This window comes from Seriola aureovittata, chromosome 12 (assembly GCF_021018895.1).
Source record: "Seriola aureovittata isolate HTS-2021-v1 ecotype China chromosome 12, ASM2101889v1, whole genome shotgun sequence".
Taxonomy (NCBI): Eukaryota; Metazoa; Chordata; class Actinopteri; order Carangiformes; family Carangidae; genus Seriola; species Seriola aureovittata.
This window is the reverse complement of record NC_079375.1, coordinates 25436485-25508573: the sequence shown is the minus strand read 5'-3', so window position 1 is coordinate 25508573 and position 72089 is coordinate 25436485. Positions and strand designations below refer to the sequence as shown.

Here is a 72089-nt window from a genome sequence, read left to right as displayed (position 1 = left end):
CAAAATAAGTCATGGTATAGTAAGGCAAAAAACGTCATAGTATAATAAGGCAAAAAAATGTCATAGTATAGTAAGGCAAAAAATGTCATAGTATAGTAAGGCAAAAAAAGTCATAGTATAGTAAGGCAAAAAAAGTCATAGTATTGCAAGGCAAAAAATGTCCAAAAACGTCATAGTATAGTAAGGCAAAAAAAAGTCAAAAAACGTCATAGTATAACAAGGCAAAAAATGTCAAAAAAAATCATAGTATAGTAAGGCAAAAAAAAGGGTCATAGTATAGCAAGGCAAAAAATGTAAAAAAAAACGTCATAATATAATAAGGCAAAAAAAATGTTAAAAAAACATCATTGTAAAGTAAGGCAAAAAATGTCAAAAAAAGTCATAGTATTGTAAGGCAAGAAAAAGTCACAGTACAGCAAGGCAAAAAATGTCATAATATAGTAAGTTTTAACAAAAAGTAAAAAAAAGTCATAGTATATTAAGGCAAAAAAAGTAAAAAAAACGACATAGTATAGCAAGGCAAAAAAATGTCATAGTATAGTCAAGCATAAAAAAGTCATAGTATAGCGAGGCAAAAAATGTCAAGAAAAGTAATAGTATAGTAAGGCAAAAAATGTCAAAAAAAGTCATAGTATAGTAAGGCAAAAAATGTCAAAAAAACGTCATAGTATAGCAAGGCAAAAAATGTCAAAAAAACGTCATAGTATTGTAAGGCCAGAAAAAGTCACAGTACAGCAAGGGAAAAGATGTCATAATATAGTAAGTTTTAAAAAAAAGTAAAAAAAAAAGTCATAGTATAGTAAGGCAAAAAAAGTTTAAAAAAAACGACATAGTATAGCAAGGCAAAAAATGTCAAAAAACGTCATAGTATAGTAAGGCAAAAAAAAGGCAAAAAAAGTCATAGTATAGTAAGGCAAAAAAAGTCATAGTACAGTAAGGCAAAAAAAGTCATAGTATAGTAAGGCAAAAAAAATGTTAAAAAAACATCATTGTATATTAAGGCAAAAAATGTCAAAAAAAGTCATAGTATTGTAAGGCAAGAAAAAGTCACAGTACAGCAAGGCAAAAAATGTCATAATATAGTAAGTTTTAAAAAAAAGTAAAAAAAAGTCATAGTATAGTAAGGCAAAAAAAGTAAAAAAAACGACATAGTATAGCAAGGCAAAAAAATGTCATAGTATAGTAAGTTAGAAAAAAAGTAAAAAAAAGTCATAGTATAGCAAGGCAAAAAATGTCAAAAAAAGTCATAGTATTGTAAGGCAAGAAAAAGTCACAGTACAGCAAGGCAAAAAATGTCATAATATAGTAAGTTTTAAAAAAAAGTAAAAAAAAGTCATAGTATAGTAAGGCAAAAAATGTCCAAAAACGTCATAGTATAGTAAGGCAAAAAAAGTCAAAAAACGTCATAGTATAACAAGGCAAAAAATGTCAAAAAAAGTCATAGTATAGTAAGGCAAAAAAAGGGTCATAGTATAGTAAGGCAAAAAATGTCAAAAAACGTCATAGTATAGCAAGGCAAAAAATGTGAAAAAAAGTCATAGTATTGTAAGGCAAGAAAAAGTCACAGTATAGCAAGTCAAAAAATGTCATAATATAGTAAGTTAAAAAAAAAGTCAAAATAAGTCATGGTATAGTAAGGCAAAAAACGTCATAGTATAGTAAGGCAAAAAAATGTCATAGTATAGTAAGGCAAAAAAAGTCATAATATAGTAAGGCAAAAAATGTCCAAAAACGTCATAGTATAGCAAGGCAAAAAATGTGAAAAAAAGTCATAGTATTGTAAGGCAAGAAAAAGTCACAGTATAGCAAGTCAAAAAATGTCATAATATAGTAAGTTAAAAAAAAAGTCAAAATAAGTCATGGTATAGTAAGGCAAAAAAAGGGTCATAGTATAGCAAGGCAAAAAATGTAAAAAAACGTCATTGTACAGTAAGGCAAAAATCATCATAGTATAGTCAGGCATAAAAATGTCATAGTATAGTAAGGCAAAAAAAAGGCAAAAAAACGTCATAGCATAGTAAGGCAAAAAAAACGTCAAAAAACGTCACAGTCCAACACACAGGTATTATATTTATCTCACTCTCTCTCTCGCTTTCTCTCCATCACACTCATCTAACTCATTCATCATAGTATAGTAAGGCATAAAAATGTCCAAAAAGGTCATAGTATAGCAAAGCAAAAAACGTCATAATATAGTAAGGCAAAATATTTCATAGTATAGTAAGCCCAGGATTTGAACCCACAACCTTTTGAGTGAAAGGCAAGAGATTTGACCACTGAACCACCATCCCACCCCTTCCCAAAATTAATGTAGTAATACCTAAAAAGCATTAGTATAGTAAGTCAAAAAACGTCATAGTATACTAAGGCAAAAAACGTCATCGTATAGTAAGGCGAAAAATGTAATTGTAGAGTAAGCCAAAAAAGTTTCATAATATAGTAAGGTATGAATTAGTCCTGACATGGGATTCGAACCCACAATCTTCTGAGTGAAAGGCAAGAGCTTGGACCACTGAACCACCAAAAGACCCTTCAAAAGTTAATGTAGTGTGGGATAAAAAGTAATAGTATAGTAAGGCAAAAAACGTCATAGTATAGTAAGGCAAAAAATGTCAAAAAAACGTCATAGTATAGTAAGGCAAAAATCATCATAGTATAGTCAGGCATAAAAATGTCATAGTATAGTGAGGCCAAAAAAGTCATAGTATAGCAAGGCAAAAAATGTCCAAAAACGTCATAGTATAGTAAGGCAAAAAAAGGGTCATAGTATAGCAAGGCAAAAAATGTCAAAAAACGTCATAGTATAGCAAGGCAAAAAATGTCAAAAAAAGTCATAGTATTGTAAGGCAAGAAAAAGTCACAGTATAGCAAGGCAAAAAATGTCATAATATAGTAAGTTTAAAAAAAAGTCAAAATAAGTCATGGTATAGTAAGGCAAAAAACGTCATAGTATAGCAAGGCAAAAAATGTCAAAAAACGTCATAGTATAGTAAGGCAAAAAATGTCAAAAAACGTCATAGTATAGTAAGGCAAAAATCATCATAGTATAGTCAGGCATAAAAATGTCATAGTATAGTGAGGCCAAAAAAGTCATAGTATAGCAAGGCAAAAAACATCTTAATATAGTAAGGAAAAAAAATGTCAAAAAAAGTCATAGTATAGTAAGGCAAAAAATGTCCAAAAACGTCATAGTATAGTAAGGCAAAAAAAGGGTCATAGTATAGCAAGGCAAAAAATGTCAAAAAACGTCATAGTATAGCAAGGCAAAAAATGTCAAAAAAAGTCATAGTATTGTAAGGCAAGAAAAAGTCACAGTATAGCAAGGCAAAAAATGTCATAATATAGTAAGTTTAAAAAAAGGTTAAAAAAAAGTCATTGCATAGCAAGGCAAAAAATGTCAAAAAAAGTCATAGTATAGCAAGGCAAAAAATGTCAAAAAACGTCATAGTATTATGAGGCAAGAAAAAGTCACAGTATAGCAAGGCAAAAAATGTCATAATATAGTAAGTTTAGAAAAAGGTTAAAAAAAAGTCATAGTATAGCAAGGCAAAAAATGTAAAAAAAAACGTCATAGTATATTACGGCAAAAAAAGGTCAAAAAAGTCATAGTATAGTAAGGCAAAAAAAGGGTTATAGCATAGCAAGGCAAAAAATGTCAAAAAACGTCATGGTATAGCAGGCAAAAAATGTCAAAAAAAGTCATAGTATAGTAAGGCAAAAAAAGTAAAAAAAAGTCATGTATAGCAAGGCAAAAAATGTCAAAAAACGTAATAGTATAGTAAGGCAAAAAACGTCATAGTATAGTAAGGCAAAAAATGTCCAAAAACGTCATAGTATTGCAAGGCAAAAAATGTCAAAAAAAGTCATAGTATAGTAAGGCAAAAAAAGTAAAAAAAAGTCATAGCATAGCAAGGAAAAAATTTCATAATATAGTAAGTTAAAAAAAAAGTTACAAAAAGTCATAGTATAGCAAGGCAAAAAATGTCAAAAAACGTCATAGTATATTACGGCAAAAAAAGGTAAAAAAAAGTCATAGCATAGCAAGGCAAAAAATGTCAAAAAAAGTCATAGTATTGTAAGGCAAGAAAAAGTCACAGTACAGCAAGGCAAAAAATGTCATAATATAGTAAGGCAAAAAAAAGTCAAAAAAAGTCATAGTATAGTAAGGCAAAAAAAGTAAAAAAAAAGTCATAGTATAGTAAGGCAAAAAATGTCAAAAAACGTAATAGTATAGTAAGGCAAAAAACGTCATAGTATTGCAAGGCAAAAAATGTCAAAAAAAAGTCATAGTATTGTAAGGCAAGAAAAAGTCACAGTACAGTAAGGCAAAAAATGTCATAATATAATAAGTTTAAAAAAATGTCAAAAAAGTCATAGTATAGTAAGGCAAAAAAAAGGCAAAAAACGCCCTAGTATAGTAAGGCAAAAAATGTCAAAAATAACATAGTATAGTAAGGCAAAAAAATGTAAAAAAAACGTCATTGTACAGTAATGCAAAAATCATCATAGTATAGCAAGGCAAAAAATGTCAAAAAAAGTCATAGTATAGTAAGGCAAAAAAAGGCAAAAAACGTCATAGTATAGTAAGGCAAAAAAATATCATAGTATAGTAAGTTAGAAAAAAAAAAAAAAAAAGTCATAGTATAGCAAGGCAAAAAATGTCCAAAATCGTCATAGTATAGTAAGGCAAAAAAAAGTCAAAAAACGTCATAGTATAACAAGGTAAAAAATGTCAAAAAAAGTCATAGTATAGTAAGGCAAAAAAAGGGTCATAGTATAGCAACGCAAAAAATGTCCAAAAACGTCATAGTATAGTAAGGCAAAAAAACGTCATAGTATAACAAGACAAAAAATGTCAAAAAAAAGTCATAGTATTGTAAGGCAAGAAAAAGTCACAGTACAGTAAGGCAAAAAATGTCATAATATAATAAGTTAAAAAGTTAAAAAAAAAAGTCATAGTATAGCAAGGCAAAAAATGTCCAAAATCGTCATAGTATAGTAAGGCAAAAAAAGTCATAGTATAGTAAGGCAAAAAATGTCCAAAAACGTCATAGTATAGTAAGGCAAAAAAAAGTCAAAAAACGTCGTAGTATAACAAGGTAAAAAATGTCAAAAAAAGTCATAGTATAGTAAGGCAAAAAAAGGGTCATAGTATAGCAAGGCAAAAAAAAGTCAAAAAACGTCATAGTATAACAAGGCAAAAAATGTCAAAAAAAAGTCATAGTATAGCAAGGCAAAAAATTTCAAAAAAAGTCATAGTATAGCAAAGCAAAAAACGTCATAATATAGTAAGGCAAAATATTTCATAGTATAGTAAGCCCAGGATTTGAACCCACAACCTTTTGAGTGAAAGGCAAGAGATTTGACCACTGAACCACCAACACACCCTTCAGAAGCTAATGTCGTGTGGGATAAAAAGTAATAGTATAGTAAGGCAAAAAACATCATAGTATAATAAGGCGTAAAAATGTCATTGTATAGTAAGGCAAAAAATTTGTAAAAACATAGTATAGTAAGGCAAAAAATGTCATTGTATACTAGGCAAAAAATTTCATAATATAGTACGCTCGGGATTTGAACCCACAACCTATTGACTGAAAGGCAAGAGCTTTGACCACTGAACCACCATCCCACCCCTTCCCAAGGTTAAAGTAGTAATAACTAAAAAGCATTAGTATAGTGAGTCAAAAAACGTCATAGTATACTAAGGCAAAAAACGTCATTGTATAGTAAGGCAAAAAATGTAATTGTAGAGTAAGCCAAAAAAGTTTCATAATATAGTAAGGTATGAATTAGGCCTGCCATTGGATTTAAACCCACAATCTTCTGAGTGAAAGGCAAGAGCTTTGACCACTGAACCACCAACTCATCTCTACCCAAAGTCAATGTAATAATACCTAAAAAGCATTAGTATAGTAAGTCAAAAAGCGTCATAGTATACTAAGGCAAAAAAAAGGTCATAGTATAGTAAGGCAAGAAATGTCATAAAAACGTCATAGTATAGTAAGCCAAAAAAAAAAGTCATAGTATAGCAAGGCAAAAAACGTCTTAATATAGTAAGGCAGAAAATTTTTAAAAAAAGACATAGTATAGTAAGGCAAAAAAAAGTCAAAAGACGTCATAGTATAGCAAGGCAAAAAAATGTCAAAAAAAGTCATAGTATTGTAAGGCAAGAAAAAGTCACAGTATAGCAAGGCAAAAAATGTCAAAAAACGTCATAGTATAGTAAGGCAAAAAAATGTCAAAAGACATTATATTATTGTAAGTCATAAAGAGATCATAGTATAGCAAGGCAAAAAAAAAAAAAAAAAGTCATAGTATAGTAAGGCAAGAAAAAGTCATAGTGTAGCAAGGCAAAAAATGTGAAAAAACATCATTGTACAGTAAGGCAAAAATCATCATAGTATAGTCAGGCATAAAAATGTCATAGTATAGTAAGGCAAAAAAAAGGCAAAAAAACATCACACTATAGTAAGGCAAAAAAAACGTCAAAAAACGTCACAGTCCAACACACAGGTATTATATTTATCTCACTCTCTCTCTCGCTTTCTCTCCATCACACTCATCTAACTCATTCATCATAGTATAGTAAGGCATAAAAATGTCCAAAAAGGTCATAGTATAGCAAAGCAAAAAACGTCATAATATAGTAAGGCAAAATATTTCATAGTATAGTAAGCCCAGGATTTGAACCCACAACCTTTTGAGTGAAAGGCAAGAGATTTGACCACTGAACCACCAACACACCCTTCAAAAGCTAATGTCGTGTGGGATAAAAAGTAATAGTATAGTAAGGCAAAAAACGTCATAGTATAATAAGGCATAAAAATATAATTGTATAGTAAGGCAAAAAAATTTGTAAAAACATAGTATAGTAAGGCAAAAAATGTCATTGTATACTAGGCAAAAAATTTCATAATATAGTAAGCTCGGGATTTGAACCCACAACCAATTGACTGAAAGGCAAGAGCTTTGACCACTGAACCACCATCCCACCCCTTCCCAAAATTAATGTAGTAATACCTAAAAAGCATTAGTATAGTAAGTCAAAAAACGTCATCGTATAGTAAGGCGAAAAATGTAATTGTAGAGTAAGCCAAAAAAGTTTCATAATATAGTAAGGTATGAATTAGTCCTGACATGGGATTCGAACCCACAATCTTCTGAGTGAAAGGCAAGAGCTTTGACCACTGAACCACCAACTCATCTCTACCCAAAGTCAATGTAATAATACCTAAAAAGCATTAGTATAGTAAGTCAAAAAGCGTCATAGTATACTAAGGCAAAAAAAAGGTCATAGTATAGTAAGGCAAGAAATGTCATAAAAACGTCATAGTATAGTAAGGCAAAAAAAAAGTCATAGTATAGCAAGGCAAAAAACGTCTTAATATAGTAAGGCAGAAAATTTTTAAAAAAAGGCATAGTATAGTAAGGCAAAAAAAAGTCAAAAGACGTCATAGTATAGCAAGGCAAAAAAATGTCAAAAAAAGTCATAGTATTGTAAGGCTGGAAAAGTCACAGTATAGCAAGGCAAAAAAATATCAAAAGACATTATATTATTGTAAGTCATAAAGAGATCATAGTATACCAAGGCAAAAAATTAAAAAAAAAAGTCATAGTATAGTAAGGCAAGAAAAAGTCATAGTGTAGCAAGGCAAAAAAAAGTCATAAAAAGGTCATAGTATAGTAAGGCATAAAAAGTCATAAAAAGTCATAGTATAGCAAGGCAAAATATGTAAAAAAAAAGTCATGGTATAGTAAGGCAAGAAAAAGTCACAGTATAGCAAGGCAAAAAATGTCATAATATAGTAAGTTTAAAAAAAAGTTTTAAAAAAAGTCATAGTATAGCAAGGCAAAAAATGTCAAAAAAAGTCATAGTATAGTAAGGCAAAAAATGTCAAAAAACGTCATAGTATAGTAAGGCAAAAAAAAGTCAAAAGACGTCATAGTATAGCAAGGCAAAAAAATGTCAAAAAAAGTCATAGTATTGTAAGGCTGGAAAAGTCACAGTATAGCAAGGCAAAAAATGTCAAAAAACGTCATAGTATAGTAAGGCAAAAAAATGTCAAAAGACATTATATTATTGTAAGTCATAAAGAGATCATAGTATAGCAAGGCAAAAAATTAAAAAAAAAAGTCATAGTGTAGCAAGGCAAAAAATGTCATAATATGGTAAGTTAGATAAAAATGTCAAAAAAAGTCATAGTATAGTAAGGCAAGAAAAAGTCACAGTATAGCAAGGCAAAAAATTTCATAATATAGTAAGTTTAAAAAAAAGTTTAAAAAAAAGTCATAGTATAGCAAGGCAAAAAATGTCAAAAAAGTCATAGTATAGTAAGGCAAAAAAATGTCAAAAAACGTCATAGTATAGTAAGGCAAAAAAAAGTCAAAAAACGTCATAGTATAGTAAGGCATAAAAAACGTCATAGTATAGTAAGGCATCAAAAGTCATAAAAATGTAATAGTATGGTTAGGCATAAAAAGTCATAAAAACATTGTAGTATAATAAGGCACAAAAACGTCATAGTATAGTAAGGCAAAAAAACATCATAGTATAGTAAGGCATCAAAAGTCATTTTATAGTAAGGCATAAAAAGTCATAAAAACATCATAATATAGTAAGGTATCAAAAGTCACAGTATAGTAGGGCATAAAAAGTCATAAAAATGTAATAATATGGTAAGGCATAAAAAGTCATAAAAAGGTCATAGTACAGTAAGGCATGTAAAGTCATAAAAGCGTCATAATATATTAAGGCAAAAAAAGGTCATAGTATAGTAAGGCATCAAAAGTCATAAAAATGTCAAAGTATAGTAAGGCATAAAAAGTCATTGTATAGTAAGTCTTAAAAGGTCAAAAAATGGTCAGTTATATATATATATATATATATGTGTGTGTGTGTGTGTGTATAAATACAACCATCATAGTATAGTTAGACATAAAATGTAACTGTATATTAAGGCATAAAAAGTTATAAAAATGACAAAGGGAAGTATTTACTCTCTCAGCCGCTCTAATTAGTTTGTGACCACAGAGTTATATTGTGATTCAGTGATCTTCTCTCTGTTTTGTCTGTACTAACTCTTTGTGCTCCTGTCCTCCAGAAGACTTACTGATTTGTGGGCTGCTGATCCTGCCACACTCCGCTGTTTCCACGCCACACCATCCACCTGCTTTTGGTCCTTTTTGGACCTGTGAGGTCATGTTTCCAGAGTGTGTTTACTCCTCAGACAGCTGGATTCCCCAGACTCACTTCCGCTCCACATTCACCACCACCATTGCTTTCTCCCCAATAAAATCCCTTGTATTGTTATATCTGGTTTTCCTGGCACATAAACATAACATATAGTATAGTAAGGCATTAAAAAGTCACTTAGAGTAGCCACTTAACCTAATGTTCATGTTTTTGGACTATGGGAGGAAGAGTACCTTGGGAGAACCCACACAGGCACAGGGACAATGTGCAAACTGAAAAGACCCCAGAACCCAGAAGAACCAAGAACCATCTTAGTGTGAGGCCACAGTTCTAACCACTGCATCACCATTCAACCCATAAAATGTCAGAGTATATCATACAACAGTTAGTTCCGACCAAGTACTTGGATTGGACGAGAGTCATTCCATGAGGCTGATATAGAGTATAACAGCATAGGGACTTTTAACTCCATATATCACTCCACTTAACTGTTAATTAGCGTCACATTTACGGTCGTTGTCTATCTTAGATTATAACAACCTTTGCAAAGATGAAAATATTTACAGAAATAACATTTGAATTAAATGATGTCTGGTCGTCAGGGGAGGATGAAGGGAAGATGCATGGATACTTCAGAAACGCCTGAGGTAACGTGTAGACAAAGTAGAAAGCTAGTGTGCACTGTACAGGTCAGGAAAATGTTTATGTGTTGCTTAGCAACAGTCCAGTACCAATCAATTTGCAGAACTATTTGTGTTGTCGTAGCCAAATAAATGATGAAATAAACAAATTAATCATAATCTGTTGTTGTATTTTTAACTAATATGGTGCTTGTAAAACTGTTGTATAACAGAAATATCACACTCGAGGCTGACCAAATCACAGCCGTGCTGACATTCAGTTCATCACTCCCTCTTGTGTGATATTGCTTAAGTAAGGCATAAAACAGTCATAGTATTCATGGTGACATCTTCATGGGATTTTTCAACACAAATTAAACTCATACTTTGATATATCCACCATTTTATGTTTACTCCTGTTAGCAACCTGACTGTTAGCCCACAGTAGACAGAACCCAGGGTTAGCTTGCTAGTTAACACTAGCTAACATGGTTCAATAACATCAGTTGACATTTTTCTGGTGACGTCAGGTACCACTGTGATATTCCCACATGACGTGGGCTTTCAGATAGCCCACGCCCTTTCAAGCCAATCAAATGCTAGCAAGCCTTTATCGGTTGTCTTGGAGACGTAATGTGAACCAGGTCACTCACATATTGGTAAGGACAATTCTGTCCTTCCAAAATAATGGTAAGGATATGGGCAAGCTAAGGCAGCTACACTGGATCAGACCACTTTAGGGGGGGTGAGCGATCGTCCTTGAGGTCTCTGGAGCAGTGTAGTGGACTAGGCTGATCGAGATGATCAGCTGTAGACTTGCTTTGTCTATTCTGGTTTTATTTGTTGTTGTTTATTTATTTATAACAGGGTCACACGTAAACCAGCTTCCACCTGTGATTCAGGACTGGTTCACACACTGGACTCTGACAGATCCCTCTCCAGGCCAGTTCCACTGATATATTTCATATTTATATTCCAGTGGTTCAGTCTTGGAGTTATTGTGTTTTCACTGTGTGTGTGCTGCCCTCTGCTGACACAGCTCAGCACTGCACCGTAGAATAAAGCAGCTGATGTTGTCAACACTGTGGAAGCCCTTTATTAGTCAATGAGAGCCAACGGTCCACACAACCAGAACACACACTTATTTACAGCAGTGTAAACTCCACTCTTCAGTCTGACACACAAACTGTTGAAACATGCACAGGTTCATGAAACAACAACAACAACAACAGTAAGGGTTCGACTGTGTCGTCAGGTGGTGATGGGCGCAGAGAGCGATACAGCTCAGAGAGAAAAGACCAGTCCGATCTGTGTTCATCTGCTTCGTCCCGACTCTGATCTACATCTTTATTCCTGTGGCTGACAGTTTCTTATCTTTAATTTTCATTTCCCTGTTTGTAATAAATCAGTACCTGTTTTTTTCCTCTGGTTTCACTTTCACTCATCAGTTTCATTTATTACATTTAAATGGAATGGATAAATGGACCTCATCTATTCAGAGCTTTTCTAGTCTTGACTGACTGAGCAGCACGTTTCACACATGGTGGATTGCGCCTTTACTCTGGATGCTGCCGCCTCAGACGCCTCACCACAGACAGACACAGTAGAAACACAACGACAGCTCTGTTAAAAGAAGCTACACATGTCTAATATATCATTTCTATACATAACAACTGTACCAGATTTACAGAACACACAGGTCTCTGTATAAACTCTGCATATTGATAATCACCACCTGTTGTAGAGAAATATATTCTTTGTTCAGCAGTATTCAACCACACACACACACACACACACACACACACACACCACACACACACACACACACACACACACACACACACACACACACACACACACACACACACACACACACACACACACACCACACACACACACACACACACACACACACACACACACACACACACACACACACACACACACACACACACACACACACACACACACACACTCCTCTGCTGCACCGTGCAGGACTGATGAGAGAAAAATAAACTCTGTTTCTACTGTGTTCATATTTTATTTTAATCCATAATATTCTGTATCTATATGACCTGTGACATCATACACCCTGATTGTCTGACACAGCTGCACCTGGCTCCAGCAGGTGACACTCAACAAGCTGGAAGAAGAAAACTACAGGTTCAAACGTCAGGAAAAAGTAGAAGCAAGCAGGTTCATCAAAAACACAATAATTAAAAAAAAATCATAATAATAATAGTAATAATAACATGTTTTATTAGACCAGATTCTTGCTCTGGTTAAAGGTGGGACTGTGACATCCGAGGTCAAGGTGTGGAAGCCTGGACACCTGCTGCTGGTGTGTGCCGTGTGACTATAGTCTGATTAATACTGGATATCTGAAGCCGATCAATCAGCTGATTTTTCAACATAAACACGCGACATGAAGGTTTTCTGTTAGGAGTAGGGCTGCCAACCACACCTGTGTCCCGTCACACAGGTGAGCTCCTCTCAGGTGACTGTGCATGATTGACACTCTCCTCTATCACCTGATGAGCTCCCATGATTCCTTGCGGAGCTCTGCCCACCTTTAACCTGAGACCGGTGTCAAAAAAATAATAATAAAAAACTGACACCTGATGTTATCGTGAACTGAATTCACATCAACTGAATCCACGAGGCCTGATCCTGGACCAGATCCTGGACCAGATCCTGTACCTGTGGAGGTCGAGTCCAGGATCCTTCATCGTTACCTGGTCAGGTGTCAGACTCAGCATCATCACAGTGTCACAGCCCCCCTGCTGGAGCACACGGCCTGCTGCACTTATTTTATCCTCAATATTAGGACAGATTGAATTTTTCATAAAGATAAAACCTGAATATAAATTTTAAAGAGTAACAGTCGTAATAAAAAGACGTTACAGATTTGTCCTGAGCGGATCGTTCACAGTTCAAAGATTAACTAGTTTTAAATGACCTCAAACGTGTCTTTGGTGTTTCAGTAATATCAACCATGCTGGTGTATGGGTCGGCATGGCGACAGTCTGGACACACAGTGTATGGTACCAGTGTGGCTTGGACTTGTCTTTTATTTTTCAGGTTTTTAGAAGTTTAATTTTTGACCACATTATCCAAACGAAGGTAAACATCACACAGTATTGCTTTAGGAAGAGTTCAGTGTTCAGCTGGGTACACGCCGTCATCTCTCTCTGCACTTACATGTTTTTAAAACTCAGATCAAACCATCACGCCAAGTCCCTCGAGGCTGCCGCCGCCCTCACGAGTCGGCCGCCTTGGCTTCCTGTGCACTTCCTGCCGGGGCATGGAGAACCGGGGTCGGACTCTGACACTCGAACACTCCTCGTCCCGTGACTCACCATGGTGGGGAGGAGGGAGGAGGACGGGGAGGGAGGAGAGGAGGAGGACGAGGTGGGGGACAGGGAGGAGGAGGTGGAGGAGGACGAGGGTGAGGATGAAGAGTAGGAGGATGAAGAGTAGTAGCTGTGTTGGGAGGTGGAGGTGGTGCTGGAGGTGGAGGTGGATGCGAGGACGAGGTGTTGCTGGCGGTTGCTGCTGCTGCGAAGCCCGTGGTGGGCGGAGCTGGTGTTAGCGTGGGATGGCGACAACACGTGGCTAGACGAAGGGAGGAGACGACTCAGATTCAGAGACGGGATTAAAGACTTGTGAAGAGGAGGGGAGGAAGAAAATGAAGGAGGGGGCGGAGAGGGGGAGCGAGGAGGGGAGTCTGACAGAGAAAGGGAGGAGGAGCTCTTCGCCAAAGAGGAGGAGGAGAGAGGACACAAGGAAGCCTGTCGCCTGGAGCGCTGGGCGGAGGAAGGAGAAGACCAGCCGGAAGGAGACTTGGAGACATTTGAAGGAGAAGACAGAACTGAGTGTTTCCCTGAGGAGGAGGAGGAGGAGGAGAAGGAGGTGGAGGAGGAGGAGGAGGTGTCTGAGCAGTGAGCAGTGGACAGAGAGGCAGACGGATGTTTCCCAGAGCTATGGTACAAGGCTGGGATCTTAGAGGGACGCAAAGCAACGACACAACGGTTACTATCCCCGGCTGCTCTACTGCTTCTGCTGACAGCCTGCAAACAGACACCATACGACAAGTCAACACCAACAACACACAGCACACATGACAGGACAACAACACACATGACAGGACAACAACACACAGCACACATGACAGGACAACAACACACATGACAGGACAACAACACACAGCACACATGACAGGACAACAACACACATGACAGGACAACAACACACAGTACACATGACAAGACAACAACACTCACACCTGGTACCTCTATGGCTGTGGCCAGTCTGTCCCTTTTTCAAGGTAAGAGAAGAAACAGTCACTCAACCTGAAACTGAGGGAACCTGAAACTGAGGGAACCTGAAACTGAGGGAACCTGACACTGAGGGAACTTGACACTGAGGAAACCTGACACTAAGGGAACTTGACACTGAGGGGAACCTGACACTGAGGGAACCTGACACTGAGGGAACCTGACACTGAGGGAACCTGACATTGAGGAAACCTGACACTAAGGAAACCTGACACTAAGGGAACTTGACACTGAGGGAACCTGACACTGAGGGAGCCTGATACTGAGGGAACTTGACGCTGAGGGAACCTGACACTGAGGGAACCTATGAGGGAACCTGACATTTAGAAAACCTGACATTGAAGAAACCTGACAATAAAGGAACTTGATACTGAGGGAACCTGACACTGAGGGAATCTGACATTGAGGGAACCTGACACTGAGGGAACCTGACACTGAGGGAACCTGACACTGTGGGAACCTGACACTGAGGGAACTTGACGCTGAGGGAACCTGTGAGGGAACCTGACATTTAGAAAACCTGACATTGAAGAAACCTTACACTAAGGGAACTTGATATTGAGGGAACCTGACACTGAGGGAACCTATGAGGAAACCTGACACTGAGGGAACCTGAAATTTCGGAAACCTGAAACTCAGGGAACCTATGAAGAAACCTGACACTGAGGGAACCTGAAACTGAGGGAACCTGAAACTGAGGGAACCTGTGAGGAAACCTGACACTGAGGGAACCTAAAACTGAGGGAACCTGACACTGAGGGAACCTGTGAGGGAACCTGATATTTAGGAAACCTGACACTGAGGGAACCTGTGAGGGAACCTGACATTTAGAAAACCTGACATTGAAGGAACCTGACACTAAGGGAACTTGATACTGAGGGAACCTATGAGGAAACCTCACACTGAGGGAACCTGAAATTGAGGAAACCTGAAACTGAAGGAACCTATGCGGAAACCTGACACCGAGGGAACCTGTGAGGGAACCTGATATTTAGGAAACCTGACACTGAGGGAACCTGTGAGGGAACCTGATATTTAGGAAACCTGACACTGAGGGAACCTGACACTGAGGGAACCTGACACTGAGGGAACCTGACACTGAGGGAACCTGACACTGAGGGAACCTGAGACTGAGATAAATTGACACTGAGGGAACCTGACACTGAGATAAATTGACACTGAGGGAACCTGAAACTGAGGGAACCTGAAACAGGGCGGGCCCCGGTAGTGGAAAACATGTTCTATTGTCATCAATGATTTTAGACTGTATTGAAACAAGCTCCAGCCACAACATGCATGCAGCACTGAGACAAAGACATACTCCTTCATCTCATAGATATTAGCATAAACAGCTGGATTACCAACATCTGTAAATGGCTTTGAGAGCTTTTGACAACCAAATAATATTTCCACATCTCACTGCCAGATAAAGAACAGCTGGACACAGTGAACATGCAGGTTACAGCAGGTCAAGATCCACTCCCTGATCCACAGCCTCATGTCAACTGTGCGGAGGTTCTGAACATCAGCAGCGTTAAAGAGAATTAAAACAACATCAGGGAGTGTATCTTGAAGAGGTGTGCCAAGGTGAAGAGGAAGGTGAACACAGCTACAAACAAACAGAGGAAGACTCACATCTTCACAGATTAAAGACAGATACACGGACACATTTAAAACTCACTGTAAACACAGTAAAATCACCAAAACAATATTATTATTAACGATGATATATGTCGTTTTCAAGCTACTGATGTACAGACAGCTGGAGATCTATCTACTTCCCTCTTATCTATCTATTTATAGGTGTTATAGCTCATGTAGTTAAAATAAATTAATTCAAACGTTTAGAAGTAATTTCAGCAGAATGATTTTCTACTTTAATTAAATAAGATGTGAATTTACTGTGAATGAACGAAGCCCGACTGAAACTCTTTTGTTTCGGGGTAAAAGAAAATGGACCAAAGTGAACATGATTATCTTATAATGTTCAGTGAGTCGATCCATATTTCCATTTGTTTCCACCTTCATCATGAGCAGCGTCACCCTGAAGCTTCAGAGGATGGTAGTTAATGTTTCTCTTAGAGCAGGTGTTTGTTAGTTTTACATTAGCATTACACTGAAGCATTACACTGATTCCTTCTCAGGCTGATCTCTGGTCTCCTCAGAGTTCATTTACCTGGCTGGGCTGCTTCTGCTGTTTCTGAGCCTTAGGTGACTTCTCAGGTGAGGAGGACGAGTGGCGGGACCTGGTGTGGGATCTCAGAGCAGATGAGCTGGAGATGTTGCTGGATGTCTGCAGAAACAAGAGTTTAGTTAGTCCAGACTGGATGGGACGGTGAAGAAGACACAAACTAAATCAAAGATGACATCGAACATTGTACTCCAGTTGAAAATGTTTCCTCCATCCCGAGGCTCCAGCATCAGAATAAGAAATTATTTTACTGTCATTTCAAAAGCATCGCAAAACAGAACAGATGAGACAAACTTATATAAGCGAGGCAGGGTGATTACAGTCTGACGGTGGCCAACCAATGTCAAGCGGCACCAGCCGTTGGGAACACAAGTGGCATATCACTAGAGATCAGCATAAGCTGCTCCACCACTGGCGGCGTACTATCAGCCACTTTTAATTCTCGGGGTGCATAATGCAACGGCGATATCACCACAAGACGCCCTGTTTATTCTGTGTTCTTCACTAAAACCCAAATATTCCTGCAAAGACGTTTTGTTTACGTCCGTCTCCAAATCTGAATTGAGAAAGATGTTTCCCACACAGGTATTTCAAATTCCCGATTTCCATTTGCCGTTTCCCGATTTCTAAATGGTAATCAGGAAATGCCTCGAGCAAAAATTCATTAACCGCTAACTACACGGACCCTAAAGCTAAACGTTCCTACAGTTGGTCCATGGTGGTAAATGAGCACGGACTGCAGAGACAGTCCATATAACCATATATACCACAACTAGCCTCAGGTTTCCACAAATGACTATAAAAAGTAAGTCGATCTTTGCGGCAGTTCATCAGAACTTCAGGCAGTTTTTGTCCTTCCTCAGAAGAATCATGAGGACATGAAGTGAGGCTGTGAAGGACAGACTCGTACAGCAGAAGACGTGAGAGCAAAGTCAGACAGGCAGAGTAGAGAGCCCATCACCAGACCAGCCCCAGACCACCACCAGACCAGCACCAGACCAGCCCCAGACCACCACCAGACCAGCACCAGACCACCACCACACCAGAACCAGATCAGCCCCAGACCACCACCAGACCAGCACCAGATCAGCCCCAGACCACCACCAGATCAGCACCACACCGGCACCAGACCGGCACCAGACCGGCACCAGATCGGCACCAGACCGGCACCAAACCGGCACCAGACCGGCACCAGATCGGCCCCAGACCGGCACCAGACCGGCCCCAGACCGGCCCCAGACCGGCACCACTGAAGCAAGCGAGCTCTGCAGGGAGAGGAACTCCGGACCTTTTTCTTGGAGGAGGTTTTCCCCGTGTCGTGTGCTGGCTGTGGTTTGGCCCTCTTGCTCTGAGGTGGATTTGGGCCCTTGAGGATCTGAGGGGCCGGCCTCTTGGACGGGCTTCTGTCCCTTTCTCGTTTGACTTTGCCTTTAATCTGGGCCCTGTCATCAGAGGCAGCACCAGGGGACTGAGGAGGAGCAGACTGAACGGAGGGGGGGGAAGAGGGGTTACTTATTCTGCCCACACTGATCTCCAGCTGTTTGATGGACTCTTCTAGATTGCCGACAGAGTGTAATGTAGTCTTGCAGAGCTCCTCCACCCGGCTGTGTGACAGGGAGAGTCTGGGAGAGGACACCTTGAGGTCTCTGTCACAGCTGTTGCCTTCACACGAGTTCAAATGTTTGGTCCTGTTGATCTCACAGCTCCTGGATTCCTTGGTCTGGTTCTTGGTCTCCTTCACCAGCCTGCTGTCTGATGCCATCTCCTCCTCCTCCTCCTCCTCATAGACAACAACATTCAGAGTCTTCTTTCCTGTCTTCGTCCCTGTTCGAATGGCTTGGGTAATTGCAGCTAGTTTGTTTTTGGGGAACTTGAATTTGAATTTCTTCTTGGTCTCTGTCTTTCTGGGCGAGTCTGCTTTACCCAGGTCCTGGTTTTCAAAAGCGGAGTCAGTATCTGGTCTTTGGTGCTTTATCTCGGCGATGCAGAGTTTTCTCAGGCCCTGCTCCTCTTCCTCGTGCCTCGTCTGCTCTTCATCCACTACGCTCTCTGGAGTGAGGATCCCATTGAGATCTTCCTCAGATTCAAAGATGGTGGACAGACGTTTGTAGGCTGACTGAATGTCCATGGGCTCATCCAAGATGACGATGATAGGTCTCTTGTCGTTACTTTGGTCCTCATGTGCCAGGCGAGTGGATTCTCCAGTCTGTGTGTCAAAACCGTTCATCTGGACTAAGTCTTCCTCTTTGGACTGTGCCCCTACTCTGGTCTTGGACATCCTGAGGCTGATGTCACAGTTTGGAGGTGGCGGAGGAGGAGGTCCTTCGTCGTCCCATCGATCGGGGCTCAGACTACCTCCTTCTTCTGTGTACTGTGACCGGTCCCTGCGTCCCTGCACTGCTGTTTCCTGGTTCTGCTGCTTGTTACTGTGGCTGAGAGTCGGGATTGGGGGGAGGGGGGGAGGTTTTGGGAACGGAGGGAGACGCTCCTGATCCGAGCTCAGGGACGAACAATCCCCTGGAGAGTTTTCTTTTTGTAAAGTTACAATAACCATCATGTTTGACTTCTTGTCAGCTAGAGTCTGCTCAGGACCTGGGGGCTCAGACCCTCCACTCTGTACTTTCTGTAGAGTAACAATTGTTGTGACCTTGACTTTATTTTCTGCTGTGGTTGGGGAGGACACCTTCCCACCTAGCTCCCTGTTAAGTGTTAACTGAGCATCTTGTAAAGCAACAGGTGGAGGCAGCTCCACCTTCTCTACTGTTGCACGGTTTAAGGAAGACCCTTGTTGGACCAGCTTCTGCCCTGCTCCCCTCCTCTGATAGAGACTGACCCCGTCTTTCCCGCCTCCACCTTGATCTTCCGGTCCAGCTGCTGGTCTGAATGACTGGTGGTCACATGTTGCTAATTCAGGAGGCTTTTGATTGGCCACTTGTGATGCTGAAGATTTCCTCAGCTTTCCTTTCCATTGCTTATTTCCACCTGGCAATTTATTCTTTTGTGACAGTTCTGTAGTCACCTATAATTAGAGAAGGGAAGATTAAACATGTGATCATCTGGAAATTATATTATTTAGTCTTTTATATTCCATTATCACTCAAAATTAATTATATATATATATACAATATATATATATACATACATATTATATATGTATGTATAACCACAGCTACCATCATCCATGAGCTGACTGTAGAATCTATTGGCTATAGCTTAGAAATTTAGTTTACTTGATCTGTCTCCCTGTGTTTACATTAACTACTCAGTTGTGTTACAGCAACGCCTCATGTCATGTTCTCTTCATGTCTGAGTCATTGTATAGATGTCAGTTTTTTTTCTTTGACCACCAAATCGAATCAGTCCTTCCTTGCATCCTGGTGAATGTTTGTGCCAAATTTGAAGAAGTTTCGTCAAGGCTCTACTGACGTCCACAATAATGGGACAGACAGAGGGACAACCCGAAAACAATATGCCTCCGGCTCTGACGGTCGTCGGTGCAGAGGCACATAAAAGGCAGCTTCACCTGAGTTAACATACAGATTAATGTATGTTGATTAAGGAACCTGGGCAAGAACCTACTGGGTGTCAACACAACACGGTGAAACTGGTTATTAGACCTCCTCACAGACAGACACTCAATACGAGCTGGAAAAACCACATCTGACACCGTCATCCTGAATTCAGGGGTCCCCCAGGATTGTGTCCTGGAGACTGGGAACAACAACCTGTCACAGGACGTTCTCATGGAGAACATCCTGACCAGCTGCAGGTCCGTCTCATGGAGAACATCCTGACCAGCTGCAGGTCTGTCTCATGGAGAACATCCTGACCAGCTGCAGGTCTGTCTCATGGAGAACATCCTGACCAGCTGCAGGTCTGTCTCATGGAGAACATCCTGACCAGCTGCAGGTCTGTCTCATGGGGAACATCCTGACCAGCTGCAGGTCTGTCTGGTAGAAAACATCCTGACCAGCTGCAGGTTATTCGTCCACAGAGAAGAGGACAGAGGTAGAGAAACAAGAAAGGCGACACAAGAGACAGATCCTGGAGGAAAACCGAGAGTTTGTCTGGTAATCAATGGCTGCTGTGTTTGAAAGAAGAGAAGCTTGAGGTCACAGAAAGGTAAGGTCAGTCTCACTGCACCACACACACCACAATGTTAACTGTTTTCCTCTGTAACAGTTTAGTGTTGTAGTTTGGAAAACACACGTCAATGAAAGCAGTAAATGATTATCAGAGAGAGACAGAGCAGGGAGGTAGTTAGTCAACATCAAACGTCTCACTGGATTCATGAACGTTAACTGTGATATATCATTTAATTTGATATTTATTATTAAGTCAAACACATATTGTGTAAAATTTAAACATGAATGTGAACCGTTAATAGAACCAGTGATTCACATCAGCAGACGTTTAAAGATCGACCTGCTGTGGATACGGCGTCGTTAATCATTAGTGCTGTTAGTCTTTTGGTTTTACCTCAGACTGCGTCTCTTTGCTCTGCAGCTGAGAGGCTGAGGGATCTACCCCCCCTCTGCTCCCTTCACCCCTCACTGAACATTTCTGAAAGACCTGGGTGAGAAGCGGGAGGGTCCATGGTCAGGGTCAAGGTCACAAAGAGGGGGGAGGGGTCAGAGGTACAAGGAAGCAGTGGATGTTAACAGCGTTAACTAACACTTCAATGTGTTCGTGGGAGAAAATTAATTTAGGAGTCCTGTAACATCTGGAGTCCAATCTATCACATCTGGAGTCCTGTCACATTTGGAGTCCTGTCAAATCTAGTGTCCAGTCACATCTGGTGTCCTGTCACTTCTTGTGTCCAGTCACATCTGGTGTCTGTCACATCTGGAGTCCTATCACATCTGGTGTTCTATCTATCACATCTGGAGTCCTATCACACCTGGAGTCCTATCACATCTGGTGTCCTGTCACATTTGGTGTCCTGTCACATCTGGTGTTCTATCTATCACATCTGGAGTCCTATCACATCTGGAGTCCTATCACATCTGGAGTCCTGTCACATCCTGGTGGTTTCTCTGCTTCAGTTTAAAGAAAGAGCTGATTATTAAACGTACCTGCAGCTCCTTGATGAATCTGTTGTCCTCCTCCTCCTCTTCCCCCTCCTCTCCCCCCTCCTCTCCCCCCTCCTCTTCCTCCTCCTCCTCCTCCTCCTCCTCCTCCCTGTGTGCTGAGGTTGGAGCAGGGGTGGAAGTGGAGCCAGCCAGAGGTGCAGGAGCACACATCTGGGGTTTGGGTTTGACCTCTGGTGGCTGTCTTGGGGGTTTGGCCTGAGGAACCGGAGGAGGCTCTTTGTCCTGTTTCTCCTCCTGAAACACATGAAACATGTTGTTTCTTAAGAAGAGCCACAGAATATCTATCAATGTTATTGATCATAATGTTTCAGCTCTGGATATTAAATGTGGTGCAAGTGAAAACCATAAAGATACGCAACAACCCGTCAGTCTTCAGTCCGGATGCTAATGCTAAGCTAACGCTGCTGTCTCAAACACGAGCTTTATAACTCGTTAGACGTGAAGTTTAACTGGGAGATTCCACCTGCTGCTCATTACTCACTGACTTATGCCCTTGTCTGTTATCTGTGAAGCTAACTGCTAATCCTGAGGCCATGTACGACATGTTTCCGCTGTTTATGACTCAGCACATAATAAAGACGAGTGATTCAGCTGTGACCTGTTTATTTTCTTGAACAATCAGAATAGTTACATTAGATCTTACACTTGTTTTGGGATTGTTGCAGCTAAAATATCTGATTTCGCAGCAGCTTTTTAGATGTTTTCTTGTTTTTTGCAATGAAACTGCAGGAGCAAATAAAACTTGTCGCTGTCTTCATTCATATCCCAGATTTCTGTTTAGTCAGTTTCATTACAAGTGAACGATGGATGAAAGGATGTTTCCTGTCTTTTCACTTGTCTTTTCAGTTCAGACTCTATAAAAGATTTCACATTATAGTTCTATTACAGACCAGATGCAGGTGTGGATTTATACCTAGACATGTACCTGTGCTCCAGCCGGCTCTCTCCTGGTGGTGAAGATGACCTCTCCTGACCTCCCTGTGGTGACACCTGAGCTGACGGCGTGGAACCTGGAGAGATCACAAACTGAATCCTGAATCCTCATCATGAGTTAACGGTGATTTACTGAGTCTGATCCTCAGAGGTCAACTGACCTTCGTGGAGGAGGAGGAGGAGGAGGAGAAGACCTGTGGCTCCTGTCTGGACTCTGCCTCATCTCTTTGTCCACGCTGGAGCGCCGAGGTTTCTCCACCTGTGGCCGACCGCTGGAAACAGCTGATGGAGGAGCTGATTCAGCAGCTACTGAAGCAGCTGATTGAGGAGCTGGCGGAGGAGGCTCCACATCTGGTGGAGCTAAACACATCCAAACACCAGAGTGTTTCATCAGTATCTTATTTTTTAAATGTTTTTCGTGCCAAATCTGAAGAAATTCCCTCAAAGTGTTTTTGAGAAATCACGATCACGAGGACGAGACATAAAAGTCTGACTGTTGCTACGGAAACATTAACATCACCTGTGTCTGTGGAGTCCACCTGATCACTCAGCTGCTCCACTGAGGCTGCAACACACACACACACACACACACACACACACACACACACACACACACACACACACACACACACACACACACACACACACACACACACAGATATTAATCACTTGAAATCTCACATTGTTAATGTCCAGTAAAAATCTTGTATCTCCAAGTGATTGTGAGGAGTGTGAAGGAGAAAATTATGTCAACAGGCTGAGAAACATCATCATCATCATCATCCTCTTCCTCCTCCTCTTCCTCAGGATGAAGAAACCCTTTTAAAAAGCTTAAATGAACTGTTTCCACTTTGGAGATACATGGTTTTCACAGGATGATGTTATGTCTTTGTGTTCACTGTGTGTGTTTCCAGATTCATGTGATGCTGTGGGAACATCGGGCCTCGTGTAAGAACCTTCCGTCCAGATGTGTCGGACGAGTCGTGTACAGCTGCTGAAAACAGCTGGTTACGACGCGTCACTGCAGTTTGACTAGAGACACTTTCACAGACAAACCCTGACAGAAAGGGTCAGAGGTCACGTCTGAGGGTTAGAAATGTTGTTGCACGTGGCCCGATGTGTTTTCAGTGGGGGGGGGGGGGCTACAGGTCCACCTTGCTGTGCCGGGTCCAGAGGTAGGTTCTGTCCTGGGGGAGGATCACTGACACCCTCTCTGGTATCTGACACATCCAGATCAGGGATGGACTTCATCAGGCTGGCCTGGGCCTCCTGGAGGACCTGGTCTAAATCTGCGTTGGTGTCGGGAGGCTGACTGGAGTCAGAGCTGGGGGGCCGCACGTCTGCATCTGTTCTGCTGGTCTGTGGAGAAACAAGGACGGGTCTCACCTGTGATCATCCTTCAGCACACAGGTGAGAAACATCTTCACTGTGTCTAGTTCAGAGCTGAACTGAACCAGCCATATGTACCTTTCAAATTAAAAGCCCTCAAGGAGTCACCTGACACCGTACCACTTCACAATAAGACCCCCCTTATAAAGGATTTATAAATGGTTTATTACTGTAAGTTCATTAATTAGCTTGTCAACAATTTAGAAATCAATTATTAACTGTTATAACACATTAGATAAGAAGGGCAACAGTGACCTGCTGCTTGCCAAATAGTGAGCCCACATTTCTCTGTACTGTTCAGCCTTTAGGAGCTAAAACTCGTAGCAGAGCGAAACCTGAAGTCAACACGTGTTTTTGCGGCTCTAAAAGATCCACAGATTCACCCAGCACTCGATCCACGACACGATGAGGCTCTAACTGCCACCACTGTGACACGGAGGCTGTAGTGTTTTGCAACATATCCTTTCAAAATAAAGTGACGCTTAATAAACCTTCTAAATTAATATTCACGTGTTCGAGATTCACAGATTTTATATTTTACCAATTTCAAGATCAATGTGTTGACAGTGCTGAGTGTGTGTTCAGCACTGACCTGGGTGTGTGTCTGTGTGTGTGTGGCGGGGGTCTGCTCAGTCTGGGTCTCCTGTGTTGGCGCTCCGCCTGCTGGACTACAGAGTCCATCGGACTGCGGGGGGGGGGGCCTCCTGTGCAGGGCGGGGCTTCCCTCTCTGCTGCGAGGACTCACCTTCACAACACAACACCTGTTACACACTCTGTCCAGCGCACGCACGCACGCACGCACGCACACACGCACACACACACACACACACATCACCACCTTCGTCGGTACCTTGGCGACGGTGGGGGAGTCTCGTCCATGGGTTGGCGTCAGTGGGGGGCTGGGGTGGTGGGGGGGTTGGATCACTGTGGCCGCTGTACTCGTCATCTTGCGGGTCATGACGGGGGAGGCTGACCCCCCCACACTGACCTCAGTCCCAGAGAGGGGGGGGGTCTGAAGAGGGGGTCTGACAGAGGACCGAGGCTGTGGTTTGGGGGAGCTCTGAGGGCTCTGAGTCCGGGGGGGTCCCTCTGTTTCCAGGTGCTTTAGAGGCTCCACCTGGGCAGGTCGACCTGGGGGGGTTGACTCTGATACACACCTGTTGATCACAGGACAGGGATGAGCACGCGCACACACACACACACACACACACACACACACACACACACACACACACACACACACACACACACACACACACACGTGTTGTGGTGAAGTCCTTCAGTACCTGCGCAGAGAACTGAGCGTCTCCGTCAAGGCTTTGACCCTCTTCAACATGGAGTCCATCTTGTGAGGCTCCTCCTTCAGGAAGCGCACCGCCTCCACCTCCACCCTCAGCACGGAGCGCATCCTCACCTGCAGCTCTGGAAACTCACCTGGAGGGAAGAAAGGAAAGACGGCCTGAGCATCACCTGGTGATCACAGTTAAATGTCTTTGAGTAAATGTGTTTAAACATAAAGTACGGTGGCCCTGAGAGGTCAACACACACTGACAGTAGAAACACAAACACATTCAGGAAACATCTTTGTCAGTTTTACGGTGACGACGTTTGACGGACATCGGAATAAGGCGAAAAGAAAGCGATGAACCCGGCTGGGACGCACCTGCACGGATCTACTTTAATGCTCTTGACTCCAAAAGTCACAAGAATTGAACAAGTTCGTCCCAGTCGGGTTCGTCACTCTTCAGTGTCCCCTGGAAACACTTCCTGTTGTGTTGTGAGTATTTGCAGCTCATGTGTCAAACTGATGAACTGATGTTCTCTGAAGCTGCAGTGCATTGAGCTCTCTGGGCCACCGTAGGGAGGGGAGGGGTACAACATGCTGATAATGACGATGTATGATAAAAGTATTAAAGAACATGTTAAACTGCAGCGTGTCTCTGTTGCTCTGCTTTAAATCCTCGACTACAGGTGTAGAAGTTAATTACTGTTAATATTTAGCATCAGTCACAGTTAGTATCTGCCTCTTTATCTGTAGAATAATCAATAAGCCCTAAAGAAGCCGAGGTCTTTATATCTGAATGTATTGATCCGGTCATCTGATCACATGTTTTAATCTGCGCTCTGATTCTCCACCCACCTTTCAGGACGGCCAGAGCTTCCCCGACCCGCCTCAGGCTCACCGCCCCCTCCTCCACGTCTCTCAAAGTGATTGACAGCTGGCCGGGATCGGAGGCGGAGCTCCTCTGCAGACGGTCCACGTAGTCCTCCAGTTCACTGAGAGGCGAGGAACACAACAGGAAGTACAACATGTGATAAATGACTGTAGACAGCAGGGGGCAGCAGAGGTCAGCTGTACGTCTGTGATGCGCTGACATCTTTAATGACAATCGACTCTGAAATCATTCATTATCTTTATCTCAATAAACATCCATATAGATAATCTGCCTCCAGGGGTCAGAGTTCACACGCTCAGTCCTCCTGAGGTCGTCACGTCTGTCTGCAGCTTCACAGAAACTCTTTAAAAACATTAAAGTGTGTCGGTGCGTTCACTCAGGTTCTTTAAAGGAGCTGTTTCTATAAAATGAGTTTCACCTCGATTCGCTGCAACAAGAAAAAGCTGTTTACACGTAATAATCTGTAATAATGGTTCAATAATATCATCATCACGTGATCTAAGACTGTAACTTGTAACGCAGTATTTACATTAATAAACTGATCTGAGAACTGGAAACACCAGATGTTAAGGCTGAGTTTTAACATTGGACTTTAGTTTAGTTTGAATCAACACTGTGATAAATAAATAAACAAACACACAATTAAAGTGTGAGAGATCATTAAAATAATCACTTTACACCACACGCCACCTTCACCCAGCTGCTCCACCTCCTGAGCCGCAGACGCCTCCCAGCAACAGATGATTGTTAGAGAATCATAATCAGATAATAAGAGGGAGGATGTTCATATGACTGTAAGTTGTTGTTGTGCTTTAATCGTTATAATGATTCATGTTGGTTCGGAGCCAGAAGGAGACCTGTCATCCATCAGCCGGCGGACACAGGTCCCGCCCCCGAGGCGGCGTGGGAGAGCGGAGAGGGCGGGAACAGGAACCAGGTCTGTGGTTCAGGTTTCATTCAGTATATTTACACAGTCAGAAATGATTTTTGGTGATTTTTATTCCTCCGCGCCGCATGAGTCAGAGCTGGAGGCCATATTGTTTTCAGGTCGTCCGTCCCACTCTCATGGACACGATATCTCAAAAACGCCTTGACGGAACTTCTTCAAATTAGGCACAAATGTCCACTTGGACTCAAAGATGAACTGATGAGACTTTGGTGGTCAGAGGTCAAAGGTCAAGGTCACAGTGACCTCACAAAACAAGTTTTAGCCATAAATTATGGAGCAAATGTTTAATATTTTCTCTGACTCTGGATGAACAGGGATGTAACCTGAAACTAGTCCGAGTGGCGGAGGGATACGACCACGAGACGATGATTCTACTTCAAACACGGTGTTGTATGTGGGTCAGTTATTAACATTCATGCACATACAGAATAATTAGACGTGCAGCTCTCTGCAGGATTATGGGAGACACGTAGTGAGCCACTGTAAATCATCCACCGAGCTGAGAGTCAACTTCACTCTCATGGTCCAGAGTTCAGAGGTGACACGATAAACCAGATCAGGATTAACATCCTGTAGGAGAAGAGCTGAGCTTGACGATCATCATATCCGTTAACTGTCATACCAGCAGCTGGTTCTTCAGATACCTGTTTATCTTAGAATATGATGAGAGAAGCTCAGAATAATATTTTCTTCCGACAGACTGGAGACAGAGACGTGACAGTCTGTTGGACGGTTGTATCTCAAACTCCTCCTCGTGATAAACGCTCGGCCTCTGAACGGAGTCGGCGTGCGGCGTGTTCACATGAGAGCCGCGTCACGGCACATCACATCACTTCCCGTCCGCCGGCTTTATTTTTAACAATATGTTTCCTCGCCATGTCTCTCTCTTGCCCGAAGACGCTGCCGTGCTGTGTCGTACATGGCACCAATGATTTGACCTCAGCCGCGGTGACATCACTCGAAGCCTGATGTCAGAGCGAGTGTGTGAATGTTGAAAAGGCCAAATCATCGCTTCATAAATCATAGCCACTAATGAAAGTCCAGTCTGTGCTTCAACCTCAAGGAGGAGACACAGCTGACGTCTAAATGTCACCAGGCTGATGTTCTGCTGTTCACACTGTTTTCATCGTTAATCAAACCAACTTGTAAGAGAGTGGCCGCTCCTCTTCCTCTTCTTCTTCTCTCTTCATATAGATACAGACTGTGCCACACCTGAGCACATTCAGGCTCTTACCTGAGCTGGGAGAGTATTCTGTCCTCAGTGGCCAGGTAGTGGATCCTCTCCTCATCCAGCTCAGCTCTCCGTCCGTGCGCCGCCTCCTCGGACCGAGCCAGCCGATCACACATCAACCCCACCAGCTCCTGCCCCGCCATCCTCAGCATCGAACTCACGCTCTCCTGGTTCAACAGCTGGAACACATGGAGTCAAAATCGGGAGTCAACGACACTGTCTGTACCTGATTTCTACAACACCAGCTCATCTCTGTCACGACCTCTGAAGAACAAGTCCTGAAGCTTTTGGTAACGTTTCATCCACTCAAACGTTTATTTACTCAGTAAAAAGTAATAATAACAAATACTGAAACCACATGTGAAACAACAGGAGGCTTAATAAACTGTGTGAAATAAAAAATAATAATAAATCAGGTCTGTATGTACATTTATGATTGTGTCAGAGAGCTGCTGTGACTGACTGAAAATATTACTGATGATAATTTAATTGAATCATTGATATTTTCAACAGAGTGAAAAGAAAAATACATTTTATGGTGTTTGGTCGCCTGTTGATGACATCATATCCTCTATGATCATGTGTCAGTGTGTTTGTCTGACAGAAACTCAACACTGACTTCTATCTAGTTTTAAGCCACAGACACTTTTTACACCTTTCAGCTCGTTATTTGAACCAGATGATTTTAGTCGTCGGACGTCTGGATCTGAAGTTATCAGAGAAACAAGCTGAAGCTTTATTCAGTGTTTCTACTGGTTTTAATCTCCTGGTGTGTTTGTTGTGGTGAGGAGGAAACCTCTGAGGATGATTCAGCTGCGTGAGTTCTCAGAGAAACAGTCAGAACAAAGGTTAGCATCAGTCTCAGCTCCGACTCTTCCCTGAGTCTCTGTCCTCCGAACAGCGTCGCTCAAACTCTGACTTTAAATGTGAAACTGCTTCATTTAGTGTTTTTAACGATTATAATCACTGGGTCTGTTTGATTTCCTGAACCACTGACACTGAAGGAATCCAAACCGGGTGGAGACAAATCTATTTGATGTGAATAATTATTTCTGTTGTGCTGATGCAACTAAACACCTTAAATCATCATCATCATTATCATCATCATCATCATCATCATTATTGTTACACAGCTCTGTACCTGTAGTTGTCTGAGTTGGCTGAGTTGCAGTCGCAGCTCACACACACTTCTCTTTGCTAACACCAAGCTCTGCTGCAGCCCGCCGCCAGAGGGAGGGGCCTGAAGAGCCAGAGGGGCGGGGCTGAAGCTGTCAATCAAAGCGGTGGAGTTCTGAGGCTCAGACGACACTGAAGATGAAAGAAAGGTGATTTTTTTTTTAAATATAAGATTATCCTCATGTTCGAGACGTACGTGTTTGTGTGATGGTGTGAAACATGAACGTCACCTGGTCTGTTGTTGAGGAGTTTACGTCCAGCACTCTCACTGAGAAGACAAACAGTCGTCCAGTCAGGGTTAATACAGCACACACAGCTAATGCCATGTTATTAACAGAATCATTTGTCCTCCGTCAGAGTGATACATGACTGAGCAGGACATAGAGTGGATAAATCTAATGAGCATATTGGTTGTTGACTTGTTGGGGGGTTAAATACAGATGTTCAGACCTGATAGCGTCCTTGACTCCTGGAACATCTGGTCCCATAGACAGAGCGTGGTGCACCAGCCCTGCTAGACTGGCTATCTGCTCCTCCATGGCTTTCATTCGCTCACTGAAACACACACACACACACACACACACATCACATGACATTTACTAACCATTAAAGTGATGTTGTCAAATATGTACTGAGCTCTTCAGCTGCTCTGTATGCGATTCATCAGACATGATAACATGTGAGATATTTCTAATGTGAAATATGGAGGAGTACCACAGGGCTCTGTTCTTGGTCCTCTACTTTTTCAAAGGTTCACGATGCTGCAGCTTCAATTTTCACTACCGTGGTATTTTTAACTCAGTTAGTTAGTTAGTTACTGTGGTAACCATAACCAAAAAAACGACTGTTGTTGACACCTGGCCTCAGGTGACTCAACTGACATTAACAGTCATTATAACAACCAGAACCACTAACGCACCAACTGACATCAGTGACATCAGCTTTGTTGTGATTCAGGTGTTTAGCAGTTTGGACTGAGGACAGGTCTGACCTCCTCCTCCTGGAACAATCAGCTGACCTTTTCTCCTCATAGATTAAACCCATTGTTACAGTTAGAGCGGCTCTCAGCTCACCTCTGGGTGTTGCTGGCGGTCACGTGACCCTGAAACAACCGCTCTGGCTGTCCCAGAGGGCTGTCCACGAACACAGACGAGGTGGAGGACGACGAGCCGCTTCCTCTGCTTCTGTTTATAATCTCCACAGTGGCTCCGTTACTGTCCCGCCGCAGGGACCGGCGAATCGGTGACATCCTCTCCGCCGACACCAGGCCCACCCCTCCGGCGACCTGTCCGTCAATCATCCTGACCTCACTGACTCTGTGAGGGGAAGACGGCGGGGTTTTGGTTCCCAGGGAAGGCAGCTGGCTTTCTCCGTACTTCCTACTCTTCTGCCTGGAGGACGGAAAAGAAGATGGAACAATGGATTCATCCACGCCTGGGTAAACAAACACTGTCTTCAAATAACTGCAATAATCAATATTCACTATTTACTGCTGTCATCGATTGGTTTTATATCACCATATTGATTTCGGGTTTTCCAGCCGTCCGTCTCGTTCTCATGGACACAATATCTCAGTAAAGCCTCGATGGAACTTATTCAAATTTGGCACAAACATTCACTTGGACTCAAGGACGAACTGATTAGATTTTCGTGGCTTAAGGTCAAAGGTCACGGTCACAGGGACCTCACAAAATATGATTTTGGCACGCGATGTGAACGCGATATCCCGAGAACTCCTCAAGGGATTTTCTTCAAATTTGGCACAAATGTCAACTGGGAGTCAAGGACGAATTGATCACATTTTGGTGGTCAAGGGTCAAAGGTCAAGGTCAGTGTGATCTCTCAAAACTCTTTCAAGCCCTAACTCAAGACTTCAAACTGAAATTTTGACAAAATTTCACACCAGTGGTTCATATTTCCTATGACTCTGGATAAACAGGGATGTAACCTGGAACTAGTCTCAGTGGTGGAGGGATACGACCATTAGGAGGTGATTCTAGTTACTGTTATTTTCTCTCACCACTTCCTTTCCTCTCCAAGAAATCAGTGCCATGTTTTCCCAGATGTGTGTACCTGTGGAGGGAGTGGGTCGGGTGCTCCGTGCTCTCTCCATACCCCATCAGCGGTTTAACGGAGGCCCGGTACTGGTGCAGCACCCCTGGGATCCCTGGGACCCCTGGTACCCCAGCATCAACCATGTCTGCAGTGACAGAGGGAGGAGCACTGCACTGGGAGGAGGCGAAGCTGAGGCGACCTCCTCCTCCGTCCTGCAGGGAGGAGCAGTAGGAGTCTGGGTAATGGGGTCCTCCTTCACCTCGCACCACCAGGGCCATGCTCTTACTGCTGCCGACATCCTCATCTAACACACACACACACACACACACACACACACACACACACACACACACACACACACACACACACACACACACACACACACACACACACACACACACACACACACACACACACACACACAGGTTAGGAACCATTTAAATCCAGAGAAAAGTAGGTTTAACTCACTCAGTCAGAGTCAGTTACCGTGGTAACTGACTCTGAGTCAGTTTCTACGGTATGTTTGCTCATGTTTTACATCAGGACAGGTGAAGCAGGTGAAGCAGGTGAAGTATCTCCTGTATTGTCAAACCCTTTGAGAAAAAAGTTATTTCCTTCCGTCATGAAAAAAACATCCAAACATTTTTAACAATCTTGAAATAATCGATCGTTGATCAATCAGCCGAGGACCCTGCAGGTACCTCACCAGGCTTGACGTCTCTCCTCTCCAGGATGACACTGCTGCTGGTGCAGACGCTGCTCGACCGCCCCGCCCCTGACAGACGTTCCCGCGGTAATGTGGCATTGCCCGGATCCACCGCGCCCGCCCCCCCTCGTGAGCTCCCGTACGCCATCCTGGAGGGGGAGGAGGGCACGGAGCGCACCATGGGGGGAGACATGGAGCCCTGCAGGCTGTGCAGGGTGCTGCGGCTGGACGACGACAGGGTGTGGACCGGACTGTGACTGCCATACAACACCTCTTTGGAGATCTGTGAAAACATGAGAAAACTGTGAGGCAGCAACCTTCATCACCCGCACTCTATGACTATAATATCTAATAATACTCAGCTGTACACATTAGTCAATCAGTCAGTCCAGAGATGACACAGAACGAGCAGTCTGTTGATACGAATAAAAAAACCTTTATAATTCACACATTTTTGTGTGAATATTTAAAATACTTCCTGTCCGTCGTTTCCAGCAGCAGCAGGTGAGAGAATGTTTCCATGCAGTTACTGTTCCTCCTCTGAAAGGACTTCATTCAAAACAGTGTGTGAATATAAGCCAGGTGTGCACGAGATGGCAGGCGTGCAGGTGTGTGTGTGTTACCATGGAAACTTTGAGTCAGTTACAGTGGTAACTTTAACTCTTTTACTATTGTAGCCTTAAAGGAATGTGTGTGTGTGTGTGTGTGGTGTGTGTGTGTGTGTGTGTGTGTGTGTGTGTGTGTGTGTGTGTGTGGGTGGGTGGGTGTGTGTGTGGGTGTGTGTGTGTGTGTGTGTGTGTGTTAAAGCTGTGCAGCTCAGTGGGAAGAAGTTCAAGCATCAACATGCTTTCCTGAAGCCGGTGAGTCAGCATGTGCGCTCTCCACAAACAGGTTGGTTTTAACCTGACTGAAAACACGGCTGACTGCTCTGCTGCCTGTTTTCTTCCCGTTCACCTGTGAACACCACAGCTCAGTGGCTGCAGGCTCCGACCGCCACACTGACCCAGGAACAGCCAGTGTCACTCTGCACACTGCGGACGCCTCACAACTGCCCTGACGCTTCCCTCGGCTCGTGTTGGTCCTTACCTGCTCGTGCAGACGCAAAGGTTATTAGGGTTCTAACCCGGGAGAGGTAGAACCTTGTTGTTCCTTATTATTACTTATTAAGCTTCTAACGAGTTATTATCATTAATATTGTCATTATTATTATTATTATCATCTGTTGGCTTCGGCTCAAACTGTCATGAGCTGAAACGAGCCAGAGACACGAAACTTTGCACCATGACTGGAAATAACGTGAGAATGCTTCACAAGAAATATGATTGAACTCGTCCTGAGGGTGGCGCTATAAGTAACCCCCCCCCACCCACACACACACACACACACACACACACCACACACACACACACACACACACACACACACACACACACACACACCGTTAGTCTGTATAGCTTGACATTTGGTAAAGATGTACGTCTCAATGTCTTAACTTCAGTGTCACAATAAAGTGTCTGAATATTTATATCAATAAATTAGATATAATTAGATATTTCAACTTTTTACTTTTTAATACATTTGCATAAATGTAATAATGATTCGATCTGAGTTTCCCGCTCAGTATAAACTCGACTGCAGAGTGTCTGCTGAGTGGGGGGGGGGCACTGCTTTCAGTGAGTCAGTCAGTTTGTGATGATGATATGAACTGATGCAGAAGCACCGTCATCACAGACGAATCAACAAACAGAAGTTCAGCAGCTTCATCTTAACTGTCGCTCTGCAGCGCAGCCTGTCCTCTAACACTTGACTGGAGAACAAACATCGTCACGACGTTCGGCCAAACAGTCAGAGTTGTCTTCTTTTTCTTTCACGCCGCACACATTCCTCCATCTTTCTACTGAGCTGCAGCTCTCTGCCTCATCCCTCTGTGATTCCTCCAGGTGGGGGAAGTAGTGCAAACCAATGGTGTGTTTTATGACTAAAGCATGAAAGTCTCAGTATATAATCTACAAACTGCAAGGTCATTGACCTCGGCGTTGCATTTGTCTAGTTTTTCTCCAACATCATGTGTATCTTTGACAAAACTGCATAAAGACGTTTATTTCCTGCTGTGTAAGGTAGCTGTAGCTTCTGCTGTGTGTTCTATGGAGTTACATTGCTAGCTAGCACATTAGCGAACAGTCTAATCATTTGGTCTGGACCACACTCATTACTCCAGGAGGCTCCGCCCTGTCCCAGAGGCCACATGTCTCCACGTCTGAAAATAATCTTCCAGGTTTATATTTAATTTTAAAATGCAGAATAACCTTCATATACAAGCTCATCAGCTGCACCACTCAGTTGAACTACAGACAACAAAGCTGTGCTGAGTTCAAACTTTTATCTTCTCTTTTTCTTTTCAAACAGAAAAGAAAACAATTTTTTGGGCCTGAATTCAACCATAAAACAAAGACACGGCAGAGAATGAAAAGGTTTAAATCAGTGTGATGAAGAGAGCACGGACACAGACACCAGATCGAACCAGACTGTGTAACCTGATGAGTCGGAGCTGTTTGTGACTTACCTCAGCATGAACAGTCCTGCAGCTGTGTGGATGAGAGGTGCACAGGAACCTTTGTGACTGAGCGGGTCACACCAACTGAATCTCTTTATTTCAAAAAGGGCGGAGATCTGTAAACCTGCACGGAGCCGACATGCCATAACACATAAAGCAGGAGCCTGACGGTCCCACATGAAATAAAGCCTGCAGTTTAACGTCCAGACCAGTTCCACCAGGAGAGCGGGCTGTCAATCAAATCACTGTGGCAGCACAAATCGAGTCGACGCACATTCACAACAACAAGATCTTCCAACTGTGACTCAGCGCCGACTGGCTTTCACTTCAGCTTCCAGACTCAGCACGCAAACACACACAAACACACACACAAACACACACACACACACACAGAGTTACCATCACAGCGCTCAGCCCCATGAATTTAAAAAAAAAAACAGCAGAAGACCACGTCAGGTTCCACTTCCTGTCACCAAGAACAAAAACATGAGTCTCACCAACACCGGACAGCTGAAGACCCCGTCATGAATTTCCCCTGGGGGATAAATAAAGTAAGTATCTATCTATCTATCTATCTATCTATCTATCTATCTATCTATCTAGCTATCTATCTATCCATCTATCTGATGGATCTGGATTTGTGCTGAGGAAGCAGATGGAATGACGCTCCACTACTTTTATTCTCCAGAGGAAATAAAATATCTACAGTCACATGATCACGTTTATTTATCTACGTTTGAAGAGCTTGAAGATCCGATCATCACTGAAGAGTCTGTCATGGAGGGAGCTGAGAAAAACTCATGGTCACAGTTATTGATTGATTTCTGAACGTCAATCATGTATCAAGTAACACTGAAGAAAACATTCCACCTTAAAAGATGGCGGTAGCTGCCGGTAGCGTCTGATGAAGACTGATGAAACTGCTTCATAGACAGAAATCGTGGCTCTACGTTATAAACTCATAAAGTGACGAGGTTATTATAGAGATCAGCTCGAGCTGTTTCTCCTGCATCTAAAAACATTGCAGCATGCATCACAATTTTTCAAGAAAAGCTGCAGCAAAATCAGGTATTTTAGCTGCAAGAATCCCCAAAAAGCGGCTGTGAAATCCCAGAGGGACGGATCTGTCATGTCTCATGTAGCTGAATGTGATCGGCCCACAGTGGCTGTAACACCCCAGAAAACACAGCGACTGTTATCTGGATTCTCAGACTGGGGGAGACGATGCAGCTCCACACGGTGCTGCCACGTCTCCAGCATGACTCTGGTGCGCTCGGGGGTGGGGGGTGGGGTGGTGGTGGGGGGGTGTTATAATTATGGGTCAAAACAAGATGACATATTTGTTGCTGAATGTCCCAGAGGGGACTGCATCATTTATGGGGGGTACAACATGTTTACTGTGGCCTTGTTGAACCTGTGTCTCCTCGTATCACTCCTGCACAGTCACACAGTGTCTCGTCTCTCGTCATGTGCGGAGCTCGGCTCAGGGGGAAACTCCTCTGTGATACAACACACTGCGTGTTAACACCATCTGCTGAATGTCCCAGACTCACCCTCCGGATAACATGTAAATCATCTGCACATCAAACCTCACACTTTACTGAGGAGCAGGTCAACAAGCTGGAAAACACAAGGGTCTACTTTTCTCTCCCAGAGTGAGCTGTTCAGATGGGTCATGTCTGTGTTCACACGGGACATTAGCTTAGCTTAGCATAAAGACTGGAAGCAGGAGGAAACAGCTAGCCTGTCCAGTGAAGTCCACCTGCCAGCATCTTTAAAACTCACTGATTAACAATTTGTGTCTCGTTTGTTTAATCTTTACAAAAACACATGAAAACTACAATCACCTCCTCTTGGTTGTATCCCTCCGCCACTGGGACTAGTTTCAGGTTACATCCCTGTTTATCCAGAGTCAAACAACTTCATTTGACGTTATCCTGCTGCTTTCATGTCCCATCATGCACTCTGTTTCACTCGGATGGAAATCAGCGTGCAAAGATTTGAAACTCAGGTATGAAATGTGAACGTGAGAAGCGACTCTGAACTGATGCGTTCAAGTGTTTGTGGCTCAGCTCGTTATTTTTTATCTTGTAAGAAAACATTGAAAAGAAAGTTTGAAGATTTCTTGTTTTGATTCTCTGTCACATAGAATCTAGAATCACCGCCTGGTGGTTGTATCCCTCCGCCACTGGGACTAGTTTCAGATCACATCCCTGTTTACCCAAAGTTATATAAAATATTAACTATTTGTGTGAAATTTTGTCATAATTTCTGTGTGGAGTCTCGAGTTATGGCTAAAAAGTGAAGCCTTAAAGGGTGAGGACATGAAAGGTGAGGACTCACCCTCCCCTCTGTGCTGGCAGATCTGGTGTGGCGGATGAACACCTGTGCTGGGTCTTTATGATAAACCTTCAGACAGCAGTGGGGTGTGATGTTTCTAGAAGCAAACACAGTGATCTGTTATGACGCACGTCAGCGTACATCAGATGAACTGCTGATTCCTTCATCGAGACGCTCACCTGATGTCGTCCAGGTCGTAGTAGACGTTGCGGCTGGTGTCTTTGATGTAGATGGCCATGTTGGGAGACTGCAGCATCTTCATGGTGAGCTGATGGGGGAAGGCGGTGACGAACAGCGCCCACAGAGCCTCCTGACTGCTGATGTCAGCCGGCATCCTCACCTGCTTGGTCTCCTCCCCGTACTGCAGGTACAACACACCTGAAGCAGCACACAGTGGACAGTGTGATGATACTGACATCACATAGGAAGGTTCAAACTCAAGTATCTGAGTGGCGGCCATGATCAGAGCTGCTCCACGTCTCTAACTGATGAGGAAAGGAGCTTCAGTGCTTCCTGTCTCCTTCAGCTTAGGAAACACTGGAGCTTCCTTTAGGAAAGAAAAGGAGAAATACCGTCCCACAATTCCTTGGTGCAGCAACATTTAAAGCGACGCACCGTTGTAGTTTCACCTCCGCAGACCCACGTAAATGTAGAAACAACAGAAAATGTTTTATGTTTGTGACTCGATCCAGAACTGATGGAAATCCTTGTCTGATCGACTGAAGCCCAAATCCATAAATATAGATTTATTCTCTTTAAATCCAAAGACAGAGTCTGTGTGTGTGTGTGTGTGTGTGTGTGTGTGTGTGTGTGTGTGTGTGTGTGTGTCTACCTACCAAGCGGCCTCTCTCTGGTCTGCCCACTCGAGCGACCCACAGGTAGACTTGCTCTGGCTTTACAGCCCCTTGAAAAGGGGACTGCGGGGGGCAGCACCTCTCCTTCGGACATGGTCTCTGAAACTAGAAGGTCCTGCTGCTCCACCAGGCCCAGCTCACCTGCACAGAGGGGGCTCTCCGAGGGCTGCAGACCCCTCACCTGGATGAAATGACAAAGAAGAAAAGATCAGGCTGTAGTCTTTCAGAGAGAAACTCCCTCCGCTGCTTTCAGGCGTCAGAGAAACACTTCATGGATTTCCATCCTACACTGAGAGCAGGTCCACAGCTCAGCACAAGTGACAAACGAAATGCTGCCTGCACAGACACACGCACACACACGGTTGTACGTTCGAGTATTAAGTGTTTCTGGCGCTGTTTGTTCCCGCCTTAAAAAGACAACAGAGGTTCTGAGGACTGTTAATTACAGACCTGAGGGACGGTGACGGATCCCTGTAATCTCAAAGCAGGACTAATGATGGTTTTCAGCGGCGTCACGTGGACCAGAGCTGGAGCCACTAAACATGAGTCAGACCAGCGGCGCGAGACTTAGTCTTACACCTGCAGTTCAGCAGGTAGAAGTATAATCATTACACGTGCGGTCTACAGAGAGGTCACTGGACTTCATGGTCAGGTGAACCGAGGGACCTGATATGCACAGGTGTCAAGTCTTTCTAAAGTCAGTGCAATCAGCTCAGTTCACTACAGGTGGACTCCAGTCAAGGGCCCAATCCCAGTGCCCCCCCTCACAGACCCTCTAGTATGCACTTTCTGTAAGTCCACATTTCTGCAGACTTCACCTGAGGGAATTACCCAAAGTTCATAGTGTTGCGACATTTCGACTTTCTTATCTCATAATTAAGACATTTATCTTACAATAATTACTCTTTCTCATCAAAATATGAGATAAGAGTCATAATTATGAGATAAAAAGTCAAACGCAGCAAGCACAACATGACTGACCGTGAAGGAGTTGGCTGTATATGGTCTATCACATTTTCAAAATAAAAACTTTCATTCCACAGACTAAAAGGCTGCTTCAAAATAAGAGCACTTCATAGAATCGTAGTGGAGTGAAAAGTACAATATTTGTGTTTTAAAGTGTAGTGGAGTAAAAGATAATACTCCAGTAAAGTACAGTTACTTAAGTACATTACTCAAGTCAATATACGTCATTACTGTCCACCCCTGGTCCCAGGTTACTTCCGTTAAACATCACGTTTTACATGTAGCTCACGGTTCACCTCCATGGTTCTAACTCCTCAACTACAGAGAGAAGTCTGATTGAAGTAAAAGGTGTTTGGTGGATGAAACTGGCGCCGGACGGAGGACTGGACCCTGACACGTCGTCTGTCGCCTCTAGTTTGACCGTGTCTGCTGAGGAGAACCGTCACCGACGATGACAACCTTAAAAACGGACAGAATTTGGATGGAGTTTGGCGCCACACGCCTCAGAACAACGAGGTGTCGACAGAGCAGCTCGTTGGTCCGGTGCAGACAGAACCAGGCGTGGGTCGGTTGCTGGTTAGTTTCTGAACGACTTAAATTCAACTAGTGATAAAAATAATAATAATAATAATAATAATAATAAATAACTTTCGGTCAGTTTGGTTAAAGTTATATGGAACCAGGTTCAGGTTCTTACCTTGGAGGGAGGAGGTTTTCAGATGGACCCGCTCCTCAGTGTTTTACTTTTACAGGTAAAATGAAGTCCCGGTGCTTCAGTAGCTCTTCAACCCGGTCTCAGAGTCGTTTTCTCGGTCTGTGTCTGTGACTGTAGCGAGTTTCTCAGGTGCAGGTGAAAACCCACAGGTGTCTGTGTCTGTCTGCTGCTGTTACAACAAAACTCCACCTAAGTAAATAATGCTGGATTTACCTGTCTGACGAGCAGAGCAGTGCGAGCTGACAACTTTATGACACCACACATATCATTATTACAGTGAGTCACGACCCCCCCCCCCCCACATTAAGATATTATATTAGATTATAATATATTTTAATAGAACCACTGTATATGTGATGTGCTGGTGTGTAAACATGTACATGTTTATAGTACAGAAATATGGAAAGTGCAGGACAGACAGAGAGAAAGAGAGGAAGAGAATGAAGGAGAGAAGAGGAAATGAGATGTGAAACCTTGTGCAGGTGAAGAGAAAGAGGGATGAGTATGGAGGTAGATTTTGTCTCAATATTATTTATGTGTGATCTGTAAATATAAAACACCTTCCACAAATACAAAAAATACATTTGTAAACTCACTAAAATATCTCCATATAACGGATCTAAAAACAAATTTCAGAACAAAAACATATCTGTGAATACAGAATAATTAATTTACAAATAAATTAAAAGCATTAGTGAATATCTTCCTAATATTTACAACTTTCAAACAAACATTTTTGAATCAATTCTCTTTTCTCTTCGCTTGTGGATTTACGTTTTACACAGAGTTTAGAGACAAACCTGCCGGTCTGAACGAAAATTAACTTGAATCGGAAAAAAGTGATCGCCTGCTGAGGCGCCATTTCCGCTTTTCAAAGTAAGAGCACGCAGTCTTCTTTAAAGCTGTTTTATTTCTTCAAATAATCGGCGACAAGTCACGTGCGCTACGTTAACGGTTGTAAAAAATGTTTATTGTAATCATTCAGTCCATTTGCTGTTTACAGCATAATCGGTATTTTCTACATGTAGGCTATAATCAGTTATCTTCATCTGTCCTGTTCAGTCACTGGAACAGCCAACTCATCTCACACAGGTGGTAATAGTAAGGAATATGTCATAATGCACAATATATACTAAATAAGGGAAAGAAAGGTTCCAAGGTTCATGTACTATAACAAAGTAAAACTAAATTAAAGATATTTTTATGATATCTTATTTATTTAATCATTTACCGTATTTAATATTGTTCTGTTGAATGGAATAAAGGGAACGGCAACTAGCACATCTCCGTATACAATGTTATAAATATCCAATCAGAGACGACTTAAAATAAAGATAAATATTAACGTAGATAATAACATTGTTAATGTTGAGACATTAGACTCAGTGTCATAATTTAGAAAAGATGTTGATTCAGAAAGAATCAAACTCATCATGCAAACATACACTATACAAAAAGAGGTCACTGTAAATGTGCATTTAATGACATCTTACAATTTTTCAGCCAAAACGAGTTATCGTGCTTGAACATAAGTGTATGTAGTATACATTACACCTTATCTTACAGAAACTCCCTGGTGGGAATCACCTGTTAGGAAAGAGTAAGAGGAAATGTGTGTTTGACGGATCAATCAGTTAGACATACAATGCATTTGAAAAGTATTCAGGCACTTCTTTTTTTTACATTTTCTGATTTATTATTATTATTATTATTATTATTATTATTTAATTCATTCATCAATGCAGAATGCCAGCTTGCAGCTTGCTAATGCTAACAGGCATCTGAACGTGAAATCAATAAATCATGCCCTCAAATTGATATACCGCGCTCTTGAATAAAGATAGGAAATAAACTCCATAAACACCCGAGTGAACCCACTAATTTTCACCCCTTTCCTGCTGTCACGTCTTTCAGAGCACAGACAGTGTAAACACACCTGTCACCTGTCCAGCCCAGACCTGCTGTAAGCGGCTCGGGGATGAAAGAGTAAGCCATCACTAACTGCTGAGCTAAAGTAATTAGCAGATGAAGAAGAACATGCCTACCAGTAACCAACCAGACGTCCCACACTGTCTCCACAGTGTGAAGCACAGAAAGCTAGCCGGCTAGCTAATATTACAACATGAAATACAACTGCTCACGTCTCAGAGCCATGGCAAACTGTTAACCTACATGTTGTATACACACAGTTTTAACAGAGAGACTGGAAGTGTGGTTTAAATGAAGTTATTGTAAGATGATGCAGGCTGCTGTTAACACTGCTTACCTTGCACCGTGAGAAGAAAACATTAAACCAAGATGGCGTCCCGTACGGAACGTACCTCAGAACTACGGTGTCCCACAGCGGCCAAACAACACTCGAACCACTTTGCTGAATTCAACGCCTCCGACTCCGGTACCGGACAGTTGATTTCTTCGTGCAGACAGCGTATAAATCCTGGTGGGAGTTTCAGCGTGTTTGGACCGTGGACTGTTCTCAGAACCAGACATGGATTAACTGCGACCTTCCTGCTTTTTGTCTTCCATATTTAAAGCAAAGTTGGCGCCTTTCAGCCGAAATGCCCGTATGTGCGCAGTGTATTAAAGAAGACAGATGTGCGCACCTCTGGTTTTTCCCTCCACGCCCCGTTTCCTGTTCGTGCGATTCTGAAACTGTCTCAGGTACGAAAAGTTTCTGCGTTTGTTTGTTCCCCAGTTTACTTTTCTTCTGCTGTTATTCAATTATCAGTTATTAATCTCATTTTACATTCATGTTTTAATGTTTTTCATTTTAGATCAAAGCTTTTAACAATGTTTTATGTTCATTTTATGTATTTTCTTTTCATGTGAAGCACTTGCAATTTGTGCTGCATTTCTTGTATGAAATGTGCTATACAAATAAAATGTATTATTATTATTATTATTGTCTTTCTATTGTCTATTTTCATTGTCCTTCAATCCATCCTAATTTTATTGTACCATTTGATTGTTTTTTTATTTATTGTAAAGCACCTTTGAGCTACATCTCTTGTATGAAAAGTGGTGTATATATGAAGTTATTATTATTATTATTAGAGTGACATCTGGAGAGCCTGGTCAGTGGCCAAACCACAGTGAGATGTAGTTGTTGATGATGCTGTCAATGATGCAGCAGTAGAAGTTCAAGATAATGGGATTTATTGATAATAACAAAAAATAGAAACTCACTATCCTTTAAAGATGCCTGTTGGGGGGGGAGTCTGCACCCTGTGAATAACTTCCACTAGCATCTAGAGACACGTTATTCAGTCGGAGGGAAAACTTCTTAAAAATCTTTACTTAAACATGCGTCTCTGAGAGCAGTGCTTTCTCCTTTAGCAGTGCAGTATTGTTAGGTGCCATTAAATCCTTGGATCTGATGTTAAATCTTTATTTGTGGAGAGAAAGTCAAGCGAGGTCAGCACCGCCCTGCTCCACAGTGTTTTTGTTCAACACTAGCAGCTGATGCACAAAGCACAGCTTCAAATCTCACCTGTTCCATCATGTGGTCCTGGTGTCCCATGATAATGGCAGCGTGGTGAGGATACTTCTGCCTGAGGTGGTCCAGAAACACCTCCTTCTTTCTCTCCACCTCCGAGTGCTGCATCATCAGGCTGTCCAGCTGGCTGTCCCTGCTGCTGGCACCGGTAGCGGCGGCGTAGCTTCGAGGTAAGGTGCTGGGAGAGCGTGGAGCTGGACCGTAGGAGGAGACGTGTGGGTTACAGAGCAGGCTGCTGCTGGTGTGTTGTTTCTTCTGCAGCAGATGCTTAGTGCTGCTGTCCGCAGCAGAAGAAGAAGAGGAGACTCTGGACAGGGAGTTTCCTGGATCTGAGTGGACAAGAGAGGAAAGGAGAGAGGAAATAAGATGTAGTACAGAGAGAAAGAGGAGGAAGAAAGAAGAATATAGGACAGGAGAACATGTGACAGGATGAAATTTCAGCTTCTTATACTGAAGAATATATTTTTCCTCTCTTCAGTTCAAACTGCACATCAGCTCTGGAGGTGGAACTGACCAGAGAGTCTCTTTGTTCATCACAATATAATGACAGGAAGTAGTGAATCCTTTCATTTTAAAAGCATCCTCTCTGCGACGTGTTTGTGTGTATCTGTGTGTATGTATGTGTGTGTCACATGACACAGGATGATTGTCAGTCAAGTGAATCGAGCAAGTTGAAATGTGGGAAAAGTTGGCAGCAGGTTTTGACGAGAATGAGTGGAATAAATAAAGATATATTGTTTTTGTTTTAATCTGAGTCAGCAGTTTATCTGTTCAGGTATTATGTTGTGTCAGACTTTTGGAGGGAAGTTCAAAAGATGTGTAATGCAATGAAGCTGTGCTTTAAACTGGATTTTTTTCAGAAAAAAATTGTTATCAATTTGATTATTTTGTTGGGGAAAAGATTTATTTATTTCCTTGAAAATCAATCAATCTAGAATGTTTATTAAAACGTCACTTTATCGTTCTGACATGAAGAAGTCTGGAACAACCAGGACTCTTCTAGAGCTGGACGCTCGGACCAGGTTTCATCTGTCTTTCACAAAACAAGAGAAAGAGCTGACGGCACTGTACATCCTGAATCTGAAGTTGGACATAATCAGTAGCACAGTCTAAATGCCAGTGATCAGCTTCTGCTCCGGCTGCTGTGACCAATGCCGTGCAGATCTGTGTGGCATTTACATGACTGCAGGCTCTAATACACACACACACACACACACACACACACACACACGTACACTGTAAAACTACAATCACCGCCTCGTGGTTGTCCGCCTCCACCACTCAGACTAGTTTCAGATGAAATCCCTGTTTATCCAGAGTCATAGAAAAACATTAAACATTTGTGTGAAATTTTGTCTTGAGTAACGGCTAAAAGGTGTTTTTTTGATGTCACTGTGACCTTGACCTTTGACCTTTAGCCACCAAAATCGAATCAGTTTGTCCTCGAATCCAATTGAATGTTTGTGCCAAATTTGAAAAAAATCCTTCGAGGCGTTACGGAGATATCGTGTTCACAAGGCCATGCTAAAGTGAATGCAGTCGATGTGAATTAAAAAGAATAATAAGCGTGAAAAACCTTTTTTTAGAGAAAGTTTTCTGACTTTGTTGAAGTTTAGAAACTTTCAGTGGAATAATTTTTTTGCAGTGCACAGACATACATGTGTCCTCTCACACACGTCTTCATCGTCCTGACATTTGGAGCTGTCCTGGAGCTCTGCTGTCTGGAACGAGGACACTATGACTGGGTTTTAATTGAGCCGGAAGGTCTGATTTTATCGACAGAACACGAATGTAACGTTCAGCCGTCACGTCGATGACATCACACAGCTGAGGACACAATACCTGTTCCATCGTCCGTCCGTCTCATTCTCATGGACACGATATCTCTGCAACACCTTGAAGGAACAAAACAGGGGTTTCTCTGTCAACCATATTTCCTGCTTAGGCTAACACATAGCTTCATTTGAAAGTCGCTGGGACTGTAGCACAGCTGTGTTTTCCTGCGTTAAACATTCCCACAGCCTCGTCTCACCAGCGACTCTCAGCCTGCGACATAAGCTGGCAGCGTATAAACTTAATCCATTCAGTGCCGCCCAACCTGAGACAGTAAGTCCACCACACTCTGTTCGTAATGAGGCTTCAGGTTAGTGGCATTAAGTATTGAGGCAGTAGCTTTTCTCTCAGTGCAGACATGACTCCGACTCAGTGTGTGTTTGTGATATGAAACACGTGGGTTTGATGCTGGATGATGAGCTGATATTAGATTAAAATTGGTTCTCATTTGTTAAAATAAAAATGTTTGAAATTGAAGTTTCAGGTGAGCAATCGATCAGATAATTATGCGTAAGGTGTCACTCAACCAGAGGCTCTGTATGATGAAACAGATCTGAGGTTACCATGGTAACAGAGGACCAGATCAAAAACTTGTCAACAGCCAAACTACTGACCAATCAGATCACTGGAAAAACTGAGTCATCAATCGTTCAGGATCCTCACAGGGACAAAAGCATCTACTGAGTCGAACAAGTTTCTGTTGTAGTTTGATGGTGACACACACCTGGACAGGCAGGTGCAGTGAAGGTACTTTAATGGAAGAAAAACAGGTGGACAGACGGAAGAACAAACTGTGAGTAGCAGAACAGGCGGGAAAGAGTCTGGCGATCAGACCTCTGGTTAAAGGCAACAGAAACAAAACCAGAGCGAAGGGGAAACACACGCACTACATACACACAACAGGTAAAAGACACAGGTGCAACACATTAGCAGGTAATCACAGAGGACATCTAAGGCACCTAAGGAAAGTGGTTTCAAAATAAAACAGGAAAAGTCACTTGAAGGCCGATCATAACAGCTGTGAAATATATAAATTTAAATGAGTCACTTTGACTTGCACTGCAACAACAGAGGAGCCTGGATCATGAACACCACTGACGGATCACTGTGGTTCACGTCGCATCATCGGCATCTGGAAACATTTCGTCGGGACACAAACTTCTTAGTAAAACTGCGACCGCTCCCACCGGTGGGCAGCAGTGACCTTTCGTAAAGAGAACCTCCGGCGCCGCCTCGGTTCATTCTCTCAGACTTCTCATGAGCACGTTGTCACATTCAGTCGTTTGCTGCAAAGGTCAGACGGTGAGATCTCGTCCGCATGTTGACACTGCAGCCGCAACGCGTCCTCGGCTGAACCTCGGCTGAACCCCGGCTGAACCTCGGCAAGACATGATTTTATTTGCTAACATTGTTATGGAGAGAGCAAAGAAAAGGGAAAGAGTTTTTTTAGAGGTCAAAATCTTATTTGTCTTTTTATTGTTCTGTGGTAACGGAGCTGAGAAATTTTTAAATTTTGAAAAAAGTCTTAATTTACCCAGAATTCATTGTACCACAGTTCGTCTTACAGCTGTCAAGAACTGAACTGCTTTGTGCAACAGATGAGTTTAGACTCAGTCTGTCTCTGTGATGTTGGTCAATGTCCCAGATCAACAGCTGATCTAGAATCAGTGCAGGACATAACTCTTTAAATGTTTCTTAATTATTTGCAGGTTAACATGAAAACATTAGAGATGAGACTTCAGCTGTGACTTCCTCTCATCCACTGACAGTGTCAAGGAGAGGCAACACAACTGTTACTGTGAGATAAACATATATTATATAATATAAAATGTAAGTATTATTGGTGTGAATAAAGATGTCATACTTTGTCTGTGTTAATGTCTCTGGTTAATGACTGTGGAAGAGGAAGAGGAGGAGAGATGAAGGTGACAAAGGATAACGAGTTTCTATTTCTTCACTGTCATTATTCCTTCTTCTTCTCTCTTTTTCCTTTTCTCCACCACCAACCCTCTCTCTCTCTCTCTCTCTCTCTCTCTCTCTCTCTCTCGCTATGCACCCCCTCCCTCCCACCCCTCTCTCCTTGACAAAGCAGATCTGATTGATCTAGTTCAGTGGAGGCCTGGAGGTAAATCTCAGCTCTTCACTGTGCTGGGCAGCACTGTGTGAATATTTGGTTCACAACGTGGACAGTCAGTCAGCCGTCCACTCAGTCAGTCATCCAGTCAGTCAATAAGCCAGGTAGTTAGTGAACTAATTCATTCATTCGTTCATTCATTCATTCATTAGAGTTTGTAGTGAAAAAAAAAGTGTCAATATTTTAGACTTTAATCTGAGATATTTCAGATTTCCTCAGTTCATGCTCCGATGCTACGCTGCTACGCTGCTATTAGCTAGAAATATTGATAAATCTCATGAAATGACCAACAGTTTCTCAGGTAACAAATTAAATCCGGCCCACGGTTGGGCCACATACTTGTTTTGTTCTGGCCCAGTATACGCCTGGTTCCACGGCCGGAATCTGGCCCATATACAGCTCGATCGTCAGATGCCACTTCCACATCTGGACCAATTCTGGCGCGCACAAAGAAAATGTCCAGACTCAGGCTGAGGACCCGGGGATATGTTGGGCCAGAAGTTTCATTTTGCCCCCTTGGTTGTCTCTCAGTATTTTCTAATTACCCCAGTCCCATTGGTTCCTACTTGTGCTGTAGTTACCTTCATAACCACTTCAGAAATACATAGTTTATTATTCCTCCACAGCGGCAACGTTTTGTTTTCCGATGGTCCGTCTCATTCTCATAGACACTATATCTCAGTAACACCTTGACAGAACATTCACTTGGACTCAAGGATGAACTGATTAGATTTTGGGGGTCAAAGGTCAAGGGCATAGTGACCTCATACAACATTATTTGTTGCCTAGTGACAAAAGAGGATCAGAACGAGTGGATGTGAATCCCTTGTCATCAGAGCGCAGCATCCTGGGAAAACCTTTGTTTCCACTTTAACAATCCGTCCAACTGGAGTGAGGATTAAATCTGGCATGCGGCTTGTTTCTATGACAGTGTGTCCTCCATGATATGTTCAGAATGGCATGACAGAGCCATGGAAAAAAAGAGAGAGCTATCGGACAAAAATGAACTTGAAAGAAGAAAGTAGGCCATGTCACACTGATGAATGTTACTTTACACTGATAATGATGCTGTCCTCCATGTGTATAAACGTACTGGGCGTCTCAGCTGAGAGCATTCATATTTGGAATTATATGTGATTCTCTCTAATTAGTTGGAGCATAATGTCAGAGATTTGTCACACTACTTCTATTATGCTTCTTTTATGTGTCTGCAGTGACCGGATGAAATCCACATAGCTGCCCCTGAAGCTGAGGTTTGATGATCGGTCGGGACTTCCTGTCCATCCTTTCCTACCCTGCAGCCTCCTTTTTTGGCTGGAACGCAACAACTGGGCCAGCCCTATAATCTGTAATGTCCCTGACTGAGTGACTGAGTGACTGACTGAGTGACTGAGTGACCACTGGTCAGTTGGAGTGTCTGGATCAAATAGGTTCTGTCAGGGGATGTTCACAGCTGAGACCTTTTACAAACAGACTGGTTATAAACCTGGTTCAGGTCTGGATCATGTGTTGATGCCGATCGGGGGCTCAGGGCTACACCTCTTCTTACAGGCAGTCTACAGATCCACTCTGGTTTCCCGGCTGCTTGTGAACTGCAGGGAAGAGGAGGAGCGCTTCCAATACACTGAGCCTCGCCTCCATTACAGCAAATTAACTACTTTCATTACATGTGTCATTATTACTAAAGGAGGCAGAGGAATAATTAAACATGAGACACCGAGCAGAGAGAGCAGGAGAGAGGGAGGGAGAGAGAGAGAGATGTCATCGCTAACTGCTAAAGAAGCTAGCAGATCTGAATGTAGCATGTAAACATGTAGCATGTAAACAACAGAAACACCAGCAACAGGAAATGAGACGCTACTCTTACTGCAGCACAGAAAAAAACGGTTTCTGTCTAGTGAAACGCTACAGGGCTTTTAATTTGAAACATTTACAGGAAGTATTTATATTAACACATATCAAAAAGAGGGAGTTAGACATAAAGACCTGCCTCTAATAAAAGTCTGTGACGTTCTGGAGCTGAAATAAATAAAGACTGAACTGTAGTGGATCTGTGCTCGGTGTGAGAGACTGAATAAGAAAGATATTGTGTCTCTTCTAACTTCCTCTCTGATCATGTTACAGTAAATCCAGCTGAAATCACAGCTCAGTCTTTGTCTTTCATGTATGTGTTTGGTGATTTTTGTCAGACGACGTCACAGTTATAAAACCAGGATAAAATCTCGTCTTTACTTCTGTAGCTCCTGCAGCTGCAGCACAGCCCCCACAGTGAGCAGCGAGAGGACAGATGAGTGAGGACGGGGTTAATGGACGTCACAGAGAGGGGACATTATATGTGTTGAAAGCCCTTCACCCCTTCAGCACAGTAACAAACTGTGGTTTTACAATAGTTAATTAGTTTCAATTAGTGTCAGTGTCGAGCTTGTCGGTAATTTGTCGCAATAATAGGAACTATTATAAACTGTGTTATTAACATTATCAGAAGAAACTAGTTTAAAGTGATATATTATTATACGTTTTATCTTAGACAGTGAAAGTGAGTTTTGTTCCCGCTCTTGTCTCTTTGTTCTCCCCCAAACAAACGACCGGAAAATATTCCGAAGGATTCAGATTCAATAAAATGCTTTTTAATCTCTAGTAACGTCACAGTGAATTAATGAACACAAACATGGGGAGAAGAGAAGACACAAGGAGGCTGATATTAACCCTTTGCACTGAATACTGAGCATGATGTGAAAAATACTGTGTTAACTCGACAGTTTTTAGCATATTAGGGCAAAAAGGGGAGGGTATGTTGATGCCAGCCAACAGGACGGGAGCATTGATGGTCCAAACACTTTAAGACATTCAATATTGTCGTATTTAAAACTGCCTTTTTTTGTCGTCTCAAAATGTGTGAATTTGACGTATTAACGTGGACGTCAAACTACATGTTGTGGACGAACCTGTCCGGCCTCATTCTCTGGTTGTCACCTCACACGACCACAGACCTGCGTTTCAAAGTGAGGTCACCTCTCTCCTCGTTCGCTCACACCGTTATATTATTTGTATTAAAGCAGAAATAGTCACACTGTGGGCTTGGTCAAAAATAAGCAGTGCAAACTGTGTGATGAGTCTTATTGGCAGAGACACGTAGGTCCGCATGTAGCCTGGATGATCAAAAATATACTGTGTAGATGTTTGCAGAGCGAGCTGCTGTTTCCCAGGGCTCTGAGTGCTCAGTGAGGCGCACTGCAGCCGATTCTGACTGTAAGACAAAAGAATGGAAAAAGAATATAGAAGCATGATGAGAGCGGTGTGTAGGGATGCAGAAGACGCTGCAGGGGTTGGGAATAGGAGCGGATAGGAGCAGGGACTGGATGGATGGAAAGACATCTGAGATGAAATCACACTGCTGCTGTCTAAACACATCGCCAACTCAGAGGAGCAGAAACAGAAAGTTGGAGCCTACTGGGGTAAGTAAGGTAAAGAATGGAAAGAGAGAGGCGGAGAAGTTAGTCATTCTTGCCTGTGAGCGAGGAGCTTCACCCGCAAACGCTCCGGTGGAGCTGCTGGAGTCGCACTGAGCAGCTTCCAGCTGTGACACAGCTGTGCGAGTGTGAACAAGACCTGTTCCCACAGAGGAGCGAAAAAAACCCCTCAAACATTTACACAGCACTTAAAGCCGACAAACAAAAAGTAACCACCAAAAATCATCCCAACAACTCCCCGAAGATACTTTATGATAAGACAGAAAATATTCTAATCACAGCAGTGACTCTAAATCAACCTGAAGGACGAGTGTCTCTCCACAGCTGAGAGAAGTCGTCGGTAACGAGGCTTTGTACTAACGACTGTGACCAACTCCACATATCAAACAGAGGGAGTCAGACATAAAGACCTGCCTCTAATAAAAGTCTGTCACGTTCTGGAGCTGCAGCAAATAACGACTAAACTGTTGTGGATCTGCGCTCGGCGTGAGAGACTGAATAAGAAAGAGAGTCTGTCTCAGGCCCCGGTGGTTTGGGTTTAGTCCAGATTCGAGTCCTTTAAAAAGGAAAGATATTGTGTCTCTTCTAACTTTCTTTCTCTCTGATCATGTTTCAGTAAATCAGCTGAAGTCACAGCTCAGTCTTTGACTTTCATTAATGTGTTTGGTGACGACGTCGTGGTTATAAAATCAGGATTTGACCACAGGCGGTCCAGACAGACACCGGGTTTAGACCTGGTCTTGTGTTTCTGCAGAGACGACGGCGCACACTGACCGGCCGCTCGTCTCAGGAACTGTTCACTCTCTGAATGTGGCGCGTCTGTAAAAGCACATCACACCGTTTGCCTTCTCTCCCTCCCTCTCTGACTCTCCCTCTCTCCCTTCCTCCCGTCCTCCTCCCTCCAGCTTTTGAAGCAGAGAGATTAGCTTCACTTTATAGTGAACGAGGGGAATGTGATGATACGAGAGGGAATGTAACTAATCAGCAGAGGGCTGTAATCCACGGGGACTAGACGGGACAATACGGCTGGACTCCAGAATGTATGACAGGACAGAAAAAGGCTGTGACCACAGACCAGAGGAGATCTCGCTGGACACAGGGACGTGTACAAATCACAGAAATTCACACAGTCACATCACTGGGATTCGGCTCCACAGGAGGTGAAGCGTTACATTTCCCAGGCAAGACTTTAAAGGGGCAGTTCGGGTGTTTTGACGTGGGGTTGTGAGAGGTAGTCATATAAAGTCGGTACATTAAATACAGTAGATCATGAAGAGCGTGTTGCTGTGGGCGGAGCCACGAGAAAAAACATGTTTTAGTCATGTTGAATATTTTTGGTTTATCTTCCTGTAAAAACAGCAACTTTGGCACTACATTTTTTCAACCGCTGAACTACCGTATTCCTACGCACCAGGTGCTGCAATACGGTAGTTCAGCGGTTGACGATAAAAAAGTTTGGATTGTTTCGGTCGGTGTTTTTAAAAGTGTCTGCAACACGTTTTTTCTCGTGGCCCCGCCCACAGCAACACATCCTCTGGTGAACACATGAATGCTTTTGAACGTCTCCTTTTTTCTTCTCATAGAACACAATAAAAATCAAGAGTGGGTTTTCTGGTGCTTGTCGCGTTGTTCGACTCTTGTTCGAAGACATTAATACTGTTTGTTCTCTCTTTCTTCTTCGCTGGTGGTTTGCTGGTTACTGCCGCCTACTTTTGTTCGTACGTACGTCCGTCGCATTCTCGTGGAAACGATATCTGAGTAACGCCTTGACAGAACTTCTTCAAATTTGGCAAAAACATTCACTAAGACTCAAGGACGAACTGATTAGATTCTGGGGGTCAAAGGTCAAAGGTCAAGGTCCTGGTCACCTCATAAAGCACGGTTTGGCCTTGTGAGCGCGATATCTCTGTAACGCTTTGAGGGAACTTCTTTAAATTTGGAAAAAATATTCACCTGGACTCATGGATGAACTGATTACATTTTGATGGTCAAAGATCAAAGGTCAAAGTCAATGTGACCTCACACTTTTTTTAAGCCATTACTCAAGACTTCACACAGCAGTTATGACACAATTTCACACAAATGTTTAACATTTTCTCTGACTCTGATAAACAGGGACGTAACCTGAAACTAGTCTGAGTGGCGGAGGGATATGACCACGAGGAAGTGATTCTAGTTTTATTCAGAACGGGTAGAAATACTTCTCTTTAGATGTGGTTGGATGACAGGCCAGAAATGTCTTCAAAAGAAAAGAAAGAAAACTCAAGTTGAAATGTCACATTTTTCAGTTATGTGACTCCATCTCGGACGTGAAGTGAACTTTGACATCGACTTCTACCAGTAAACAAGCAACTGAAACAACACTGACAAGTTTTCATTACTGAGACACGCCATGGATGAAAATAATGAGGTCTCGTCTCCCAGAACAGAGGAGTGTCAGCTGACTGGGTCACAGATACTTTTTGACTTGACAGGAGAACTTTTTATCTTCATCGCTGAAATGGGCTCGTAGCACTGATCTGCATCCTCAGGCAGCTGAGATGGAGGGTTGTGAAACTTTTATTTATCTTATTTCAACCCAACCTAATTTTTAAAAATTATTTTAAATAATTTTTTGGACCCTCTGTTTGACTTAGTAAAAAAACTGCAAGATCCTCACTGCATGTCCGTGATATGTCATGTTTTAATTTAAAAGCATGAATTCACTCTGAGTCATACATGCAGTAATGCATTAACATATGACTTAGTCATGTAGCCTCATTATAAAGAGTTTCAGAAATGTCCTCTGAAAGAGAATAATAACACACACACACACACACACACACACACACACACGCATATGGCTGTAGGCTCTTTGAATATAACGGAAGGCTGGTCTTTGGTCTGTAAAAATATATTATCTGACGGCATCGAGAAGATCAGGATTATTTTCTCTGAATAACAATGAGGTGAAGCCTGAGCGGCTCGGGTGTATCTCCATGTTTCCTTTGTTAGAGAGCACATGACCCCGAAAGGAAATGATGCTCGTATATTGTGCAGTCATGGAGTCAAACAGAGTCTGGGTTTGTAAGCTCTTAACAAAGAACTGTACATTCAGTGTGACATGTACAGAGTGTTGACTTATCAATAGCTTCATTTATTTATTTATATTTTGTAATGTGCCAGTGTTAATGAACAGAAATCTGTGATGTTTGAGTTAAAGAGTGAGATATTGGTGATTACATGATTGTGTGTAACAGACATTAGACTATGTGCTCTCTAATAGTCACAGTGCACTGACATGTCTTATTACCTGCTCACTGACATACGCACTGCGGACATATCTGACATAATCAGACCCTATCCGCTGGTTAAGTCTGACGCCACACGTGAAGTAATATCCATTTCCGGGTCCATGATTCAGAACTGGAAACCAAATAAAAATGGCAACAAAACCTGTAAATGTTTCCACCATTACTTCTTTCTTTGGTGAGGGACCATTAAGCGTTAAAAAAGGTCTAAATTTCCACAACTCCAATAGAGTGGTCAGTGTCAGTGGGATAATCAAGGGTAAAGTGACCAGATATTTGAAATGAAAACAGGGGGACTTCTCCAGTTCGGTGGTCAATATATGTTTCTACCTATGAAATAAAACAGTCGTGTATTTTGATCACGGTAACTGTTGTATTGTAATAAATTACTGTGAAGGCCAACTGATAAATTGACGACTCCCTACCTTTGAAGCAGTCGTGAAGTTTGTTTGAAGTATGTTTGTTTTTGTTAGTTTACGTATAACCAATCAGTGAGCCAGCTAATCTTTTCTCTGCCTAGAAACATCAACAACAATAACAATGACAAAAAAAGAAAAATCTGATTGAATAACTCCATTTTGATATTTTAATTTCACTTCTGAAGCTGCTATAGCTAGCAGCCAGCCCCCTCTGTTGGCCAAAATGAGCACTATTCTTAATCACAACTGTTAAAAACATCTGGTCACCTTAGCGTAGAGTCCAGGCATCCATGAAAGAGAGAATTTATGAGGTTGAGGTGAGTTAGCAGTTAGCAGCAAGCTAACTAGCTAGCTAGCTAGCTGACATCTAAAGATGATATGCAGTGTTCTGGCTGAGGTGTAAAAAGTGCAAGACGACTTTGACTTTCGACAGAAAGGAGGATGAAAAACTAAATATTTACCAGCCAGGGTTTGGAGGGTTAGCGAGGTTAGGCCGACATATGATGATGTGCCACCCCCCTTGCTGGCTACAGAATTATCTTTAAGCTAATATAAACACAACAGTAGTAGTGTCTGTTAAGCTCTCCATGTGAGTGCATCTATATGTACAATGCAGTCATATACTAAGTTCTGACCAGAGCAGGTCGACGAGTTGAAGGCGGAGTCCTACTGCTGGACTGACACACTGACACTGACAGTTCATGCATGAACTCTAGCAGCGTGACAGGAACTAATCCAGCCTTGATGCAGGACAGTGAGGACAGACATGAGTTCTCCCTCTGTGCTTTTCCAACTGCAGTTTAAAACAGGATGTATATACAAAATTATAACACATTAGTCTGAGGTCTCATTATGTTTATCTCCCCAATTTGAGCATTTGTATGTTAAATATACCTGAAATAAAACACTGTGAGGCAGATTTTAACTATTAGCTAACTGGACCAATGGTTCATGTCTGCTTCTTTTGGTTCCAAGAGATTTCAGGAGTTTCTTCCCCATTGGCAGAAAGAACAATATATATATATATATGTCACAATCTGCACCTCTTGGACTTTTTGAGGTGCTTCCTGTTTTATTTTGAAATCCATCCCATTCGCGTGGACACAGATGTCCCAGTAACACCTTGACAGAACTTCCTCAAATTTGGCGCAGACATTCACTAGGACTCAAGGATGAACTGGATAGATTTTGGGGGTCAAAGGTCAGTGTCATGGTGACCTGACAAAATGCAGTTTGGATCTCGTGGGGCATTTCAAGCTCTCTTGGGGGCCCCCTGGTGGCAGGTAGGACTGCCAACATTCTAGCTCCCATAGTCGCCACAACGGTCTGCCAGCTGTCACATATAATGACATTATTTGGGCTCTAAGCAGTGGAAAAAGTAAATAAGTGCTATTGCACTTGGCTTGGAAACTGTTCATTAGTTCTAATAGTTATTTATTTATGGTAGAATGAAGGTTAAAACTGCCAGATAAATGCAGTATGAAGTAAAAAGAAGACATCACAGAGTATATAGAGAAGGATTGGTAACTATCCAATTGCCAATTAATGTTTCTGTAATGTTCCTCTGGGCTACAGAGCTGAAATACAACACTATAGATATGTATTTCAACACACTGCAGAATATAAATGATCAACACTGAAATGATAAAAACATTCTTTTAAAAATCAATTCAAATTCTGCTTCGGGCCCCATAAAGGCTTGACTCTGGCCAGCTCTGAATCACTGACACAATAACATCTTGTTCTTTATACGGTTCAACACAAAACTGCAAGAAGCTCTTTGAATGGGATTAAAAACACTACAGCACATCACCAACAACCCAGTGGTAGATGGAGATAAAACAGATGCAGGCTGGAACCAAGCTGCTCCATCTTCCAGTCCTTCCAGAAAGTCGCAATAATTAACGCGAATTCAACCAATCTCTGTGAACTCTGCGCACCCTTGCACTTTTGTCCAATCAATCACAACTTTTCCACAAATTTGATCAAAAATCATCGAAGTTTCCCGCGAGTTGAATCAATCATTCCAGTCCCCCACGTTGACGTTTATCTACATTTGAAGAACTTGAAGATCCGATCATCACTAAAGAGTCTGTCGTGAAGAGAGCTGATAAAAACAAAAGGTCCAATTCATGTTGAAAGTTTAAGGTGTATTGATTGATTTCAAAACACTCAATAAAAACATTCCACCTTAAAAGATACAAGTAGCTGCTGGTACTGAGCTAAATGTGAACTAAATTATTAATTAGTGAAGATGAAAAGACAGAAAACATCCTTTCAATCATCGTTCACTGCGCTGGATTTATTCTTACTGCTACAAGTCGCCTTCGGTTTTTAATGAATTATACAAAAAAACATCTAAAAACATCTGAAAACATCTGGAAACATCTGAAAACAGCCCAATTTTTAAGAAAAGCAGCTGTGAAGTCAGGTATTTTAGCCGCAGCAATCCCCCCAAAACAGCCGCCAAATGCTGGAGGGACCGATCTGACTGCAGCATGTAGGACGCGGTCTCTGTTCCCGCTCTGTTGTGTTATGTTGCGATGCTTGGCTAATGTTGTATAACAGCATTAACTTTGATTACCCACAGAGCTGGAGAGAGGCACCGTACCTTTGCTGGAGGTGTTTCCTGCGGGTTTGTCCTCCAGGGCTGCAGCCTGCGTCCGCCCGTTCGATCTTGACCCTGATCCAGCTGAGGAAGCGTGGCTCTGGCTCTGGGCTGGAGCGGGTCTCTGGACCAGGTTCCCCTCGCTGCCTGCCCTCATCAGCCTCTCCCCGATCCTCAGCATGCATGAGCGATTACCCTGCAGCTCCTTCCTCAAACTGGGGCTCTTAGACCCCGCTGAACCGGGTCGACCCAGGCGGGAGGAGGGCTTGGACATCTTCCCTGCCGGGCTGAGCAGAGCGCTGTTTAGATACTCCAGGGTTAGTCTGGCTCCCTCCTCTGCTTGTCCCCCTTGTCTTCTTCCTTTAGCACTGCTTTCTACTTCTTCTTCTTCTTCTTTGCCTCTCTCTCCTCCTGCTGCTCTCCTTTCTGTCCCTCTTGCCTCTAGTCTGCTTCTCTTCTGTCTCTTCTTCCTCTCACAGCTGAAGATGGAGATTTCTCTTCCACCGTCAGGTTCTGACATCCAACCGTCCTCTTCTTCCTCTTGGTCTTTGACACAGTCTTTGCAGTTGTCTCCTCCCTCTCTCAGTGTGTGTGGACGTTCCTCTGAAATGTTTGTGGCGATGTCTTCGTTGTGTCTAGGTTGTCACCGCTCTCCGGTCTCGTCATCAGTCTTTCCCTCTGTCCCCTACAGACCCGGACGTCTGAACCACAGAGGTGATCCTGCGTTTACAGCAGCGATCAGCGGCTGTTCAGAGAGTGTGAAGGCAGAGAGCTGGCTTCTTCCTACTCTCTCTCTCTCTCTCTCTCTCTCTCTCTCATTTTAATTCAGTGTGATTTACTGGCATGAATGTCAGGTGGACACTATTGCCAACGCGTCACTGACAATATAATAATGATATCAAGAAAAAAATACATCCATACACACATATAATCTATTAAGTACAACAGGATGAATAAATCAAAAAAACTATGTAAGTAAATTCAAGTTAAGTAAAGGTAGTTGACTAATTATACTCGACAATGTTAATGAAACAGACAGATCGTGTTTGAGGAGATGATTTAAGTCGTGCATTAAACTGTAGGAGCAGGTCTACCTCTAACATGAAATATCGAAGCTTTTTATTTGTTAAATACATATATATGTATATGTATATGTATATAGGCGTATATGTATGTAAGTATCCTACTAATAAGTTTATTTAGCACTTAACAGTTAGCAACGTGTCAATGAACAAAGATAAGTATAAATACAAGAGTTAAAACAATGAAATCAATAAAACAGAAAAAATAGAATAAAACCAAAAGTGGAAAGCTGATTTATACAAGTACGTTTTGAGTAGTGTCTTAAACTGGGGAAACATCTCAGCATGTATGTATGTATATGCTTATATCCATGTATACACAATATATATATATATATATATATATATATATGTATAGAGAGAGAGAGAGAGATGCTGTGTACTCTCTCTCTCTCTTCTGCCTCCACCTACTCTTTCACCTCTTATTCCCACTTTAAAATCTCTCCTCCTTTTTATAATTCCTCCCTCTCCTCTCTTTTCTCCACATCTCTCGACTCGCTCTCGCTCATGTTGGTTGTCAGTTCACGCCACACTAATCCATGTTGATGTCTCAATCCTCACATTAGCCCAAACCACCAACAGTAATCTGCTTTGCTTTCATCCCTACAACGTTTTCTACCTTCTTTCAAGCCTCTTCTTCTTCTTCTACCCAAAGTACCGTCAACTATTCCTTTTGACCAATATTCTTTGATCTTCCAGTTTCCAGTAAATGATCTTGGTGTTCATCGTATCTATAATCACAGTGTTGTAGTTGTTGACATTTGGATCATGTGTGGTGATTTACAGCTGTCTTAGATTGTGTGTCTTGTGTGGGAAAGCTGGGTATGGATGTAAAACTGTGTTGAGCAGTTCTGAGAGACGTTAGGAAAAGCAGATCAGAAACCGGCTCAATAATCAGCTCAATACGTGACCGCACCACTTTGAAAAGCACTGCAATGAACAGGCTGTTGGTTTTGTTTTCATATCATCATCAATCTTTTGGAATAATTTATCAATGGTTTCACAACAGCAGGTCTGTTATGTCTCATACTCTGTTCAGGGACCGATGGAGGAAGGAGCGTTGAGCAGTTTAAAGACAGGCGTGATGGATCAGCTGTTCTTTATGTCTTTGGAAGTCGTGCTCTGACACAGTTACAGACGAGGAGATGATCCTTTTTTCTTCCATTTGAACCTTTCAAATTAATGTGAGGATTCACGTTTAGAAACCGTTAGATTTGCTGTTCTTGTCTTTCTGAAACGGGTCCCGATATGAGCCACAGCCTTCATCCACCTACAGCTGACCCCCAGGTCACATCCCTGTTTATCAGAATCATAGAAAATATAAACCATTTGTGTGAAATTTTGTCATAATTGCTGTGTGCTGTGTCTTGGGTAATGGCTAAAAAGTGTTTTTTGAGATCACAGTGACCTTGACCTTTGGCCTTTGACCTTTAGACAACAAAATCTAATCAGTTCATCCTTGAGTCCAAGTGAACGTTTGTGCCAAATTTGAATGGATTCCCTTGAAGAGTTCTGGCATGTTTTCACAATCATGTTTTGTGAGGTCACCATGACCTTCACCTTTGACCTTTGACCTTTAGTCACCAAACTCTAATCACTGTGTCCAAGAGTCCATGTGAACATTTTTACCAAAGTTAAAGAAGTTACTTCTTAACGTTACGGAGATATTGTGTTCACAAGGCCAAAACCGTGGTTAATAGATGTTTGGTGCAGTGTGGGGGAGGGGGAACCTGCAGGAGGTGAGAGGTCAGATACAGGTCAGGGACACGCCTGTATCTGACCTCTCTCACATGCTGCAGATTATTTAGCTCTACACATAAAGAGTGTCCACGAGAACGGGACGACTTCATATTACACAACATTTTATCCATCGTGTCTTTGACTTTCCAAACTGAAAGGTGTTCACAACCTGGAGTCTCACACTTTAGTCAAACCAGGTGAGATTTCTGAATGACTTTATCACATCCATGTGGCCGACGTATTTGTTTACAAGTGTCAGAGCTCAACCACCTCTGAAATTAGCTTTTTCAAAAGTTTACAGTTGATTTAAAGAGAAAATCCATCAATGACACTCTTAGCGTTCTCACATTATTGGTGCATATGTTTTTATAAAGGTGAAACATAAATAAAACTGTCAGGTGATGTCTGACTAACCGCATAGTGGCTGACAGGCACATTGATGTAGTGATCTGGGCTCTTTATTTCCTTGTGTCTGGGCCATTAGGTACTTTCCTGAGTTGCTCCATTACTCAGAGCTGTAGTGAAGACTTTACTTTCTCTTTCAGTCTTGTATCTGGATTTGACGAGGTAAGATTTCACACTACGAACCAAAACATTTTCTTAAGTGAGTTATAAAGTTAACCAGTGACAAATCTTATAATTGGCTGGCAACTGCTCAGTGGCCACAAACCCTGAGGCGGCCCTACTACAGCACCACATTAAATAATCAAGGCCTGTCTCCTGGAAGTTATGTTTCTTCTTCTGCGTTGGGCTGAACAGTGACTTCTCACATCAGAGGCTGGGGTTTGTATTTCCACCTGTGGTTCACTTTCGACAACAGCAGCTCTTTGTTTCAGCTCAGTGGAAAGATGGTGGTTTAGGTTGTGAACTGTTTCTTTATTAAACCAGGATCTTTAGCATTAAAAGCTGTTTTCTTACCAGTCTTTGCAAGAGCTACAGACATTTTCTGGCCAGAGCTAGGTGGTTAGCATGCTAACTTCAGCAGAAGAAAAGAATAATAGTGATAAGAGACAAGAGTGAACAGTGGTGTTTGTTTCCACCTCTGGAGACAGATGTTGGCGAGTAAAGGAATGAAGTTTGATGCTGAGCTCACAACGTTTCTTCTTCTAGACTGGTGAGTAAACAGCTGCTAATGCTAACGTTAGCTATGTAGCAATAGCAAAACTTACATACAACTCAAATGAATCTGTTTAATGAAGTGTCACCTCAAACAGGAAGTCTTTAGGGGACCACAGCTTTTTCTGCTCCATAGTAGTTCAATCCAGACCTGACTTGTGTTCTCATATCGCAACTGCATAGATCAAAACTTCAAATGCACGCACGTACAGTCCTTTGTGGTTTTTCTTATCATCATCTGAAGCATGCATTTGCTTGTGTTGCCCACAGCAGCAAAGTTTTTTGTGGATGTGTCACGTTTTCTAAAAGTGTCTTAGAATGTGAGAAACTGTATTTCTGCACATCGACAGCCCTGTGTTGACGGGACTATCCCGTCAAGAACCACGTTATGTAATCACAAAGCAGGTAGACCTACTTTGAATGATACACACACACACACACACACACACACACACACACACACACACACACACACACACACACATTCTTTACTGGAAGGAGGCGGGCAGCTCTGGAGGGAGGAGGCGGAGCGCTTCAGAAACTCATTTCCTTGTTTATAACTCAAAGCAGCTCAGAGCAACAGCTTTTCCCTGAGCTGACATGAGTCTCTGTGTCTGACGATTAATAAAACTTTATCAGGATCATCATCAGGGTCGGTTTCTCCTCTCTTCAGCTCACATAGGTACAGTCACTTCTATTTATCCTGTTTAAACACCCACCATTAAAAAACACTACTTGACTGTATACGTAACATTTACATGAAGTGCAGTATAAAGATCACATTAGCTCATCAAGACCCACGATCTTCCTGTTTACTAGTTTTAATGATTGTAGAAAGGATCGAGTATCTGCTGAAGATATGATGTGATTTGAGTTTCACTTTCATTTCTGTCCTCAGTGTGTCACCATGTCAGCCACCAGCTGTCTGCTAACTGAGGAGCAGTTTCTCTGCTGCATCTGTCTGGATGTTTTCACTCTCCCGGTCACTATCCCATGTGGACACAACTTCTGCAAGAGCTGCATCACACAGCACTGGAATGTCAACAGGGTCCACTGCCAGTGTCCCATGTGTAAAAAACATTTTAAAACGCGACCCGAACTGACCGTCAACACCTTCATATCTGAGATGGCCGCTGAGTTCAGACAGTCGGCGGGAAACAAAGGCAGCCGGGGCTCAGAGATACAAGTGGCCAAACCAGGAGACGTGCCCTGTGACATCTGCAGCGGAACAAAACTCAAGGCTCTGAAGTCGTGCTTGACGTGTTTCGCCTCGTACTGTGGTGTTCACGTGGATCCTCATCTGACGGCTGGACCGCTGAAGAGACACTCGCTGGTGGATCCTATAGCGAACATAGAGGACAGGGTGTGTTCAAAGCACAAAAAACCACTGGAATTGTTCTGTAAGACGGACCAGACGTGCATGTGCTCCCTCTGCGCTGTTTCAGAGCACGTGGTGCACAACATTGTGTCTCTGAAAGACGAATATGAAGCAAAGAGTGCTGAGCTGGAGCGGGCGGAGGCTGAAATCCAGCACATGATCCAAGAGAGACGGCTGAAGATCCAGCAGATTGAGCGCTTAAAAACGCACAGTAAGGAAGACGCAGAGCGAGAGATAGCGGACGGCGTTCAGATCTTCACCGCTCTGATGCAGACTGCCGAGAGACGTCTGAACGAGCTCATCGAAGGGATCGAGGAGCGGCAGAAGTCAACAGAGGAACAGGCCGACCGCCTCATCACTGAACTGGAACAAGAAATCTCTGTACTGACGACGAGAACCGCTGAGGTCCAGCAGCTGTCACGCACTCAAGACCATCTCCTCCTCCTGCAGAGCTTCACATCCATGAACGCTGCTCCCTGCACCAAGAACTGGACCGAGGTCAGAGTCCGCCTGCCGTCGTACGAGGGGACAGTGGTGAAAGCTGTGGATGAGCTGGAGGAGATGCTCAGCAGGGGAAAGCAGAAGCTGCTTCACGGCGCCAGGCTGAATAGGGTCCAGCATTACGCAGCGGATGTGACTCTCGAACCTCATACGGCGAATCCCTGGCTCATCCTGTCTGACGATGGGAAACAAGTGAGTTGTGGCGAGGTGAGGAGGGACCTGCCCGACAACCAGGAGAGGTTTTCTCTTTATGCTAATGTCTTGGCACGGCAGAGTTTCTCCTCCGGAAGATTCTACTACGAGGTTCAGGTTGCAGGGAAGACGGACTGGACTCTGGGAGTGACCAAAAGGTCGGTCAACAGAAAGGGAATAATCCCACTGAGTCCTGTGAACGGCTACTGGGCTGTGGGTCTGAGGAACAGAAACCAGTACCTTACTCTAACCTGCCCCGTTGTCGGCCTCAGTCTGACGGCAGGACCTCAGAGGGTGGGGGTGTTTGTGAGTTACGAGGAGGGTCTGGTCTCCTTTTACGACGTGGATGCTGCAGTTCATCTCTACTCCTTCACCGGCTGCTGCTTCACGGGGGAACTCAGCCCTTTCTTCAGCCCCGGTCTTCATCACGGCGGCCTGAACGCTGCCCCTCTGATCATTTCCCCGGTCAGCCTCGCCGATCAGATCTGATTCTGTTATATGAGACTCTCACACCGGTGGTACATCACAGGAGGAAACATGGGGTTCAGTCAACAACTCCTCCAACCTTAACAACCGTATGGGTCATTTTTGATTGGACCTTGGTTGTCACGGTTACTGTACAGAGAGCAGCGTACCGACCGTCGCCGTGGTTACAATAATAACGGTCAAAGCTTGGTTAGGTTTAGGAAAACATGGTGATTCAGGTTAAAATACGTACTTCCTCAACATCAGACAATCTTTGTTGTCATGGTTACAAATATAACAACGTACGGTCATGGATAATAGGAACAATATAAACTGCTGGTTTCGCGTGGGAATCGAACACCGCTCTCCTGTGTCATGTTAGTCCATACACCACTCTCTTTATACTGCGTCACCGACACTTGTCCCTTCGCTCCTGTCATAATACTACATACTACAACCACTAGTCGTAGTAATTATGTAATTATTATGTAATTAGGCGACGTTGTCGCCAAGCAACGAAACGTAGCTATAAAAAAAAACTAGAATTACAGCCTTTGTGCCTTCGCCATTCAGAATAGTTTCAGGTTACATCCCAGTTTATCCAGAGTCATATATAATATTCAACATTTGTGTGAAATTTTGTCATAATGGCTGTATATATGTAATATATATATGTATATAATATATATATATATATATGTATATAATATATAGATGTTACCTGATGCATAAAAGCAAACTGGCCGAGCAAACGCAGCTACCTCTGCTGCACAGCTTCAACACTGCACCGACAGTGACTACGTTGTGTTTGGTTATTTAACATCGATCCTGGAACAGTCTCTCCTGAGTTTCCAAAAATACAGACTGGTTAGTTCAGTGGAAGGATTGTGCCAATTATAATTATTATGTGTGATTCACGTTTGACTACACCCATTAATGATGTTGGCCGTCTTTCATTTTGTTATATACTTTCTGTTCCACTTAAATCAATTGAATTAATTTATTATTGTTATATTTGCCCCCCAGCATCAGTGTATCCTGACTTCTGTACCTTGACTCCTTCTGTCCAGTTAAGTGACTGTGTTTGAAACTGCACTGTCAAAATGTATTTGTATGTTCCAGCAAACTCAGCATTGTGTTTACACACCTGTGTTTTGTTACACCTGAAGGTTCACTGGTCACAGATTCCTACAATATCCAAGAGGGTCAACTACAGTATGATAGAGGCCAAGCAGAGCCCCCCCCCCCCCAAATAAATTAAATCATGACATCATTACGATCATTCATTAGTGCGACCAAAACAACGAACAAACAACATTTTATGAATGAACGTTTGAATTTTCTTTCCATGTCTCAGATTTCCACTTTTTCACTGATCGTTACAGTAGATCCGTTTTTATTTTTTATTTTATTTTCACCATCACTGTTGTATTACACTGTTAAAGCTTTTTATTTATAAATCTTTTATTTTACTCATGGTTTGGTGGCACATATGTTTTTCTTGAATTATAGCAGGCTATATACTTTGTGATACTGCAGTGTACTGTAGATGTATAGTGCATCATTGTGCATATTTATTTAGATGACATTTTATAGTAAACCATTTGTTTTGTTATGTTCTGAATAATTATACTTTCATTCAGCATCTTGATTTGAAGACACTGTGATTTAATACAGTCATGTCAATAAAGCAAGAGTTTGACCTCATTCAGCCTCCCAGACTCTGAGGAGAGTGGGTGTTTGGGTTATGAGTATATCATACTATATATATCATATACTGTATATATCATAGAAATATATCATTAAAACACCATATGTTTTTACCTACACTGTTAAAAAAAAAACGGTCAAATGACTGGAAGCAGCAGCTGCCAAACAAAAACCGTGAGAATTAAAGTAAAATATCCTAATTCAAATAAAGTGTAAAAACAATAAAAGTTCCCTTAATATTTCTGCAGAGAAAAACTGTTATTTTACAGGTCTTTTTCTTATTTATTATGATCAAACACCATCAATAAAGTGACGCCACTAAAGGTTCTGCAGATAAACTTTTTCCTAATAATAAAATTAAGTGTCAATCATTTAAATATTAACACAAGCTTAATATTGTAAACTTGCAGTTTTTGTGTTAACATTTAATCTTTAAGTATGTAAAGTTAAAACCTGTAGAAGAACAATCTAAATACAATATTTAATGATTCAGATTAATTTTCTTACATTTCTCATAAAATATAATATACTGAAGAAATGCTAATTAAATTGTTAAGTCTCTGTATGTAGTCTTTCAACTAAAGTAGGGTTGGAAACTTAATTACATAACATACATAACATACACACCACTATTGACTTTATAACACTTTTATTTAATATATTCAGATGTAAATTTACAATATCAAACAATTATTCACAAATAGTTCTTCAGAGCCCTGGGATGATCTGAAGAACTAAAACTGGCATTTCTCCATTGGTCTATCTGCCTGTTAAGGTTCCTATAATGAGGAGGTGATGATGTCACCTCTGAAAGAGGGGGGCTGTGGAGCTGGGGGGGTGGGGGGGGGGGGTGGGGGTGGGTTGTTTTTTAGCTTGTATCTTCCAATTCAGTTTGATCTTGTTTTCCACAGTATTCTCCATATAGTTCTGACAACATATGTGGACAAACTTTATACTATCTTTTATGTCAGAATCCCAACTATAGAGTGTATTAATAAGTAAAATCAAAACATCCCACAAAGATCAATGAATCTTTACCAGAAGTGACGGTGCAACGTGGCAGACGAAGAAAAATCCACCTTCAAACTGCCAGTAATCAGCTGGATCCTTGGAGCATCTGGGGGAAAGAAATAACAGGAGACACTAAGATTCACTGTAAAGTCCTTAAAAATTATGATTTAATTATTTTTTGTTTCCCATTACTTTAATAAAGCTTAAACAAAACAACTCTGCTTGTGCTGAACAGACTCGCTGTGCAGCCACTTGTGTAGGAGATACTGACAATGTTAACCACTAGACGACATGAAACTTCATTCAGCTGAACAGGAAAAAACAGAGACGGCTGATCTGTGAACACCTGGAGTCTAGACCAGTAAAAACAAGTCAACAGACCAATGGTGTCGCATGGTCTTCAGCTGACCAAGGGTTTAACAGTAAAACTCAACTCTATCAGTCAGTCGGTCAGTCAGTCAGTGCTGCTGCGGTCCAGCCATAAATCTGACCACATAACTCTCTTCTCTGAAACTTTCCCTGGCTACTTGTTGTGTTCAGAATACAACTGAAACAATCCTCCTCTTGGTCACAAAGCAGCTGCTGGTCCGGCTTCACAGAACATCTCAGACATGCTGTTAGTTCACAATCCCAGCAGATCACACGCTGGAAATCTCCATGTGCCAGGAGCATTTTCAAAGTGTAGTGAGATGCTTCTAGCATCATGCACCTAAGACATGCTTCTTACTAATAACTTCCATGCTGTTGAGATGAGTAACTGCACACCATACTTCTCGGGGAGGGTTGTAGTACAGTGACGGCCGTCTACCCTACACACATCAATGTTCACATGAACTTCAGATCAAACCAAAGATATTATCAATCAGTTTATATCAGGTGTAAATATGTGTGTTTGGAAGAGTGCTACCTGCAAGGCTGAAGGAAGGCCTGAGGTTGTTGATACTAAAAACCCCACAATGCATCACAGCATCTCGCCCGGCAGTTCCTGATCTCAGCAGACTGGAAAGAGACAGAGTAGGTCATGTTTATCAAATTACTTTATTGTACTTATTTCATAACTAGATAAAGAACGCCACATTAGAGATGAAGATAGCACCTAAAATCCTTTTAGGATTTAAAAGAAAGGCAATAGTATGATGAACTGTGTATATTATGTTACTGTTTAGAAGCACATAGAACTTAACATAAACTTGGATTCATTCATTCATGGTGTATTGCTTGGTATTAACTGAATAACACATGAATTAATCAAGTACAGAATCAGCCTAAATTGACTAACAGCAACAGGGATCAACAGATTTTTCAAGGCATGATTTGATTATTAGTAATCAGAGACAGAAATATTCACAACCGATGCCGACACATAACTACTTCTACATAAAGACACTCACCATGGCTTTCAAGTTTCTATTATTTTGTTCAACCCATTTATATCAACAAAGATAGGCTAAATAAGAGGAACACCTCTGTATAAACAGCAGAGGGGGACAGAGTACACAACTTCACTACTTGAGTAAAAGTACAGATACTCCTTGTCAAACATTACTCCAATACAAGTAAAAGTAGCTTAGTCAAAATATTACTTAAATAAAAGTACTAAAGTATTTGCTTAAAAAATTACTTAAGTAAAAGTATTTAAAAAATATCTTAGGAAATACAGGAAAGAAAAGAAGCTTTATTGTCATTATACAATACACTGATGCGATTCTGCTACGGACAGACTAATAAAGAAATAAAGGCAAGAAGCCTCAGAACACAGACTCAGCTGCAATCATTAACAAATGAAATTTCTTCATATTGAACACATGAACATGACAACAGTCCAGACCAAGCGGCAGCTGCGCGGGAGACTTCTGCTCCTCAGTGTGTTTCCTGCTCCTCTCTGTCTGAGTGAACAAGTGAGTACAAGACAGTTTTCACTTCACTCATTCACTTCACTCATTCACCTCTCATCAGCTGGTTTAAGCTTTAAACCAGCTGACAACATTAACACATGCTAGCAACACACAGTAAAATTAGCTTCTTCTACATTGAATTAAATGCTGTTATAGCTAGCGCGCTAATGGCTGTTAGCTTTTCACTTTAACACGTTAATGGCGCAGTAGAAATACATTACATACTTAATTACTTTTGTTTATCCGTCTATAGCATTATTTAATCCAAAATAAACGACACGAACACAAACATCACAAAAATAATAGAGTAAATGTTTTCTTACCAGATATGTTTGCAGGATATAAATTCACTGAACTTCTCTTAAGTGACCAAACAGATTCCATCCGACCTTTCCTAATATTCCAGTTCTCCATTAAAACCCTACAACTCAAAAGTCAGCGGTTCAATTTTTTTGCGGTAAATACACTATTTATTTGTTAATATCATAGTTCAGGTGACGCTGCACCTTGATGACCAAGCTAGCCAGCTAGTGCTAGCGTTAGCTGATAACTTAGCCATTGCTATGCTAACGGTACCTGGCCCCGCTGGGCTGATCACCTGTGTCCACCTGGGTTAGCCCGTGGAGGTGTTCAGTCAAAGCCCAATAAAAAGGTGAATTTAATCGATTGACGTTTGGTTTGTGTTTCTCCACGTGACCCAGTTTAATTGATCTGCGTTAGTGTAATGCGCAGCGTTAATGTCAGTTAATACATTGTTCATCAAGACGTTGTGATAGTTCAAGGTAAGATAACATGATGTATGCAAAATGTGTAGAAAAATATTTGTCATATAGAAGATTATTTATTTAATACTCAAACCAGTCCTCAACTGAAGCTGACATTCATGCACCTGTCCTGACAGCTGATCGAAATTTGTGATTAACTGTGATCAGCCGCTTCTTAACTCAAGTGTTTGTGTTTTATTGTCATTTGAAAGGTTTCCTCACTGTGAAAACTGAGTGATCTGTGCCAACAGAAGGAGGAGCTCATGTACAGAGCAGCCCATTAGTTTCCATTCATCTGGTTGAAGGGAGACTGCATGGACATCCTTAGCTCTCTAATGTGCTGTGATGATGATGATGATGATGATTTAGTGAGAGTGTTAATATTCAACAGAAATAGTACCCGTTTCACCCTTATTCAGTCTCTTATATCCAAAACATCACATAAAATGAAACAAAACATTAAATTCAAGAATATGATGGACCCATACGCACTCACACACACACACTTGATCCACAACGGTCTCTACCATTTATTGAACCCCCCTGTTGCAGGCCTGTGTCGTAGCTTGGGTGCGTTGTGGCAAAACAAACTGGCCGCTTCACTTTTATCAAGCAGAAGAAAATAAAAGGCACGTGCAAATCCAATAATCACAGCTGCCGACAGTTAGTATGGAAAAGGAGATGAACAGATCACCGCCAGGGCGCGGCAGCATCAGCGGCATCAGCATCAGCGGCATCAGCATCAGCGGCATCAGCGGCAGCGGCGGCAGCGGCGGCAGCAGCGGCAGCAGCATCAGCGGCATCGGCGGCGGCAGCGGCGGCGGCGGCGGAACCGGCGGCGGCGGCGGAACCGGCGGCGGCGGCAGCAGCGGCGGCGGCGGCAGCAGCAGCTCACGCACACAGCAAGAAGGATGCAGATCCTACGTAGTTCACTTTGCTTCCCTCTTTAATGTTTAAATGTCCGTCTTCTCCTCCTAAATTAAACACACAAGCTAAATTCCAAGTCCACAGGCTGCTTCATGCCGATTTAGCCTTAGCTCAAGTTAACGGAGCATGTTTATACAGAGCAGAGAGCTAGCTAACCGCACAGACTAAAGCTAAAGCTAACGGCTAATCGCGGTTAGCGTTAACGGTCCGTTTTAAACTGTAGAACTTGATCACAGTTTTCAAAAACACTCTCATGCTCATAGTTACCTCGCGGATGGTCACAAAGTTCTTCACGTCAGGTAAACTGGTCGTTTCCCCACAAAAATAAAAAACTCTGGTCCACCAAATCACTCCAGCACGGACTCGGTCAAGGTAACTCGCTCTGCTCACCTCAATCAAACTTCCCGCTAAGTCCCGCCCCCTCACCTACACACTGATTTACGATTGGCCAGAGTTACTCGCGTTATACACCTGCCAATACTGTCAAAGAAATGAATGATTGACAACTCACAAAACAGGTAATAATACATATCTCACAAACACTATGAAATGGCATAACTTGTACTGAACAGATCACTTATTTTGAATTTTTAACTTGTTCTGCATTTTAACCATATTTATGAATTTTTACCACTTCAATACATAATGAACTTTTATGAATTATGAATATTTATCATCAAAATAAATCAGTCGTTTCAGCAAGGGCTACAATTATATTTTATAATCCAAGCATAGATTTATATATTGTAAAAGCAAATCAAAATGTTTTGTATGTGTCAAATGTGTCTTTGTTTTAATCTAAGTGTCAAAATTAAGTTGGTTTGTAATGTGATCAAAGAACATGTAGCTTTACTTTTAAATATCAGCTCCAGTGGTTGTGCTGTAAAGGTGCAATACATGATGTGGCCAGAACTTTAGTTTAAAATGTTTTAAAAAAAAAAAAAGAAGAAAAGAATTAACACTATCAACAGAGTGTGAAGCAGCCACAGTGATGATGTCATGATCAAAACCTCCATCTGTTGTATTTCAGAGTTATCTACTGAAATGCGCATGCGCACCAGCCGGCCCGACCTGTCCTGTTTTGTAATACCACTTTGTGACGCTAGAGGCTGTGTGAGTCAGCTGCGCGTCAAGTCTGCCCTCAGTCCCACGAAGAAGAACAACTTCCGGCAGCAGTTGAAGTTTAGCATCACAGAAACACAGTAATGGCTGAACCTCCTAAAAGGCGATATTCATCTGCGTCCTGAAGGACCGCTCCCGACAAGAAACCACGTTCAGCGGCAAAGAAAAGAAGCAACACTAGTAAATCTGGATGTGGCTTCCCGCCGCTGGAGAAGCTCCTGAGAGGAAAGAGATGCGGTTTGATGCCGAGCTCGCAACTTTCCTGTTAGCCTGGTGAGTAGCATCAATGCTAGCTCTTTAGCTAAAAGTATAATCAGTGCAACGACTGACAAACTGTATCGGCAAACATTTCAGGTGGTGATAAGCAGTAACAGAAGGAGACACAGAAGACATTTTAATCAAGCACGATGTGACAAAGTGTAAATAAAGGGACATTTTGTTTGTGATTGTATATAATAATAACTAATAGTAAAAATAATTGTAAAATTAACAATGATAATAAGTATTGCTAATGATGATGATGGCAGCAATGAATGTGTGCATGTACAGTACATAGAGATGCCCTCATTTTCATTAGCGCTACCATTAGCAGCTAGCTTGCTGGCATTGCTCATTGATGTATGAATTTAATGATTTCATTATAAGATTGCAAAGTAACAAGTGGGAGGGCTAGCTTGCTAGCAATAGCAGCTAGCTCACTGGCATTGTTCATTGAATGAATGAATTTAACGATTGATGAGATTATTCAAAAATACTACAATGTGAATAAAGGATGAGGTGTAATTCAGGCAGAGTTAATGTTCTTACAGCTGCTTTTGAACCACTGCTGTGATATATAACATTAATATTTGTAACCTGTCTCTCTCCCTCCAGGTGACAAAGAAGCTGCTGATGCTGCTTCTGAAACAGTTGCCTGGGTTACCAATGTTGGTGTGTTGGTTTTCCAGGATGGCGGCCGGATTGATGACGCCACATCTTAGAGGTGGACCACTCTTTAACTCAGTATGCAGCAGAATGTATTTGTCTTTTAGTGTGTGTGACTTGTCATGTTCTTTGTTAAATAAATCAACATTTCACAAGAAAACAACAAGCATGGGTGATATTTTATATTTATTCTATTATTATTAGTATTAGTATTTTTATATTAAATCTCCCACATATTTTGTGTTTATTTGTTCTCTGCAGCTTCACATGGTAAAAGGGAGAATTTGCTGGAATCAAAGTGTGGTGGACTTCATTTCTTCCAGCAGCAGGTAAGTGTCACCAGGGAGGTTTTAACAACATTAAACCTTTATCTTCTTTCTTTCAACACAAAATGTATTTTGTCCAAACCATGATAGAGCTTGTTTTCTAGGCTCTAGTTTTTGAATTGTCTGGAAGTGTTGAGTGAGTGGGGTGTTCAGTCTGTTGTAAAGGGGCTGTTTAAGTCTTTCCTGTCTCTCCCACCAGACACC

General features: G+C 42.2%; 4 protein-coding genes across 5 annotated transcripts; 1 reads left to right on the top strand and 3 right to left on the bottom strand.

The window, feature by feature from the left end:
* Positions 1–11710: 11710 nt before the first annotated feature.
* Positions 11711–39724, bottom strand: LOC130178738 (sickle tail protein-like). The gene is made up of 24 exons (XM_056391191.1): positions 39465–39724; positions 37784–37982; positions 37127–37325; positions 36951–37044; positions 32054–32336; positions 31366–31651; positions 30366–30683; positions 29743–29847; positions 29523–29560; positions 29258–29424; positions 28120–28295; positions 25900–26036; positions 25046–25193; positions 24610–24916; positions 24352–24504; positions 23525–23729; positions 22891–22935; positions 22532–22730; positions 22363–22447; positions 21420–21671; positions 20824–20916; positions 17633–19363; positions 16330–16446; positions 11711–13886 (listed from the first exon to the last, which is right to left on the bottom strand). Exons 2-24 carry the CDS (start codon positions 37893–37895, stop codon positions 13044–13046), a joined length of 6093 nt encoding a protein of 2030 aa, XP_056247166.1. The 5' UTR covers positions 37896–37982; positions 39465–39724; the 3' UTR covers positions 11711–13043.
* A 2974-nt stretch (positions 39725–42698) lies between these two features.
* LOC130178737 (uncharacterized) lies at positions 42699–44829 on the bottom strand. Its single transcript, XM_056391190.1, has 3 exons — positions 44821–44829; positions 44637–44699; positions 42699–43428 (listed from the first exon to the last, which is right to left on the bottom strand). The coding sequence occupies exons 1-3, from the start codon at positions 44827–44829 to the stop codon at positions 42898–42900; spliced, it is 603 nt and encodes a 200-aa protein (XP_056247165.1). The 3' UTR covers positions 42699–42897.
* Positions 44830–50102: 5273 nt separating this feature from the next.
* LOC130178726 (uncharacterized) lies at positions 50103–57437 on the bottom strand. The gene is made up of 3 exons (XM_056391177.1): positions 56736–57437; positions 50454–50554; positions 50103–50192 (listed from the first exon to the last, which is right to left on the bottom strand). Exons 1-3 carry the CDS (start codon positions 57250–57252, stop codon positions 50103–50105), a joined length of 708 nt encoding a protein of 235 aa, XP_056247152.1. The 5' UTR covers positions 57253–57437.
* Positions 57438–60056: 2619 nt separating this feature from the next.
* On the top strand, positions 60057–65225 carry LOC130179473 (E3 ubiquitin-protein ligase TRIM39-like). 2 transcript variants are annotated; one of them, XM_056392470.1, is made up of 2 exons: positions 60057–60121; positions 61569–65225. In XM_056392470.1, the coding sequence occupies exon 2, from the start codon at positions 61578–61580 to the stop codon at positions 63228–63230; it is 1653 nt and encodes a 550-aa protein (XP_056248445.1). In that variant the 5' UTR covers positions 60057–60121; positions 61569–61577; the 3' UTR covers positions 63231–65225. The 2 variants fall into 2 exon arrangements, with proteins under 2 accessions (XP_056248445.1, XP_056248444.1); XM_056392469.1 differs by lacking the exon at positions 60057–60121 and adding an exon at positions 61200–61352.
* The last annotated feature ends 6864 nt before the right edge of the window (positions 65226–72089 follow it).

Bases quoted from the DNA above. Each gene is read 5' to 3' on its own strand.
- LOC130179473 (XM_056392470.1), top strand. From the start codon at position 61,578: ATGTCAGCCACCAGCTGTCTGCTAACTGAGGAGCAGTTTCTCTGCTGC.
- LOC130178738 (XM_056391191.1), bottom strand. From the start codon at position 37,895: ATGTCCGAAGGAGAGGTGCTGCCCCCCGCAGTCCCCTTTTCAAGGGGC. The intron at 37,326-37,783 runs GTAGGTAGACAC...GTGCTGCTTCAG, and splicing joins GACCAGAGAGAGGCCGCTTG to GTGTGTTGTACCTGCAGTAC. The intron at 21,672-22,362 runs GTACATGTCTAG...CATGTGTTTCAG, and splicing joins GAGAGCCGGCTGGAGCACAG to GAGGAGAAACAGGACAAAGA.
- LOC130178726 (XM_056391177.1), bottom strand. From the start codon at position 57,252: ATGTCAGAACCTGACGGTGGAAGAGAAATCTCCATCTTCAGCTGTGAG. The intron at 50,555-56,735 runs GTACGGTGCCTC...CTGTGGGAACAG, and splicing joins AGGAAACACCTCCAGCAAAG to GTCTTGTTCACACTCGCACA. The intron at 50,193-50,453 runs GCAAGAATGACT...TTTGTCTTACAG, and splicing joins GTGAAGCTCCTCGCTCACAG to TCAGAATCGGCTGCAGTGCG.
- LOC130178737 (XM_056391190.1), bottom strand. The intron at 43,429-44,636 runs GTATGTCTGTGC...TATATTCTTCAG, and splicing joins ACGTGTGTGAGAGGACACAT to TATAAGAAGCTGAAATTTCA.